The sequence below is a fragment of the Natator depressus genome, chromosome 14, assembly GCF_965152275.1.
Source record: "Natator depressus isolate rNatDep1 chromosome 14, rNatDep2.hap1, whole genome shotgun sequence".
Classification (NCBI taxonomy): Eukaryota; Metazoa; Chordata; order Testudines; family Cheloniidae; genus Natator; species Natator depressus.
In genome coordinates this window covers 46,688,627-46,756,362 of record NC_134247.1, presented here as the reverse complement: position 1 = coordinate 46,756,362, position 67,736 = coordinate 46,688,627, and the positions used below count along the sequence as shown (strand labels likewise).

The 67,736-nt window shown below is 57.9% G+C and overlaps 5 protein-coding genes across 7 annotated transcripts in view; all 5 read right to left on the bottom strand.

Moving 5' to 3' along the window:
- Nucleotides 1–425, bottom strand: part of LTA (lymphotoxin alpha) — a 3,529-nt gene extending 3,104 nt beyond the window's left edge. Inside the window, 1 exon segment of the mRNA XM_074970731.1 lies at nt 367–425. Within this exon segment, the coding sequence (XP_074826832.1) occupies nt 367–425 (59 nt within the window).
- Nucleotides 426–12,195: 11,770 nt separating this feature from the next.
- Nucleotides 12,196–18,187, bottom strand: LOC141998127 (TNF receptor-associated factor 2-like). Of its 2 annotated transcripts, XM_074970764.1 has the most exons (6): nt 18,165–18,187; nt 14,963–15,156; nt 14,657–14,711; nt 14,211–14,309; nt 13,324–13,437; nt 12,196–12,927 (listed from the first exon to the last, which is right to left on the bottom strand). In XM_074970764.1, exons 2-6 carry the CDS (start codon nt 15,154–15,156, stop codon nt 12,256–12,258), a joined length of 1,134 nt encoding a protein of 377 aa, XP_074826865.1. In that variant the 5' UTR covers nt 18,165–18,187; the 3' UTR covers nt 12,196–12,255. The 2 variants fall into 2 exon arrangements, with proteins under 2 accessions (XP_074826865.1, XP_074826866.1); XM_074970765.1 differs by lacking the exon at nt 18,165–18,187 and having other exon boundaries at nt 14,963–15,272.
- On the bottom strand, nt 18,170–24,602 carry NFKBIL1 (NFKB inhibitor like 1). Of its 2 annotated transcripts, none has more exons than XM_074970767.1 (5): nt 24,526–24,602; nt 23,248–23,534; nt 22,739–22,851; nt 19,189–19,303; nt 18,170–18,783 (listed from the first exon to the last, which is right to left on the bottom strand). In XM_074970767.1, exons 2-5 carry the CDS (start codon nt 23,522–23,524, stop codon nt 18,197–18,199), a joined length of 1,092 nt encoding a protein of 363 aa, XP_074826868.1. In that variant the 5' UTR covers nt 23,525–23,534; nt 24,526–24,602; the 3' UTR covers nt 18,170–18,196. The 2 variants fall into 2 exon arrangements, with proteins under 2 accessions (XP_074826868.1, XP_074826869.1); XM_074970768.1 differs by having other exon boundaries at nt 19,189–19,300.
- A 1,806-nt stretch (nt 24,603–26,408) lies between these two features.
- LOC141998098 (uncharacterized) lies at nt 26,409–27,811 on the bottom strand. Its single transcript, XM_074970730.1, has 4 exons — nt 27,448–27,811; nt 27,219–27,338; nt 26,754–26,791; nt 26,409–26,519 (listed from the first exon to the last, which is right to left on the bottom strand). Exons 1-4 carry the CDS (start codon nt 27,809–27,811, stop codon nt 26,409–26,411), a joined length of 633 nt encoding a protein of 210 aa, XP_074826831.1.
- Nucleotides 27,812–35,755: 7,944 nt separating this feature from the next.
- LOC141998244 (antigen-presenting glycoprotein CD1d-like) lies at nt 35,756–41,251 on the bottom strand. Its single transcript, XM_074970940.1, has 6 exons — nt 41,092–41,251; nt 40,588–40,866; nt 38,887–39,168; nt 38,203–38,499; nt 36,965–37,064; nt 35,756–35,868 (listed from the first exon to the last, which is right to left on the bottom strand). The coding sequence occupies exons 1-6, from the start codon at nt 41,138–41,140 to the stop codon at nt 35,856–35,858; spliced, it is 1,020 nt and encodes a 339-aa protein (XP_074827041.1). The 5' UTR covers nt 41,141–41,251; the 3' UTR covers nt 35,756–35,855.
- Between the last annotated feature and the right edge of the window lie 26,485 nt (nt 41,252–67,736).

Sequence of the window (67,736 nt, the reverse complement as noted above, 5' to 3'; positions counted from 1 at the left end):
CTGCGCCCCACCCCAGAGCCAGCCGCAGCTCAGTGCAGGGCCAGGGGTCTCATAGACTCATAGATATTAAGGTCAGAAGGGACCATTATGATCATCTAGTCTGACCCCCCGCACAACGCAGGCCACCGAATCTCACCCACCCACTCCTGCGAAAAACCTCTCACCTGTGTCTGAGCTACTGAAGTCCTCAACTCGTGGTTTAAAGACTTCGAGGAGCAGAGAATCCTCCAGCAAGTGACCCGCGCCCCATGCTGCAGAGGAAGGCGAAAACCCCCCAGGGCCTCGTCCAATCTGCCCTGGAGAATATTCCTTCCCGACCCCAAATATGGCGATCAGCTGAACCCTGAGCATGTGGGCAAGACTCACCGGCCAGACACCCAGGAACGAATTCTCTGTCGTAACACGGATCCCACCCCATCGAGCATCCCGTCACTGGCCACTGGGCCTATTAACCATGAATAGTTAAAGATCAATTAATTGCCAAAATCATGTTATCCCATCATACCATCTCCTCCATAAACTTATCGCGTTTAATCTTGAAGCCAGACAGGTCTTTTGCCCCCACTGCTCCCCTTGGAAGGCTGTTCCAGAACTTCACTCCTCTGATGGTTAGAAACCGTCGTCTAATTTCAAGTCTAAACTCCCCGATGGCCAGTTTATATCCGTTTGTTCTTGTGTCCACATTGGTACTGAGGTTAAATAATTCCTCTCCCTCTCCGGTATTTATCCCTCTGATATATTTGTAGAGAGCAATCCTATCTCCCCTCAGCCTTCTTTGGGTTAGGCTAAACAAGCCAAGCTTGAGTCTCCTTTCATAAGACAGGTTTTCCATGCCCCGGATCATCCTAGTAGCCCTTCTCTGGACCTGGTCCAGGTTGAATTCATCCTTCTCCAACATGGGGGACCAGAACGGCACCCACTATCCCAGGGGAGGTCTCACCAGTGCCTTGTATAACGGTGCTAACCCCTCCTTATCTCGGCTGCAAACACCTCGCCGGATGCCTCCTAAAACCGCATTGGCTTTTTCAACGGCCACATCACGTTGGCGGCTCGTAGTCATCCTGTGGTCAACCAATACTCCGAGGTCCTTCTCCTCCTCCGTTACTTCCAGTTGATGCCTCCCCAGCTTATAACTAAAGTTCTTGTTATTCATCCCTAAATGCCTGGCCTCGCACTTCTCACTATTCCTATTCCTCCGGTTTACAAGGTCATCCAGATCCTCCGGTAGGATGTCCCGGTCCTTCTCTCATCGGCAATACCCCCCGGCTTTGTCATCCACAAACATTATTAGCACATTCCCGCTTTTTGTGCCGAGGTCAGTAATAAAAAGATTAAATAAGATGGGTCCCAAAACCGATCCCTGAGGAACTCCACTGGTAACCTCCCTCCAGCCTGACAGTTCACCTTTCATTGTGACCCGCCGTAGTCTCCCCTTTAACCAGTTCCTTCTCCACCTTTCAGTGTTCATATTGATCCCCATCTTTTCCAATTTAGCTAATAATTCCCCATGTGGCACCGTATCAAACGCCTTCCTGAAATCTAGGTGAATTAGATCCACTGCGTTACCAGCCCCCACGCCCCGCCCCAGAGCCGGCCCCAGCTCCGTGCAGGGCCAGGGGTCCCCGGGTAACCAGCCCCCGCACCCCGCCCCAGAGCCGGCCCCAGCTCCGTGCAGGGCCAGGGGTCCCAGGGTAACCAGCCCCCGCACCCCGCCCCAGAGCCGGCCCCAGCTCCGTGCAGGGCCAGGGGTCCCCGGGTAACCAGCCCCCGCGTCCCGCCCCGGAGCCGGCCCCAGCTCCGTGCAGGGCCAGGGGTCCCCGGGTAACCAGCCCCCGCGCCCCGCCCCGAGCCGGCCCCAGCTCCGTGCAGGGCCAAGGGTCCCCGGATAACCAGCCCCCATGCCCCGCCCCAGAGCCGGCCCCAGCTCCATGCAGGGCCAGGGGTCCCTGGATAACCAGCCCCCGCGCCCCGCCCCAGAGCCGGCTCCAGCTCCGTGCAGGGCCAGGGGTCCCCGGGTAACCAGCCCCCGCACCCCGCCCCAGAGCCGGCCCCAGCTCCGTGAAGGGCCAGGGGTCCCCGGGTAACCAGCCCCCGCGCCCCGCCCCGAGCCGGCCCCAGCTCCGTGCAGGGCCAGGGGTCCCCGGGTAACCAGCCCCCGCACCCCGCCCCAGAGCCGGCCCCAGCTCCGTGCAGGGCCAGGGGTCCCAGGGTAACCAGCCCCCGCACCCCGCCCCAGAGCCGGCCCCAGCTCCGTGCAGGGCCAGGGGTCCCCGGGTAACCAGCCCCCGCGTCCCGCCCCGGAGCCGGCCCCAGCTCCGTGCAGGGCCAGGGGTCCCCGGGTAACCAGCCCCCGCGCCCCGCCCCGAGCCGGCCCCAGCTCCGTGCAGGGCCAGGGGTCCCCGGATAACCAGCCCCCATGCCCCGCCCCAGAGCCGGCCCCAGCTCCATGCAGGGCCAGGGGTCCCTGGATAACCAGCCCCCGCGCCCCGCCCCAGAGCCGGCTCCAGCTCCGTGCAGGGCCAGGGGTCCCCGGGTAACCAGCCCCCGCACCCCGCCCCAGAGCCGGCCCCAGCTCCGTGAAGGGCCAGGGGTCCCCGGGTAACCAGCCCCCGCGCCCCGCCCCGAGCCGGCCCCAGCTCCGTGCAGGGCCAGGGGTCCCCGGGTAACCAGCCCCCGCACCCCGCCCCAGAGCCGGCCCCAGCTCCGTGCAGGGCCAGGGGTCCCCGGGTAACCAGCCCCCGCGCCCTGCCCTGGAGCCGGCCCCAGCTCCGTGCAGGGCCAGGGGTCCCCGGGTAACCAGCCCCCGCGCCCCGCCCCGGAGCCGGCGGTGGAGGGGAAGTGGAGGCAGCCCGCCAGGGTTTCCTGCCCCCTCTCCCCGGCGGTAACCAGAGCAGATGCTGAATCGAGGTCCAGACCACGTGGCCTTGGCTGGGACCCAGGGTGTGTGTCTGGCGCTGTGTGTGTGTGTTGGTGGGGGGGGCAACCCGGCCTCCCAGCCCCCTCCCACCCAGTGAGACCCCGCCCCGCTCCACAGGGACCCTTCTGAGCACACTAAGGTGGGACACACAACAGCCCCCTCCCCATCAACTCAGACACAATCACGCACCCCCCCCGGCACACACACACACACACACACACACACACACACACACGCAGCTACACAACACAACACACCGCACCACAACACACCCCAAACGGAGCACACACACACAAACGCATACACCACACCACACCCAGACACAATACACACACACACAAACGCACACACACAGAGAACACACCGCGCCACACCACACAACGTGCAAACAAACTCAAACTCATCCACACAGCGTGAACACGCCACACAACACCCCCCCCCCGCAGGTAACACACACAAACACACACACCCCTCAAGAACACACACAGACCCCCCCACACCTACCCCCCCGGCGTGTCCCCAGTGACTGTCAGCTTGGGGGGGGGGTCCCTGTGGGTGCAGGTGAAGCTGGGCCCACCCCGGCTCCCCGACCCGCAGCCCCCCCCCCCCCGGGCCTCTCTCCTTCTCTCTCTCCGTCTGGGCCCGTTTCCTTCCCTCCTTCCTCCCTTCCCGTAACTCAGCCGGGCTGGGGCCGGGAGGGGGCAGATTCTGTGTAACCTGCCCCCCCACCCCCCACCCCCGCACCCCGTGAATTCCCCTGGCCGCTGCCTTTCTTTGAAAGGGAAAGCGGTTGAGGTGAAGAAGGGAAGGAAACAGTCACAGCGAAAGGCGGGGGGGGCTGTTGGTTAACCGTCAGGGGGGGTTGGACAGGTGCCCATGGTGCGAGGAGCCCAGAGGCCACGGCGGGCGGGTGGGCAGAGCCGCGTGTGCAAGGGGGAGTTACTGGTGTGCAGACGGGGGGGGGGCCCAGGGGTGAGGTTTAACAGGGCAGGGTTCTGTCGCGTGCCATGGTGGCTCGCACACGTGCAAACCCGGAAAAGCGTGCAAGATTTGTTCCTGTGCCACGGTGGATCACACACGTGCGAGCACAGGGCAAAGGCACACATGTGCAAAGGGGAAACCGCGGGGGAGGCTTTCGCGTGCCGGGGATCACACCCACGTGAGCACACGGCAAAGACGTGGGTGTGCAAAGGGTAAAGCGTGCCAGTCTTTTACGTGCAGCGGTGGCTTGCACACGCACCAGTGTGGTGCAAAAGCACTTGTGCGCACGTATGCCTGGCTCTGGATCATGCCACTGTGGATTTCTCCAGCCTCGTGCGAGGGCAGAGCTGTGCGAGCTTTACGCTGGGACCGGTCCCTCTGCCGGCGACCCCGAGCGTGTGCAGGCCACCCACGTGCAAACACAGGGGCTCCGCGTGCCCAGGCAGGCGGGCCTGCTACAGCCCTCGTGCCTGGCCGTTTCCTGCACGCGGCTGGGCATTCGGCACCCGCAGCCAGGGCCTGGGCGTCTGTGACGGCTGGGAAGGTGCCCGCATGCGGGTGCTTTACAGGAACACGAGGGGCTGTTTGCTGGTGAATTTTGTGTGTGGAAAGAGGTGCAAAGACAGGGGTGCAGGGCGTGCAAAGGGGATGGGGCCGACGCGCGGAGGGGGGTCTCTGTCTGGGCGAAACCAGGCGTGCAAAAGGCGAGGCTCAGCCATGCCAGCGGGGCTTGGCCGCGCGTGAGACGTGGGGTCACGTGAAGGGCGTTTCCGTCGGTGCAAATGGTGCAAAATCGGGTTCCCCCCATGTGTATCACACCCCGCTCAGCTGGCCTGTTTTCAGCACGCACTAAGAACACAGATTGTCACGGGGCCGGGGGCAGGGGAGAGGCCCCCCCCAAACTCACCTCCCCCCCCCGCCCCAGTCCTGCAATCACAACCATCATCGGCTTCCCCCCCTTTCCCGTCCCTTCCCCCTCCGAGGTTCGCTCGCTGCCGGGAGAAGCCAGGCCCCGCCAGCTGCTCCGAGCGGCCCCGGCTTGCCCAAGCGTCTTGAGCAAGGCCGGCTCGCCCGACCGTCCCCCGCCGCCAAACCCACATCCTGTCCCTCTCCGAAAATCGGCTGCCAGCCGCACGGCGACCGACCGGCCCCCCCCGGCCCCGCTTCGCTGCAGCCGGTGGCTTTTCTCGGGAACTCGCTCGGGCTGCGTTGACCCCGTTGTCGTTCCCCCCAACTCCCCCGCCAGCCCCGAGCCTGGCTCTCGGCTAAGATCAAAGGCCTGCCTGAGTGTGGTCTGGCGAGACGCTCGAGGCTGGGCTGATGTCCCCCCCCGGCCCCCGCCGTCTCGGCCCCCCACAAGATGGGACACGCTGAAGGGTACGTGACTTACGGGAACCCACCACAAGCTGCATTCGGCCGGCATAGAGCTGGCCCCAGATGGGCACCGGAGATAGGGCAGGTCGCAGAGCTCGGTCCAGGGAGCGAACGGGGGTCCAGCCACACACCCCGGTCCAGCCGCAGCCGACCTAGCTTAGAGGAAGTGATTGCAAACCGCACCCGACCTGGATAGCGCCAACCTCAGCTGGTCCCCCACGATCCCTCAACGGGAGAAGGCGGCTTGCGAAATCGCCCCGGGGGGGCCTGATGTTAAGGACGGGGAGAGCGAGTCGGAGCCATTCGGCCGCTGCCCCCTGCCCCGTGCTGGGGACCGCAGTTCGTGCTGGGAAACCGGAGCGGGCGCCCAGAAGGGCCAGGAGAACGATCACAGGGCTGGAAAACAGAAGCTCTGCCCAGCTGAACAGAGACTGACCAAGGGGTGACGTGATCCCAGGCTAGAAGTGACCCGGGCTCTGAGATCTGGCGGCCAAAGCTGCAGCCCGCGGCTGGAAGTGGCCACTAGGCAGATTCAGCTGTCCGTTTGTAACAGAGAGGGGGAACGAACAATTCCCCAAGGGCCGCGGTGGATTCTCCATCCTAACTCAAGCTGGGCTGGTTTCCTCAAAGATCTGCTCCCGCTTGAGTAGGCCTGAACTCGGGGAAGTCCTCGGGCCTGCGCTATCCAGGCGGTCAGACCAGACGGTCCCGCCCGGACGTAGAGTCCGTGAATTCTTATTTGCAGGAGCGCTAGGAGCGCCGATCCCAGACCAGGCTGCCGCGTAGTGGTCAAACCAAGGGCCCGTTTGTTAGCGGTAGGAGAAAGTCTCTGCTGTTCCCTCCTGTGGAAGAAATAGGAGACGTTTAATCCCCAATTCGGCCGGCATCTGGTGGTCGGAAGTTGTTTCAGATCAAAGCATGACCGACGATGCCCCCACCATGGTCTCTGGGGCGGGGGATAAGTCTATGGAGTTTATGGAAAGCCACCAGACACCTAAGCTAGGTCCAGCTACCTCCACTGCAGAGACAGCGAGGAGACCGAATCACCTCGAGAGCAACCCGGGTCCGGACAGCCCTGCTTCAGAAATGTTCACCCCAGACAGGTGATGTGGGGAGCTCAGATGTTTGTACCCTCGGGGGACCCACCACAAACCCAGCCTATCCCTAGACATCTCTGCTCCAGAGGGGGCCCCCAAAGATCAGCCAGACAAGGAGGTTTGGTCCACGTAGCTTCAGGGAACTGGCCACAAACGCAAGCTAGACCCAACTAAGGAGCAAGTCACGGTTAAGGGCAACGGAGAAGGGCTCTCAGATTTGCTGGGGAGGGGGGAAGGGTCATGATCTCCTGGCAGATCCGGACCAACCACTGTTTCGACTGCTGTTCTAATCGGCACCCGCAGCAGGCGGGAATAAGGAAGGAATTAGGCCTCTCGTAGGGGAACCCAGGTTGCGAGTTGATGTGGGAAGAGGACTCAGCAGGGTGGAGGATGGGAGGGTCGGTGACGTCTGCTGGAACGGAGAGATCTTGGCTCATCAGGGAGTCTATAGGGTGAGGTAAACGGGTTGCATAACCTGGGGCATCTCTTCCACTCCCATCTGGTATATTTTTGGCTCTGGGATGCAGCGGGGTCACTTCTGCTTCCGGTTCCAGCGGCCGAGGTGGAAGAGCAAGAAATCTCCCACTGACGTGAGGGGTAGAAACAAACCTATCATGGAATTTACATCCTGACCTGCAACCCCCAGCCCTGCCGGTGCCCCTCACTCGTGACCCGCAGCCCCTGCCAGCCCAGCCCTGCCCCCCCCAGCCCTGCCGGTGCCCCTCACTCCCGACCCGCAAACCCCCTGCCAGCCCAGCCCTGGGCCCCCCCAGCCCTGCCGGTGCCCCTCACTCGTGACCCGCAGCCCCTGCCAGCCCAGCCCTGCCCCCCCCAGCCCTGCCGGTGCTCCTCACTCATGACCCGCAAACCCCCTGCCAGCCCGGCCCTGGGGCCCCCCCAGCCCTGCTGGTGCCCCTCACTCCCGACCCACAGCCCCCTGCCAGCCCGGCCCTGCCCCCCCCAGCCCTGCCGGTGCCCCTCACTCGTGACCCGCAAACCCCCTGCCAGCCCGGCCCTGGGCCCCCCCAGCCCTGCTGGTGCCCCTCACTCCCGACCCACAGCCCCCTGCCAGCCCGGCCCTGCAACCCCCCGCCCTGCCGGTGCCCCTCACTCGTGACCCGCAGCCCCCTGCCAGCCCGGCCCTGGGCCCCCCCAGCCCTGCCGGTGCCCCTCACTCCCGACGTGCAGCCCCCTGCCAGCCCAGCCCTGCCGGTGCCCCTCACTCCCGACGTGCAGCCCCCTGCCAGCCCAGCCCTGGGCTCCCCCCAGCTCTGTGGGTGCCCCTCACTCCCGACGTGCAGCCCCCTGCCAGCCCGGCCCTGGGCTCCCCACCCCCAGGCCAGCTCTGGAACGGTTGAAGACGTTGGCAGGGGATGACTCACGAGCCGGGTCGTGAGAGAAATCGGGAAAGCCCTTGCTGAGGATGCGGTTTGGGGTGAAAGGCCCCAGGCCCCCAGTGAGATCGAAAATAGAAGCAGGCGTTTCACTTTGTGTCTATGCAAAACAGCCTCCAGCCTCCAGGGACAGGACGGGATCTCAGATCCCCCAACTCTGACCTCCCCCGGGTCAGACCCTGGGCCCATCTACCCTGGTCTCCCGCCTCTTCCCTCCCACCTGGGTCAGCCCCTGGGCCCATCTACCCTGGTCTCCTGCCTCCTCCCTCCCACCCGGGTCAGCCCCTGGGCCCACCTACCCTGGTCTCCCGCCTCCTCCCTCCCACCTGGGTCAGCCCCTGGGCCCATCTACCCTGGTCTCCCGCCTCCTCCCTCCCACCTGGGTCAGATCCTGGGCCCACCTACCCTGGTCTCCCGCCTCTTCCCTCCCACCTGGGTCAGCCCCTGGGCCCATCTACCCTGGTCTCCCCACTCTTCCCTCCCACCCCGGGTCAGACCCTGGGCCCCCCTACCCTGGTCTCCCGCCTCCTCCCTCCCACCTGGGTCAGACCCTGGGCCCATCTACCCTGGTCTCCCACCTCCTCCCTCCCACCCCAGGTCAGACCCTGGGCCCACCTACCCTGGTCTCCTGCCTCCTCCCTCCCACCCGGGTCAGCCCCTGGGCCCCTTTACCCTGGTATCCTGCCTCCTCCTTCCCCCCCGGGTCAGATCCTGGGCCCATCTACCCTGGTCTCCCACCTCTTCCCTCCCACCTGGGTCAGCCCCTGGGCCCATCTACCCTGGTCTCCCGCCTCCTCCCTCCCACCTGGATCAGCCCCTGGGCCCATCTACCCTGGTCTCCCGCCTCCTCCCTCCCACCTGGGTCAGACCCTGGGCCCACCTACCCTGGTCTCCCGCCTCTTCCCTCCCACCTGGGTCAGCCCCTGGGCCCATCTACCCTGGTCTCCCCACTCTTCCCTCCCACCCCGGGTCAGACCCTGGGCCCCCCTACCCTGGTCTCCCGCCTCCTCCCTCCCACCTGGGTCAGACCCTGGGCCCATCTACCCTGGTCTCCCACCTCCTCCCTCCCACCCCAGGTCAGACCCTGGGCCCACCTACCCTGGTCTCCTGCCTCCTCCCTCCCACCCGGGTCAGCCCCTGGGCCCCTTTACCCTGGTATCCTGCCTCCTCCTTCCCCCCCCGGGTCAGATCCTGGGCCCATCTACCCTGGTCTCCCACCTCTTCCCTCCCACCTGGGTCAGCCCCTGGGCCCATCTACCCTGGTCTCCCGCCTCCTCCCTCCCACCTGGATCAGCCCCTGGGCCCATCTACCCTCGTCTCCCGCCTCCTCCCTCCCACCCGGGTCAGCCCCTGGGCCCATCTACCCTGGTCTCCCCCCTCTTCCCTCCCACCCCAGGTCAGACCCTGGGCCCATCTACCCTGGTCTCCTGCCTCTTCCCTCCCACCCCAGGTCAGACCCTGGGCCCATCTACCCTGGTCTCCTGCCTCCTCCCTCCCACCTGGGTCAGACCCACAGGCCCCTTTACCCTGGTATCCTGCCTCCTCCTTCCCCCCCGGGTCAGATCCTGGGCCCATCTACCCTGGTCTCCCGCCTCTTCCCTCCCACCTGGGTCAGACCCTGGGCCCACCTACCCTGGTTTCCCGCCTCCTCCCTCCCACCCAGGTCAGCCCCTGGGCCCATCTATCCTGATCTCCCGCCTCCTCCCTCCCACGCGGGTCAGCCCCTGGGCCCATCTACCCTGGTCTCCCCCCTCTTCCCTCCCACCCCGGGTCAGACCCTGGGCCCATCTACCCTGGTCTCCCGCCTCTTCCCTCCCACCTGGGTCAGCCCCTGGGCCCATCTACCCTGGTCTCCTGCCTCCTCCCTCCCACCCGGGTCAGCCCCTGGGCCCACCTACCCTGGTCTCCCGCCTCCTCCCTCCCACCTGGGTCAGCCCCTGGGCCCATCTACCCTGGTCTCCCGCCTCCTCCCTCCCACCTGGGTCAGACCCTGGGCCCACCTACCCTGGTCTCCCGCCTCTTCCCTCCCACCTGGGTCAGCCCCTGGGCCCATCTACCCTGGTCTCCCCACTCTTCCCTCCCACCCCGGGTCAGACCCTGGGCCCCCCTACCCTGGTCTCCCGCCTCCTCCCTCCCACCTGGGTCAGACCCTGGGCCCATCTACCCTGGTCTCCCACCTCCTCCCTCCCACCCCAGGTCAGACCCTGGGCCCACCTACCCTGGTCTCCTGCCTCCTCCCTCCCACCCGGGTCAGCCCCTGGGCCCCTTTACCCTGGTATCCTGCCTCCTCCTTCCCCCCCCGGGTCAGATCCTGGGCCCATCTACCCTGGTCTCCCACCTCTTCCCTCCCACCTGGGTCAACCCCTGGGCCCATCTACCCTGGTCTCCCGCCTCCTCCCTCCCACCCGGGTCAGCCCCTGGGCCCATCTACCCTGGTCTCCCCCCTCTTCCCTCCCACCCCAGGTCAGACCCTGGGCCCATCTACCCTGGTCTCCTGCCTCTTCCCTCCCACCCCAGGTCAGACCCTGGGCCCATCTACCCTGGTCTCCTGCCTCCTCCCTCCCACCTGGGTCAGACCCACAGGCCCATTTACCCTGGTATCCTGCCTCCTCCTTCCCCCCCGGGTCAGATCCTGGGCCCATCTACCCTGGTCTCCCGCCTCTTCCCTCCCACCTGGGTCAGACCCTGGGCCCACCTACCCTGGTCTCCCGCCTCCTCCCTCCCACCCAGGTCAGCCCCTGGGCCCATCTATCCTGATCTCCCGCCTCCTCCCTCCCACGCGGGTCAGCCCCTGGGCCCATCTACCCTGGTCTCCCCCCTCTTCCCTCCCACCCCGGGTCAGACCCTGGGCCCCCCTACCCTGGTCTCCTGCCTCCTCCCTCCCACCTGGGTCAGACCCACAGGCCCATTTACCCTGGTATCCTGCCTCCTCCTTCCCCCCCCCCGGGTCAGATCCTGGGCCCATCTACCCTGGTATCCCGCCTCCTCCCTCCCACCCCACCCCGGGTCAGACCCTGGGCCCCTCTACCCTGGTTTCCCGCCTCTTCCCTCCCACCCCCGGTCAGACCCACGGGCCCATCTACCCTGGTCTCCCGCCTCCTCCCCCGGTCCCGTTAAAAGCAGAGGCTGATCCGTGTTAATGGCTGGCCTGGAAATATTGGTCTCTGCTGCCACCGCGTGGCCGTTCCGCAGAACTGCAACTTACACCCCCCGCGTGCGCCTGCAGAGCCCAGCCAGGAGCGTCTGCCCCCGGCCCCATTGCCCCAGGGGGGTGCTAGGGGCCTGGGCTGCGGGGTGGGGGGGGAGGCAGCTGGGAGCAGTGCCGGGCGCTGGGCTGCAGGAGGCGGGAGGCAGGAAGGTCGGGGGTAGGGGCAGCAGGGGGCGCTGGGCTGCGGGGGCATGGGGCAGCAGGGGGAGCCCAGCAGGGGCAGCAGGAGGCGCAGGGTAGCAGGGGGCTGCAGGTGGCAGGGGGCGGCAGGGGGAGCCCAGCAGGGGGCACTGTGCCCGGGCAGTCCGGGCGCTGAGCCGGGCACTGTGACAAGGGCAGTCACACAAGTGATGCAGAGAGATTTTTATTACAATATCGCACAATAAATAAACCAGACGCTGGCGATCAATACGGGGCGAGGTGGCAGGACGGGTCCTGGGCCAGCGGCTGCGCTAGGGGCCCTAGTGATTGTGCTTCACACACACAGACAGACAGACACGCTCACACACACGAGAAGTGCGCATTACATCCCATCTTGCACGGAGCCCCACAACGGCCGCGCGCCCAGAGCCCCGTCTCGGCTCCAGGACCGGGGTGGGGGGTGGGGTCTCACGGCAGAGCAGCGGAGCTGCCCCCGGTGGAGTCTCCCCGCCCCGGACTCCCCCTTCCCGCGGGACCGGCTCTGCCCAGGGGCACCAGCAGCCGGCCCATGAATACATAAATAGATAAATAGAGAATTCAGCGCTTCGATAAACCCGCAAACGCCGCCTTCCCGCAGCATGGATCGTTAGTAACGGTAATAAATTATCATAAATTATCAGAGAAGCACAATAACCGAGCAGCTTATCCTCTCCTCCAGCCACCTGCACAAAGAAGACAGGCCCTGCTTCGCAGTGAGGGTCTCCCCTCCAGTGACTCGAACAGACCAGCCCCCTGCTTAGCTCCCCCATCTCCCCCCACACAGCCCAGTCCCCGCTGAGCACTGGGATCTCAGGTGTGAGGTCTCCCAGCTGGGATCAGAACAAGCCCAGCCCTGCTTAGCTTCCAGAGCCTAATAAGCGCTGCGTGTACTAAGCCACAAGGGCACCTCCTGCTGCAGTCGCCTTTGGCAGCTGGAAGGTTTCCAGGCCGCTAACGTGCAAGGCAGGATGTTTCTAAGGCTTCGGAGGGAGAGCTGGAGGGTGGTAGGGGGCAGCACCGGGGGGCAGGGCTTTAGGGGGGCTGAGGGAGGAATAGGAAGAGGCAGGAGGGTATGGAGGCAGAGGAACCCCTCGCCCCCAAAGCTCACACCCCCGTCCCGGACGTGTCCACCACCACCTTGACGTAGAGGGTGTCGTCTTTGAGGTAGTTTTGGAGCTGTCCGTGGGGGGCAAAGAGGGGGCTCCCGCTAGCCACGTTGAGCTGGCCCTGGGGCTGCTGGAAGGACGTGCTGCAGGGGTCAGGGGCGAAAGTCTCCCTCAGGGCCGGCCTCTTCCGCCAGGGATCCAGGAGGTAGAAGGTGACCTTGCGGAGGAAAGGCCAAGGCAGGAGATCATCATAGGGCCCCTTGGCCAAGGCCATGAACAGTGACAGGTGAGTCCCCTGGCCGGCCCCATCCCCGTCTGGGTAGAGCCGGAGGCAGAGCCGGTAGCCGAAGGGGTGGGTGGCGAAGACCGAGGAATAGATGGACGTTCTCCTCCCGGCCTTGGCCTCCCCCAGCAGCTTGGAGAACCCTTGGAGCTTCCACACCAGGGTCCCGTCGGCGCTGGCCAGCTCCGGGGACGCAGCTGCGGCTCCCCGAGCCCCGTGGGAGCAGCCAGACGGCTCCGTGGAGACCCCCGGGGACGGCTGGTCCTGGAGGCCCCGGCGCTGGAGAGCTTGCATGGCACCGGCCTGGCTCCAGAGCTCCTGGCGCAGGGAGGTCACCATAACCTCCAGCTGCTCTATCCTCCGCTGGAGATCCAGGGGCGGGGCGTCCTGGGGGAGGATGGGAGAGGGGTCAGCTCCCATCTGGCTACCGCCCTGTACATCTGGCTGGGCTCCCCTGCCCCCCTGCACATCTGGCTGCACACTGCTTCCCCTCAGCCCCCCAGGCTGCACATCTGGCCACAAGCTCCCCCCTCCCCTTGCACATCCGGATGGGCTCCCCACCCCCCGCACATCTGGCTGCAAACTACTTCCCCTCAGCCCCCCCAGCCTGCCCGTCTGGCTAGCTCCCCAAACATCTGGCCACTAGCTTACATCTCCCCTTCCCCCTTGCACATCTGGCTGCCCCCCCTCCAAACATCAGCCTACATCATCCTCCCCTCTCCACATCTGGCCACCAGGCCTCCTTCTTTCCCCTGCACATCTGGTGGCTGCCTTGTGACTCACCATCTGGGAGTTCCTGCCCCCCCGGGGGACACCTGTCATCACGTGGACCTCCAGGTCCTTCGGAGCTGACTTCTCCTCTGGGCCGGGACTCACGGCTGGGGGGCAGAGGTGCTCCTGCAGCGGGAGAGAGGAGAGGGTTAGAGGATGGGGGGTGTGGGGAGGGGGCAGTGTAGCAGGACGAGGCTGGCCTGGGGGAGGGGAGAGGCAGGGGATCAGGGGGGTAGAGGGAAAATTGGGGGGGGTTAAGGGGACTGCAGCGAGGGCCGTGGGGGTGGTGCCGTGGGGGTCAGAGGGAGAGGGAATGGAGTCTGGAGGGAGCAGCAGTGGGGGGTGCCATGGGAAGGGGGAGAGTCTAGGGTGTGGTGATGGGAGATGGGGCCTGGCCACATCGATGGGGGCCCTGCGGAGAGAGACAAGCAGTGAGGTTAAAAAGGGGAACTGGCCCTTTAAGAGCTCCAGCCTGCCATTCCCAGGGATGGCCACCAGGGGGCACAACTGCACCATCAATACAGTCCCAGAGCAGACGTGGGCCTGGCTGGCTCAGGGGGGCGGGGAACGGGGCATGGGGCCTGTCCCCTCTAGGGGGCGCCAGCTCCCATCCGGCCCCAGGGCGGGGCCTGGCTGGCTCAGGGGGCGGGAATGGGGCAGGGGCCTGTCCCCTCTAGGGGGCGCCAGCTCCCATCCGGCCCCAGGGCGGGGACTGGCTGGCTCAGGGGGGCAGGGAATGGGGCAGGTGCCTTTCCCCTCTAGGGGGCGCCCGCTCCCATCTGGCCCCAGGGGGGGACTGGCTGGCTCAGGGGGGCGGGAAACGGGGCAGGGGCCTGTCCCCTCTCGGGGGCATGGGCCCCGATCTGGGGCTGGGGTGTGTCTGTGTCCCGGGTTCTCACCAGGTAGGACGCCAGGGTCCCCATCCAGCTGCAGCTGGCTCTGGGGCAGGTCACGGCCGTGCTGAGAGCGTCTTTCTCGGCCGCTCGGTCCTTGTGAAACTGAGGAAGGAGAGAAAAGAATCAGTGAATCCACAGCGCTGCCGGAGCCCCCCACTCCCGACCCGCAGCCCCCTGCCCCCCCCAGCCCTGCCGGTGCCCCTCACTCCCGACCCGCAGCCCCCTGGATCCCCCTGCCCTGCCGGTGCCCCTCGCTCCCGACCCGCAGCCCCCTGCGCCCCCCCAGCCCTGCCGGTGCCCCTCGCTCCTGACCCGCAGCCCCCTCCCCCCAGCCCTGCTGGAGCCCCTCACTCCCGACCCGCAGCCCCCTGCCCCCCCCAGCCCTGCCGGTGCCCCTCACTCCCGACCCGCAGCCCCCTGCCCCCCCCAGCCCTGCCGGTGACACTCACCTGGTTGGGGCTCAGTCTCTTGCTACAAACGCAGCAGGTCACCTTGTCTGTGTCCCTGTGAGGAGACAAATCCCGTCACCAGAGTTCAGCGCAGCCCCCCCCCCCCCCACGGCGGGGACACGGGTTAGACGGGGCCCGGCTGCTTACAAACATGTCAGAGACAGACCCCCTCCCGGTGCCCCCCACTCCCGACCCGCAGCCCCTGCCAGCCCAGCCCTGCCGGTGCCCCCCACTCCCGACCCGCAGCCCCTGCCCCCCCACCCTGCCGGTGCCCCTCACCCCCACCCGCAGCCCCCCGGCGCTCACCCCAGCAGTCGCGGGACGCAGGCCGTGCAGTACCGATGGCCGCACTCTGTCTGCTGGGGCCGGATGAGCAGGAAGCCACACGCCGAGCAGAGCAAGCCGGAGCCCCGGGCAGGATCCACAGGCCTGAGGCCTGCCCCGAACTTCACCATGGTCCCCCCCGGGATGGGCGGCTGGGCGCTGGCGATGGGAGACATCTGCTCGGGGCGGGACGGGTGCGGGGTTTATATGGCACCGGGCGGGAATTCCTGCCCGTGAGTCACCCTGTCCCAACCCAGCTGTGATGTGAGCAGAACGACGCCAGAGCCTTCCTCTTGGGTCATCCTGACCGGGAGCGAGGGGTGTGACGGGGGTGTGTGGAGGAGAGACGGGGTGGGGCAAAGAGAGAAAGAAAACAAAGACAAGAAGAAAGAATGAAGAAAAGAAAAGGGAAAAGGAAAGAAAATGGATAGAAGCAAGCAAGCAAGAGGGAAATTAAAGGATAGAAAGAGAAAACTGATAAAAATGGAGGAAAGAAAGAAAAATCCCAAAGACAAATGGATAGAGAGAGAAAGAAAAAATGGATAGAAATAGAAATAAAATGGGTGCAAATAAAAAGGGATAGAAAATAAGGATAGAAAGAAACAAACTGAGAAAGAAAACCATGAGTTAAGGAACAAGGGGAGGAAAGAACAAACGTCGGAACGAGGGAATGAAAGGATGAGAGAAGAAAGGGACAAAGAGTGAATGAAGGAATAAATGAACGAGCGGGGCACACGTGAGGGAACGAAGGGCTGCGTGAAAAAAGAAAGAGGGAGGGAAAAAGGCGGGAAAGAAAAAAGGAACCAGAGGATGAAGGCGGGAAAGGAGGAAAGGAAAGGAAAGAAGGAAGGAATGAGTCAGTGAAAAAAGAAAAGAACGAGCGAATGCGCGAAGGAAAGAAATCGGATGAAGAAAACTGAAGGAGGGAGTGAGGGAAAACCCGAGGAACTGAAGGAGGATGAAGAGACGAGGGAAGGAGAGACAGAACGAGGCAAAGGAGGAGAGACCGAAGGGATGGACGGCCGAGGAAGGGTGGGGGGGAGAGAGAACTGCAGACAGACGGGAAGAGAGGACACGGAGGAGGGACGGGCAGGGTCGTCTGGTGCCAGCCGGGCAGGGCTGGGAGCCGGGGTTGAGCCCGGGAGCAGCCGTCCACGTCGGGCCGCTCCCCAGAGACACTCGCACGGGGACAGTGTCAGTGTGGGGTTCTGAGGGGATGGGGGCTCGGGGCCCCTCACTCCCGACCCGCAGCCCCCTGCCAGCCCGGCTCTGCCCCCCCCAGCCCTGCCGGTGCCCCTCACTCCTGACCTGCAGCCCCCTGCCAGCCCAGCCCTGGCCCCCCACAGCCCTGCCGGTGCCCCTCACTCCCGACCTGCAGCCCCCTGCTAGCCCAGCCCTGCCCCCCATGCCCTGCCGGTGCCCCTCACTCCCGACCCGCAGCCCCCTGCCAGCCCGGCTCTGCCCCCCCCAGCCCTGCCGGTGCCCCTCACTCCTGACCCGCAGCCCCCTGCCAGCCCAGCCCTGGCCCCCCACAGCTCCGCCGGTGCCCCTCACTCCCGACCCACAGCCCCCTGCCAGCCCAGCCCTGCCCCCCCAGCCCTGCTGGTGCCCCTCACTCCTGACCCGCAGCCCCCTGCCAGCCCAGCCCTGGCCCCCCACAGCCCTGCCGGTGCCCCTCACTCCCGACCTGCAGCCCCCTGCTAGCCCAGCCCTGCCCCCCATGCCCTGCCGGTGCCCCTCACTCCCGACCCGCAGCCCCCTGCCAGCCCGGCTCTGCCCCCCCCAGCCCTGCCGGTGCCCCTCACTCCTGACCCGCAGCCCCCTGCCAGCCCAGCCCTGGCCCCCCACAGCTCTGCCGGTGCCCCTCACTCCCGACCCACAGCCCCCTGCTAGCCCAGCTCTGCCCCCCCAGCCCTGCCGGTGCCCCTCACTCCCGACCCACAGCCCCCTGCTGGCCCAGACCTGCCCCCCAGCTCTGCCGGTGCCCTTCACTCCCGACCCGCAGCCCCCTGCCAGCCCGGCTCTGCCCCCTCCCAGCTCTGCCGGTGCCCCTCACTCCCTCCGGAGGAGTTTGAGGTGGTGGGAAGGATGGAACCAGAGGGGCGTGGAGGACCGGGTGGGGGGTTGTGGGGGGGCACTGGGGGACATTGACCCCAGAGAAGCTCATGGCCTCCCCTCCCCCTGGTCTCAGGCCGCTCTGTGCCCGGTACGGGACGTGGGGAGCCTGCGTCATCCCCGGCCAGATGGCGACTCCGGGACGTTCACTTCCCCTCCCCGGCTTCCAAGGTCACGCGAGGGAGGAGACCGCAGGGCCAGAGCCATGGGGCTGGGAGAGACACTGACCCCAGCCCTGCCGGTGCCCCTCACTCCCGACCCACAGCCCCTGCTAGCCCAGCCCTGCCCCCCCAGCCCTGCCGGTGCCCCTCACTCCCGACCCGCAGGCCCTGCCCCCCCAGCCCTGCCGGAGCCCCTCGCTCCCGACCCGCAGCCCCCTGCTAGCCCAGCCCTGCCCCCCAAGCCCTGCCGGTGCCCCTCACTCCCGACCCGCAGGCCCTGCCCCCCCAGCCCTGCCGGTGCCCCTCACTCCCGACCCGCAGCCCCTGCTAGCCCAGCCCTCCCCCAGCTCTGCCAGAGCCCCTCACTCCCGACCCGCAGCCCCCTGCCCCCCCCAGCCCTGCTGGTGCCCCTCACTCCCGACCCGCAGCCCCTGCCAGCCCAGCCCTGGGCTTCCCCCCGCCCCCAGGCTCTGTGGGTTTGCTGAGGGCTGCTCCCTTCGTCACCCGCCTGGGAACTGGGGCCCGGCTCTGGCCGCAGGCCCAGCGGCTCCTAGTTACCAAACTCTGAGAACGAGACATTGAGCAAGAGGAGCAGGAGGCCGATTGCAGGGGGAGGGGAAGGGGATGTTCTGTGCTTGGGGCAAGGAATTGTGGCGCAGGGTGGGGTGAAGTTAGGGGAATAGGCAGCCCCCGCTCCTGTAACCCCCCTCCCACAGCCGGGGAGAGAACCCAGGAGTCCTGGCTCCCAGCCCCCCCGCTCTAATCACCAGCCCCCACTCCCCTCCCAGAGCCGGGGAGAGAACCCAGGAGTCCTGGCTCCCAGCCCCCCCGCTCTAACCACCAGATCCCCCTCCCCTCCCAGAGCCGGGGAGAGAACCCAGGAGTCCGGGCTCTATACAAGAACCGACCCTTTATTGACACAGCTGCGTGCGTGTTCCTGTTACTTGGCCGCCTCGGCCAGCCTGTTGAGCTCCTGGGACAGGGCCGTGACCGTGGCCAGGATCCGGCGCCGGTCCAGTTCCGCCAGCCGCCCCCCGCAGCGCTGGGCGAATTTATCCGGGTGCCACAGGGCCTGCTGGTGCCGGAGCCGGCGGCGGTAGGCGCCCACGTCCGAGGGATCCGTGCCTAGCATGGCGACAGCGGCCATCTCCGCCACGGTGCCCGTGGGGCTGGGCCACGGGATGTCCCCGTAGCACAGGGGGCGGGTGGCATCGGGGGCGAAGACGCGGGCGCAGCCCTCCTGGTAACGCTGCCGCTTGGCTTCCCGCAGCTCCTCCTTCTTGGTGCGGGCACGTTCCCGGTACAGACGAGACTCTTCCTCCAGGGGGCGCTGGGAGGTGTGGGGCGGGGGATGCGCGGCTCCATTGTCGGGGACCTGAGGGCCAGGCCCCGCCCTCTGGGGGCCAGGCCCCGCCCTCTGAGGGCCAGGCCCCGCCCACTGGCAGTCTTTCCGCCTGTATTCCCGTGCCATGCGCTCTGCCCACTCCTCGTAGGGTTCTGGGTCCGGGTGGGCCGTGCAGAAATCCTCTGGGGATGGGGGGAGAGACGAGGAGGGTGGCGTTAGGTGAGAATTTCCCCTGTAGGGGGCACCAGGGCTGATCTGACACTGCCTGGCTCAGGGGGGGAGGGGAATGGGGCAGGGGCCTGTCCCCTCTCGGGGGTGCCAGCTCCCACCCGGCCCCAGGGCAGGGACTGGCTGGCTCGGGGGGGTGGGGGGGGAATGGGGCAAGGGGTCTGTCCCCTCTAGGGGGCGCCAGCTCCCACCCGGCCCCAGGGCGGGGACTGGCTGGCTCAGGGGGGCTGGGAATGGGGCATGGGGTCTGTCCCCTCTAGGGGGCGCCAACCCCAATCCGGCCCCAGGGCGGGGGCTGGCTGGCTCAGGGGGCTGGGAATGGGGCCTGTCCCGTCTAGGGGGCCATGCAGGGTCCCTACCTTCGTAGCGCCAGATCTCCTGGTATTCATCTTGGCATTCCCCGAGGAGCTTCTGGCGCCATTCCCAGTCCCTGTTCCGCTCCCCGTCGCTCTCCTCAGATTCCTCCGGGGGCTGCTGCGGAGAGTCATCGGGCATCAGAGAACCAGCACGGGCTGGGACGTCGCCGTCACGCCTGGCCCCCGCGCTGAGGCAGGGCCCAGCCAACCTAGACCAGCCCTGACAGGGGTTTGGCCAACCTGGTCTTAAACCTCCCGGGACGGGGATCCCGCGACCCGCCCGTGGACGCCGATTCCAGAGCTCAATTCCCCTTAGAGTTAGGAAGATTTTCCTGGTATCTAAACGAAAGTGCCTTTGGTGCGGATTAAGCCCGTTACGTCGTGTCCGGCCTCCAGCGAACGTGGGGAACCATCGATCCCCGGTCCCTTTACACCAGCCCTGAACGTATTTGTAGACTGTTCTCAGGTTCCCGCATCACTCTTCTTTTCTCCAGACTAAACGTGCCCCGTTTTCTAACCTTTCCCCCTAGGTCAGGGCGTCTAACCCTTCACTCATTTTTGTTGCTCTTCTCTGGCCTCTCGCCAATTGTCCCCCTCTTTCCTAGAGCGTGGCTCCCAGAACTGGACCCCAGTTGGGGCCTCACCCGTGCCAAGCAGAGCCGGACATTTACCTCCTGTGTATTACACACGACACTCCGGTTAACACACCCCTGAATAAGAACGGCCAGACTGGGTCAGACCAAAGGCCCATGGAGCCCAGTGTCCTGTCTTCCAACAGGGGCCAGTCCCAGGTGCCCCAGAGGGAATGCACAGAACAGGGAATCACCAAGTGACCCACCCCCTGTGGCACCGTTCCCAGCTTCTGGCGAACAGAGTGATGTCAGCCTTTTGATTTCCTTTGTAACCCGTTCTGACGTCGATGCCTTTCCTCTTGAACTCACTTAAAATCGATCGTTCTGCAGCTAATAAACTTGTTTTACCGTTTTCTCTAAACCAGTGTGGATTTTGATCGCAGTTTTGGGGGATCTCTACTTCGGATCACAGGCTGGTGCGAAATCATTACCCAGCTTTGGAATGATGGACTGATTACGGGCTTACCCTGTCCAGGAGCGGGCCTTGCATGCTACAGATGTCAAACTAACAGGCCTATAGTTACCCGGATCACTTTTCTTAAAAATAGGAACTATGTTAGCAATTCTCCAGTCATACGGTACAACCCCTGAGTTGACAGATTGATTAAAAATTCTTGCTAATGGGCTTGCAATTTCATGTGCCAATTCCTTTAATATTCTTGGATGAAGATTATCTGGGCCCCCCGATTTAGTCCCATTAAGCTGTTTGAGTTTCACTTCTACCTCAGATATCGTAATATCTACCTCCATCTCCTCATTCCCCTTTGTCATGCTACCATTATCCCTAAGATCCTCTTTAGCCTTATTAAAGACTGAGGCAAAGTATTTGTTTAGATATTGGGCCATGCCTAGATTATCCTTGATCTCCACTCCATCCTCAGAATCATCAAGTGATCCATCCCCTGTCGCCCATTCCCAGCATCTGGCAAACAGAGGCTAGGGACACCATCCCTGCCCATCGTGGCTAATAGCCATTGATGGACCTGTCCTCCATGAACTTATCTAGTTCCTTTTTGAACCCTGTTCTAGTCTTGGCCTTCACAACATCCCCTGGCAAGGAGTTCCACAGGTTAACTGTGCATCGGGTGAAGAAATACTTCCTGTTGTTTGTTTTAAACCTGCTGCCTATTAATTGCATTGGGTGACCCCCAGTTCTTGTGTTATGAGGAGGAGTAAATAACACTTCCTTATCTACTTTCTCCACACCAGTCATGATTTTATAGACCTCTGTCATATCCCCCCTTAGTCGTCTCTTTTCCAAGGTGAAAAGCTCCAGGCTTATTAATCTCTCCTGTCAGCTCTGTGTTCTTGGGGAACCAGGGCGCAGTATCCAGCCTGTCTGACTCACGAAAAGACCCCCCCACCTCAGCCTCTACTTGAACCAAAGCCGATCAGAAGACAGACTTACAAAAAGCAATAAAAAGGCCGAGGGAGACACACCTAAACCCCTGGGACAAGAGTGACAGGATTAAGGAAACTCCCTTGGCCTCATTTGCATCGAAGATGGGACAGGGAGGCATCCCCATTAGCATACAGATTGGAGAACAGAGACTCCGAGGAAAGAACCGCACTGAACTCTGGGACCAGAAAAGCAGGGAAGCAGTGCATGATGGGGGATCTCTGCTCCAGATGTTAATGAACCCACACTTGCACACACCCAGCTCAGTAGTTATCAGACCAATTCTAGTCATGAATCCCTTACTGGTATCCAAAACAGTGACGCTCCCTAATTGCATTGTGGGTTCCCTCCAAGGAACACGGCCCACAGCCGGGAATGAACAGCTCCCATGGTCTAGCCTGAACAAAACACCTTTGGGATCCTCCCTTGTTTACACATCAACAAATCTAGTGTCTCCCTTGAACCATGGTTCTTTCCCTACAAAAACCCCAACCCACGCTCAAGGAAGTGCTCTGATGCCTGGATCCAAAAGCTGCATCCGTTCCACCGAGACTTCATCTTCTCCTGAGTGATCGTGCGGGGGGCTCTGCCTGATTCCAGCACCCCGGACCCTCAGCTACCACCGCCACCGGGGACCCCCTGATAGATTCAAGCTTCACGGAGTGGTGAGAACCCAGCTCTCTCTCTCTAGATATAGGCTTCTGACCCTGACTTGTGGGATCAGTTATAGTTTTCTAAACTTGACTTTTATAATCAAATTTAAGTTAGATTTAATATAGTAACTGTTTTGTTTGTTTGGCTCCTCTATGGTTATTACCTGGCAATAAATAACTTTCATGGTTAAGCTGGTTGCTTCTCTCTCTCTATCCCCCCCTCGTGGGTGTTTTTTGGCTTCCTCATTTGCTCTGCGGCAACGCTCCTCGTACCTCAGCTAAAAGATCCCTGCAGCGCCCAAAACTCCTGAGGGGTTTGCTCATCCAGTGGGTTACAACGTGAAAGTGGGGACAGGGACGTGCTGAACCCGGGGCATGTGAGGGTGGCAGCTTGGAGGTGCTGCTCGACCCAGCCTGCCGAGGCCAGGAGCATCTAAGGGGTCAGCTTGGGAGCGCTGATTAACCCGGCCCTCTCAGACGCGCTCTGTTAATGTGCGTGTGTTTGTCTGATTCTGGGGCTGGAGGAACCCAGCCCTGGGGAACCCCGGTCCTGCAGGGTAGCGCCATTGGGAGGGAACTTGCAGCGGGGAGAAGTAAAACTCCGTATGAACACAAGCGACACGTTGATAGAAGTACAGACCTCCCCCCCCGAAAAGAATAACCCTAATAAATGAGCCTACCCCAAAGTAATGAGCAAATCTGGTAACAACCCCCTACTGAGCCCCCCCTGCCCCGCTCCCTGCAGCGCAGACCCCGAGCACTGCCCTAGGGCACTGGGGCCAGCACTGACTTGGCAGGGGAGAGCGCCTCCTACCGAGCCCCAACCGGCTCCTTCCAGCACAGCACCCCCTGGCGGACCAGATCGGTACCTGCTCCTCCTTCATGGGCCCCAGAAGGTCCCTGGGCGTCTCCCCGGCCCGGTTCCGGATCCCCATGGCCCGAGGGCAGTGGCTCTGCAGGCTGGCAAAGAGGACTTTGTACACTGGAGAGGGAGAAAGGGAGAGGTTAATGGTGCCCCCTGGAGGGAGCAAATGCCATCCTGGACGCCTGGGTCCCCAGCCCCCATCGTCGGCTATGCCCCCCAGACTCCCGTTCCTGGGTTTTCCATTCCATGTCCAGGTCTCTCCCGCTTTCCTGGGGTTGGGAACTCGGTAGCACCCCCTAGTGGCCAGAGACCTGCACTACAGGTTGCATCTGAAAGAAGAGTGGGGTCTAGTGGTTAGAGCAGGGGGGTGCTGGGAGCCAGGACTCCTGGGTTCTATCCCTGGCTCCCATTGCTTCCCCCCGCCAGTGGTATCCTCGAAGCACTGCAGCCCAGAGGTGAGGCCTGGGTTCAAATCCCTTCCCCCCGGCTGGGATTTAAAGGGCCGGTGCTCACCGTTCTTGCCCTTGCGGGCGGCCTGCCGGGCGGCGTGGTGCAGGGCCGTGTCTCCTTGCCAGTCCTGGAGGGCGGGGTTGGCTCCGTGGCCCAGGAGGATCTGGGCAGCCATGGGGTCTCGGTGGGCGCAGGCATAGTGCAGGGGGGGACGGCCCTTGTGCCCCCCTGGCTGGTCCAGGTCCAGCAGCTCCCGGTGGCGGGTGAGGAGCGAGCGCAGCCGGCGGTGCCGGCCAGACTCCACATAGCGCCAGAGGCGGCGCTGGTGCCGCGAGGCCATGGGGATGGGCCTGTGCGTTGGAGGGGGAGATGGGGTTAGAGACACCAGCTGCTACTCATCTCCCTGATCACCCCACATCCCCCTTGCTGACCCAAGACTCCCCCATCATCCTTCCTGCCTACCCCCTGCCAAGCCGTAGGCCACCCATGTCCGCCTTGCCCATCCCTGCCCCCCGATCTCCATGTTCCCCTTGCCCACCCCCTGCTCCCAGATCCCCCTGCCAACCCCTAGAGCCCTCCTGCCCCCCAAATCCCTTCTGAGGGCCCCCAAGTTCTCCTTGCCCATCCCTGCCCCACAGAATCCCCCTGCTGACCCCCCACATCCTCCGTATCCCCCATGCCCACCCCCTGCCCTCAGAACCACCCAGCATCCCTCCTGCCCACCCCTGCCCCACACAACCCCTCTTGCTGACCCCCTGCCAATCCCCAGATCCCCCCTGCCCCCCAAAATCCCTTCTGAGGACCCCCAAGTTCTCCTTGCCCATCCCTGCCCCACAGAATCCCCCTGCTGACCCCCCACATCCTCCGTATCCCCCATGCCCACCCCCTGCCCTCAGAAGCACCCAGCATCCCTCCTGCCCACCCCTGCCCCACACAACCCCTCTTGCTGACCCCCTGCCAATCCCCAGATCCCCCCTGCCCCCCAAAATCCCTTCTGAGGACCCCCAAGTTCTCCTTGCCCATCCCTGCCCCACAGAATCCCCCTGCTACCCCCACATCCTCCGTATCCCCCATGCCCACCCCCTGCCCTCAGAACCACCCAGCATCCCTCCTGCCCACCCCTGCCCCACACAACCCCTCTTGCTGACCCCCTGCCAACCCCCAGATCCCCCCTGCGCCCCAAAATCCCTTCTGAGGACCCCCATGTCCCCCTTGCCCATCCCTGCCCCACTAGATCCCCCCAGCAAACCCCCAGAGTCCCCGGGCACTGCTCCTCCTCCTCCCAGCCCCCCACCCCGTCCTCACACCCCAGACCCTCCCCCCCCGGGCCGCGGTACCCACCCGGAGCCGCTGGCGGGGGGGATGTTAATCGATTGTTGAGTTCGGCACCACCGGGGGAAGGGGAAAACGCCAGGACCGGAAGTGGGGCAGAGGAAGGGCGGAAGTAGGACGGAAGTGACCTCATACCTGCCACTGTGGAGGGAGAGGGGGTTCGTCCACTGGTGGGGCCGACCCGCCTGGGGGGAAGCGGGGACCCGGAATCGATGGATCGATTAGTCGTTAACCTGGCAACCAAGGGGGGAGGGAGGGGACTGGGAAACCGGAAGGGGAGGCAAACGAGGGGCGGAAGTGAAGCGGAAGCGGTGTCACGCCGCCTGCCACAATAGGGCATTTGCCCACAGTCCTGGTGCAAAGCCCGAGAGGGTCCGGGTGGAAAACAGGAGGCCGAAAGGGAAGGTTCTGGGAGTGTTTGGTTCTGGGTTCTGCAAAGGTTAAAAGCAGGTTGGCGGGGACGGAAGGCAGTACAGGAAGTGGGCCCAAGGCAGGGCGGAAGTGGACCGGATATGGCGTCAGGACTATAGCCATAGACGACTTGCCCACAGTTGGGTGAAGCTCTCTCGATGGTCCGGGTGGGAAAAACGAGTGGGGGGTTTCCGGGGTGGAGGGTCCAGCAGGATTTAAATGGGGGGCGGGTGAAACTGGGATTAACGCTCCAAAGGGAGGGGGAGACAGCGAAAGTGGATCTAATTGAGGGCGGAAGCAAACCGGAAGTGGTATCAACCCCTCTAACATAAACGAACGACTTGCCCATAGTTCCTTCATGGGGTCCGGGTAGGAAACAGGAGCCGCGTTGGAAGGTTCCGGGATGTATTGGGGGGGTATGAGAAAGGGAGTGAGTCTCCTTCCCCAGGCCAGAGACGATGGGGAGGTGATGGGGGGAAGGGGAGAAAAGTGGAGGAGGGACAAAAATCCCACAAAAATGATGAATACCCAAAAGGAAAAAATCAGAGACCAATTTCTCCCGATGTTTCAATTACTTCTCTACATTGTTGGTTGATTTTCCTCAGTGATTTTTATTTAGTTCCTCCTTATTTCTCTCTTTTCCCTTCTTCCCCCACTCATCATTTACAACAAATAATCTTTGCAGAGGGGACAAAATTCCAGTTTTCAGGGGAGAAAAGATTTTCATGAAAAAAAAATTGGGTTTTTTGGGGGGTGGGGGTGGAGGGAAGTGTCCCCATTTTCAGGGATTAAATGACACATTTTCATTGGGGGGGGGGGGATATCATGTTCCAGAACAAAATATCAAATTTTCAGGAAAATATCATTTTTTTTCATAGGGAAAAAAGTTGATTTTCTGAAAAGCAAAATTTCAGAAATGTTTGTAAGATTTTGGATCATGACAAGGGGACTGAAGAGAAGAGGGAAGTGAGGGAGAAAAAGCAAAAGTTTTTACCCAAACCCATTTTTTCAAAAAACTCTGAAAACAGACAATTTTTCACACAAAGAAATGATGTGAGGCTGGTCACTCAGACCAGTTCCACCACCCACACGATGCTGAGCTGGGCGAGCGTTTCTCTTCGTGCTCAGTTAGGAAGAGGGACCAGACGCTGCGTTAATTACCCCCAGCTGGTCACGCTCCACAGGGAGGCGTTGCAATCACTCCAGAGAGGACAGGGAAATAACACACAGGGATGTGATATAGTTATATCCAGGAGGCCCCGGAGAAGGCATTTCCTGAGGGTAGATCCATGCCCTAGTCGATTATTCCCTGCCGTAGAGAGGGCTAGTTGGGTCTTGTTGGGGTTCACAGGGACCTTCAAGCCCATAATTTTCTTCTGCTCTCCCTCAAACCCTGTGAGGGTCTCCTCCTGTGGGGAATTCCCTCGTGGTGGCGTGGCTGTGAGTGTGAGGGACTCAGGTGGTGCTGGGTGTGGAGGGACTCAGCGCCGCTGGGCGTGGTTGGAGGTGTGTTCCCTGCGTCCTGGAGTCTGGATTTTAATCTCTGCGTAATGCAGGCTCTTGCTGTCCTCAGCCCCCCGGCTGCCATGGCCCTGTGTTGGACAGACACACTGTGAGGGCGCCGTCACCCCAGATCTGGTCTCTTAATTCTGGCCAATTTAGGCAGCTCCCATGGAGCAAATCCCACAGTGTTACCCCAGATTGGAGGGGTTGGGAGTCAGGACTCCTGGGGTTCTCTCCCCTCACTGTATTGTACCAGTCCTTATTGGCACCCGGAGACCAGACCCAAGCACTGTATGGAACAGGCCCAGCCTGCATTGTCTCACCTTTGTCTGCTGCTGGTGGGGCTTCGAGCGGGGCGGTGCTGCGGAAGAAGGGAGAAGAAAGGAACGTTAAAACAGAGGAGTGTGAGAGAGAGTCTGGGGTGAAGAGGGAAGCCGCAGAGATCTAGGGACAGGGGAAGAAGGAGGGAGAAGGAAGGATGGGGGGGGGGAGATGGATAGATGGACAGACAGCACTGTTCCCTCTAAGCTGTGCGCGTGTTTGCACGCACAGAGATCCTAAATCCCGCGTACACGGCAAAACACCACCACACAAAAACTTGCACAGAAGCACAAAAATTTGAACAGAAGATATTTTTTGCACACATGGCCTGTCAAAAATTAGAGGAAACATTGACAGACAGCCCAGCATGGACCCAGCGGACAGATGGCTGCTAGGGTGTGTTCACTAGGAGAGGCCCTGGCCCTTAGGGGCCAGGAGGTTAGCGAGGGAAGGCTCTGGTTTGGTACCTCGGCGTCTCTTCAACAGGAAGGTGGCCACCAGGCCAAGGATGAGAAGGAGCCCCAAGGCGATGGCGACCTGGTACAGGAGCTCCCGGGCGCAGCACCCTACGGGGGCAGGTTCTTTACCTGGGCGATGGAGAGGAGCTTTAGGGGATTCTCAGCCCCTTCAGCCAGCCAGTCCCCTGCCCTGGGGCCGGAGAGGGGGAAGGCCCTGTGCCCCCATTCCCCACCTCACCTGTGTCACTCTGGTTTCTCCCCGTCACCTGCAGCTCGGTGCCCGCTCCTGTCCCGCTCTCTCCCTGGTGGATGCTGATCTGACACTGATAGAGACCAGAGTCCCGCTCCTCCAGCTCCGACAGGGTCAGCGTGGCCTCCCCTTTCCGGAGCAGATCCAGATGGGAGACATTGAGCCTCCCCTTGTAGAAGGGATGGTTAGATTCCAGCACGACTCTGTGTGCTCTAGTCCACGTTGCTTTGGCCATGCTGCCCGGAATGTTCTCGAAGGAGCAGCTGAGGTTCACGGTCTCGCCGGGGGATGCTCGGAGGACAGCGGGGCTCTGAAGCACTGTGAGACCTTCGTGAACCAGGGCAATAAACATTACAGCATCAAAGGAAAACGACAACGAGTGGTATCAAGACACGCCCCAGCCGCCCGAAACCTTAGCAGCACGGAGAGAAGAAGCAAAGGGGAAAGAATTGTGCGTTCCTGTCCACCTTGCTATTGCTCACAACACTCTCGATAACACACTGCACAGGGCTTTCACTTCCACCCCAACAGAGACCCAACATTAACACTGCTCTGGGCACGGCAGATGCTCACAGAGACGTTAGACGTAAAACGACTCAGGGCAGTTAAGTCCAAAGCAGACTGCGCAGAGTTGCAAAGGCATCTCACTAGACTGGGTGATGAAATGGCAGATGAAACTCAAAGGTGATAAATGCAAAGTCATGTCCACTGGGAAACATAATCCCAACTACACATATAAAATGTTGGGGTCTAATTTAGCTGTTGCATCTCAAAGAGATCATGGATAGTTCTTTGAAAACATCCACTCACTGAGCAGCGGCATTCAAAAAAGCGAACAGGACGGTAGGAACCATTAGGAAAGGAACAGATAGCAAGATGGAAAATATCATAATGGCACTAAATAAATCCAGGGGACGCCCACACCTTGAATTGTGCGTGCAGTTCTGGTCACCCCATCTCAAGAAAAGATACATTAGAATTGGAAAGGGTGCAGAAAAAGGCAACAAAAATGATGAGGGGGATGGAATGGTTTCCGTGTGAGGAGAGATTGAAAACACAGGGACTGTTCAGCTTCGAAAAGAGACGAGTAAGGGGGGGGATATGATAGATATAAAATCAGGACTGGTGTGGAGAAAGTGACTAGGGACGTGTAAATTACCACTTCTCATAACACAAGAACCAGGGGTCACCCGATGAAATTAACAGGCAGCAGGTTTAAAACAAGCAAAAAGAAGTACTTCTTCACACAACACACAGTCAACCTGGGGAACTCACTGCCAGGGGATGTTGTGAAGGCCAAAACTATAACTGAGCTCAAAAAGGAATTAGATAAGTTCCTGGAGGATAGGTCCATCAATGGCCAAGATGGTCAGGGGTGCAACCCCATGCTCTGGGTGTTTCTAAACCTCTGACTGCCAGAAGAAGGGACTGGACGACAGGGAGGGATCACTTGATGATTGCCCTGTTCTGTACATTCTCTCTGAAGCATCTGGCACTGGCCACTGTCAGAGACGGGATACTGGGCTAGATGGACTGGGCTAGATGGACCAGTCTGGCCATCTTATGTTCTTCCAGGAGGATTGCAAGTCACACTACTTTATTTCCCTTGGAAATGCCATTTAATTTAAATGATGACAACTTGTTTAGCAATGGGGTGGCTGGCATGAAAAAGTGTTTTGATAGGGTCGAAAGGGAATGGTTTGATTTTTCAGTTTCCAAACTTATTTGGTGTTATATTATTAAAAAAGAGTCAAAATTGAAATGAAATGCTTCAGTTTTATGGAAACAGAATACGTCTGGGTTGACCTGAAATGACATATCCGTATCTATCGATCCATACATGCACCTATCCTCCACCCCTAGATCCATAGCTATCTATCCACCCCTAGCTCTCTAGCTATAGATAGACAGGATCTTGGCTGGACAATAGCTAGCTAGCTAGATACAGATGCCCTAGGGATGGGGTATGGATGGACAGATATTAATTTAGGGGTGGGGTGGATGGGTACATAGAAAGATAAATAAGAAGGATCTAGGGGGAGGGATGAATGGGTGGATGGACAGATAGAGATGAATCTAGGGGTGGAGGATGGATGGATGGACAGATAGAGATGGATCTAGGAATGGGGTAGATAGACAGAAGGACTGATCGGGGTAGATCTAGGGACGGGGTTGATTGTTGCTTGATTTTAGAGGATGGTATATTATTGTCGACTTGCCATTTGATCTGACCAGAAGATGAGGAAGTTCTTGTCCCAGAATCAGACCACCCAGAATTAAATGCCGTGAGTTCAATATCTTGTAAGGACCTTCGAGGTGGATGACAAGGACACGCAGGCTGAGGAGAAAATGCAGCCTTAGAGACTTATTAAAATAAGTGAAAAAGCTACCAAAGTTCCACAAGGGAATAACACAGCTCTGGGGGTACCTGTCACCTCAGTCTTTACCAAAGCTTCCTAGACTAGCACCCTCACATGGGCACCTGGTGGTAGGAGGCAACGGACCAGCCTTATCCCTGGCCTGCCAAATGGGTCCAACGGTGCTTGAGACTGACGGTGAACAATCGAGCTGAAGGGTCAGATGCCGAGGAGCGAAGTTGACAGCAGACAGTGGAGAAACTCAAAAGCTGAAGAAGACGAAGCTGCCTGCACACGGTGGGTTGCCCTCCTATAGGACATCTGCAATATCTTAAATATTCAAGCTAGTACCCAACCTTCTGTGCCCAAATCTAACTTCCTCACCCACATAATATTGGGGTGCACTTATTCTGTAGGTTAGTGTATTCACACATATTAATGCCAATTGGCTCATGCTCAAACGTGTTATTTCTTGCCCAAACTGGTTTCCGGTCATTACTTCCACATTCCTGCGGTGTCCCATGTGGTCACCATGAAGTCCCGAGTTTCTTAGATAAACATGTTTAGTTCCCTAAAATCTAAAAGGGTATCGGTTAGGCCGTATAAATGAGCCTAAGGTCACGAGCCCACTTAACCATACTGATGCTCACTTGCTGAAGTTAAACATACAGGATACAGGCCTGTAGGTCCTGTTACAGCCAAACATAATTAAGTAATCCAATGCAAATGTATTTAGCAAGGGGAAATTAGTTTTTGTAAAAACAACAAGGAGTACTTGTGGCACCTTATAGACTAACAAATTGATTTTGTTTTCTATAGTGATGAAAGCTTATGCCCAAATAAATTCGTTAGTCTCTAAACTAAACACTCACACCTTCTTGTCCACTGTTGCAAATGGGCCACCTTGTTTACATTGGCCTCATTAACCCTACAAAAGTGATTTCCACTCCTTCTTGTCAACTGTTGAGAATTGCCTACTTCCAACTTAAATTGAATTGGCTCGTTAGCACTGACCCCGCACTTGGTAAGGCAACTCCCATCTTTCCATATGCTGTGTATTTATACCTCCCTACTGTATTTTCCACTCCATGCATCTGATGAAGTGGGTTTTAGCCCACGAAAGCTTATGCCCAAATAAATTTGTTAGTCTCTAAAGTGCCACAAGGACTCCTCATTATTTTTGCTGATACAGACTAACATGGCTACCACCCTGAAACACAATAAAGTAATCCAGTGCAAACGTACAAGGCAAATATACCAAAGCAAACCAATAAATAAAGGCAGAACATAATAAAGCAAGCCAGCAGATTAGTCTTCTGGGCTACAAGGTGGACAGACAGAGATGAATCTAGGAGTCGGGTAGGTGGAAAGAAAGGCAGACAGAGATGGATTTAGGCATGGGGCAGATGGACAGAAGGACAGACAGAGATGGATCTAGACATGGGGTAGATGGACAGAAGGACAGACAGAGATGGATCTAGGCATGGGGTAGATGGACAGAAGGACAGACAGAGATGGATCTCGGTATGCGGCAGATGGACAGAAGGACAGAAAGAGATGGATCTAGGGATGGGGTAGATGGACAGAAGGACAGGCAGTGATGGATCTCGGTATGCGGCAGATGGACAGAAGGACAGACAGAGATGGATCTAGGCATGGGGCAGATGGACAGAAGGACAGACAGAGAGAGATCTAGGGATGGGGTAGGTGGCTGGATGAACACGCTAAATTAGTACCTGCTCCCCAGGTGGGGATGAGGAGGAGAATGCAGAAGACAGGGCTCAGGGCTGGTGGTGGCTCCATGGTCCCCTCTCTCTGGGCGGCTCCGTGGGGCCAGCTCAGCTCAGCCTCAGCATCCTCCGGAAGCATCAGCCCCAGGGGTGGTGGAAAGTTTTGTGGTCAGTGCCTCTGAGATGGCTGCAGCGAGAAGCCAGGGACAAGGGCCGGATGTGTGTGTGTGTTTGAGCATGTGCTATTCACTGTGTGAGGGACTGGCTGGTGTGTGTGTGTGTGCGTATGTGTGTGCGTGCACACATCCCACTGCCCCCTAGAATCAGCCTCATTCATCTGTGTCTCCTAGCCCCTGTACTGCATATGACTGAGGAGGATTCCCCTTACTTGGACTGGGGCAGTTGGGGTGTTTAGAGCTGGGGCATCTGGTCTGATGCCCCGCCCGGCTGTCCTGGTGGAGGGGGCAGCAAGCAGCAGCTGGCATCTCCGGGAGCATCCTGGCTTGGTGGTGGTTCCTAGGAACAGCTCCCCTGCCAGGGCTGCATCCTACACTGGACCACAAATCCCTGCTCTGCTCTCAGACCAGGGGGGCCAGTGGGCTTGAATTCCCACCCTGGGTTGGTGATCTGGCCCAATTTTCCACGTCCTGTTCATTGGCTCTGTCACAAGACATTTCTAACCAGACATTGTCCTTAGTGGCACGACCTTGAATGGTTGGCCGATAGCTACACCACACCACTGACTAGCGATATTCAGAGGAGCTATCAGGTTGTGGGTAGTTGTGATGGGGATTTGGGGTAATGTGGAGCCATTATCTGTCCAAAACGACCCTGCCAAATTGTACGTGTGGCTGGAGGTGGGTAAAATTTTCTCTGTCAACAGCTGCATTTCGGGGTTGCCCCTCGTTTCCCTTTACCTCCAGGAAGTCCTATTTTCTTGGATGAACTTATCTCCGCTGACTGAGACATGCCAATGTGCCATCGCTCCCACCCACCGCCGCTCCAATCAGCCCCAGCTCGGGTGGCCAGTTTTGGTTGGAGTATTCCTGGAGGTTCCATCCCATGATGTAAATCTTAATTAATGATTAACCCTGAATTGTTGGAGTCTCCAGGACAATGGTGGAAGATTGGCAACCCAAGGCCTCAGATGACAGCGTGGTTGTGGACAGCGGTGGGTGGAGAAGGGATGGCGCCTAGCGACTCAGAGTGAAGGTGTCGGGTGGTAGGTGGGCTCATGGGAAGGGGTCTGAGAGTGGAAGGGCAGATGGGGTGGTTGTGTTGAGGGGCTGTAGTTCCTTGTTTTCGTGGGGTGTTGTTTTGTCCACTGACCCCAGTTGTTTCATGACCTGCTTTGGGTGTTAAATTTGACAAGGGGTGCTTGTGATTTTCTACCGATGGGGAAAGCTATGGGATCCATCTGTCAGGACTCCTGGATTCTATCGTAGGTTCTGGTTAAGTGTGGTTGAGCAGAAAAGGATTCCCAGGCTCTCCTGACTCTAACCTACTAGTCCCCACTCCCCTTCCAGAGCTGGGAGAGAACTCAGGAGTCCAGACCCTTTGTCATCCTTCAGTTCAGGTCTGTGCAGAGCCTGGCGCGACAGGGACCCCGATGTTTCTCAGGGGCGAGGGGATCTGTGCAGCACTGAGCACCATGGGGTGGGGGTCCCTTTGCTACTACGGTACTTTCTGCAGTTTCTGTGGTGGGCTGAAACGTGCCGAGTTGCTCGGGACTTTGTCTTCACTTTCACCCCTGCGCATGGTGGTAAGAAACAGGAAATTCAGCATCTTGCACGACTGCAGCTTTTGCAAAGGTGGCAGCAGGTGGGGCTGGGGGGAGGGGGGACCAGGGGTGAGTTACAATTAGCTACAGAAATGTCGGAGTCGGGGGCATGTGCGACACACAAATAACTGACCACGGTTTCCGTCCCGTCAGCTGGAGTCGATCTCTAGGCGCTCAGCTTGCAGTGCCAAAAATGCTTCTAGCCCTCACAGGTGCAAAGAAATCTCTCTAACCAGGGGCGAGTGGGACCCATGCCTGAGTCTGCAGAGAGCCTGAGCTGATCGCTCTGAGAGGGGGGAGCTGCCCCGAATGTGATCCAGGCAGTGATGGGAGTGGGCTAGCTCGGGGGGGGCCTATCGTGCTAGAATTTTACTTTCCACCCAAATTTCCAATATCTCACCTCTTTGTCCCAATTCAGGAGAAAAACAAGAGTTAAAATATAGATAGAAAATCTGTTTTCTGATCATCTGACCTGGGAGTGCTTGAAATTCCACCCAACGCCCCTTCCTCATGTAGTCTGAGACGGGGTGAACAGCCTTATTTTCCAGCCTTCTGTCACCTCCTCTTCTCTGTTTCAACCTCTCCTCCTACATCGAGTCTGGACCTAGGGTGTTTTCAAACAAACATTTGCACTGGGGAAAAGTCAGAAGCCTGAAGAAACTCACCCCTTTCGTTCTGCTAGAACTTTCCTCGCAGCCAGGTGTGTCATCCATTCACAAGACGTATATATTTCTGAGTGCAAATGTGTTTGTTTCAATAACGTTGATATTTACGTAAGGAGAAGCAGATATGTTTCATAAATGCAACTACTGGGGTGAAGCTTGACAGGTATTATTATATATAGAACATTATTTTTCTCAAAAAAAATCATTATTTCCCATAAATGCAGCTAGCACTGGGGTGGAGCATATTGTGTCAGCAATTATATATAGAAGTAAACACACACACATATATACCTATACACACACACACACTTTTTGTCCATGAGAAAACACAACATATTCCATAATTATTTTTTTTGAAAAATATCTTGGCTAAAGAGAAACATTTTCCCCCAAAGTTCACAAAGATATTTTTCTGTAGAAAGCAATTTCTGCATGGAAAGAACATTTTCCAGGAGAGAGTTTTCATTAAAAATGCTTCATTTAAAAGCTCTTGTGTTCCAGAAACGTTTGACTTCATAGAACTGTTTTTAAATAAGCGAAGGGAAAACCTCTGCCCAGATCCCAGCTGGTGTCAAGCGGCCGCGCCTCCACTGAGCTCAGTGGGGCCAGGTACTGAGCATCTGGAAATCCGTTCCACTGAAGACAGAAGCGCTACGGCCGACTGATCCCAGCAGGGATCTGGCCCCATTGACTTAGATGGAGCTACGGCCAATTGACTCCCTGGCCGATTGTTTCTCCTGTGCTCGCTCTCTCTCTCTGCTGCTGTGTTCTCCTTGGGTTTCTGGGTCTTCTCCCTCTGCTGCTGGACAGGACGGGACAGTGTCCTGCTGCTCCGTCAGCTCCCCATTCGGCTGTCGGACAGGTGGACCGCTCAGGGAAGCTTCTCTCTGCTTTTCTCTCCTTCTCATCACTGTCCAGTCGCTCTCCACCTACCCCTTGGCTGTCTGCTGACTCACTGACTTTTATACCGCCCTGTCAGGACTGTCTTGCGCATGACAACTGCCCACATTCCAAACGGTCCGTTCTATTTTTAGCCCGCAGCCGTTGTTTACCTCAGAGTTCTGATCGTCTGACCTTTCCCCTACTTCGGTTTTCCCGCCAGTTCTACTTTTTAGTGCTATGGGATCTGCAGCTTCGAACGTGGGCCTGACTCTTGCTTATTTAAAATGAAAGTCAGGGATACACAGTGGAGTCTGGGGAATTCCTCTGGTATCAGCAACATCCACTCAGGTGTTCGACCTGACAGTTATTGCATGTTGTTTCCCACGTTTAGGCAAAAAGGAAAGCAGCTTAGAGGGTAGCATAAGTAAATCTCAAAATTCAGGGTCAAGAGTTCATCAGTTTCTTGTGTGTTTCTCAAATGAGTTTGGTCTCCGTATTTTTCAAAGGAGAGTGTATTTGCCTCGTAAGTGAAGAGGAACTGACTGATTTGCGAACTCTGCAACTGTGTCTGTAACAACCTGATGTTCCAGGAGAGGAGAAGTGGAGGGGAGGCCAGGAGGCCACAACTGTTGCTCAGAATCTGAAAGGTCTGACTCAGATGATGGGAAGCCAGAGGCTGGAATTAGCTCTGCACTTCCTGGATGTGGGCTGAGGATGGGCAGGAAGTTCCTCGGTCAGCAGAAAACCGGATTCGAGCCTGAAGGGGAAGCTAAAGTAAATTGTGGTGAATCAAAATTCTAGTGAAATCCTCCAGTGCCTCTGGGTTATGGCCCCACTGGGGACTCATTTCCTGGGGCTGCCGGCCCCATCCCTGAGCCAGTCACCTTTCTTATTCCTCAGGTACACGAGCAATCCCAGGACCATGAAGACCAACCCGAGCACGGAGCCCATGACCCCAGCCAGCCTCTTGCCCCTGGCAGAGTCAGTCTGTGCTTCTGTGAAAACAAGAGCAGAGATGGTTTGGCCTCAGCCCAGCTTCTCCTTCCCTTTGTCACGTCCCCGCTCTCTGCCCCCGTGGTGGGGATGATGACCTGACACAGGCCCATCGCCTGAGGGGGCTCCATAGAGCTAGGGGTGCCCCTGCGGGCTCAGGGGTGGCCCCACACTCAGAGGCTCTTACCCCAGTGCACGGTGAGGGGGCCCCACAGGCTCATGGGCTCCACCTGGCAGGTGTAGACATCCCTGCACCGGGGGGTCATCTCCAGCATCAGCAGGATCTGGAAAGTCCAGTCTCCATTGTGGAGCAGCTCCGCGGACACCATCCCAGCCGTCTACTCCTGCCCATTCTTGAACCACTTCATTTCAATCCCCAAGAGGTAAAACCCCATCACGGGGTCCCTCACACCCAGCTTTGGAGGGGCCCTGCCCCCAGGAGCTCTCAGCCCAGCCCAGGCAGTGACCTTGGAGCGGCCTCCCCGGCGCCCCGCGGGCCGTAGTCTTGTCAGGGCTCCATGTGGGTAGCTGGGCCAATGTCCCATGGGCAACCCACTTGCTACCCGGGCACCTTGCTCAGCCTGAACGCTGTGCCAGGACCCACTCCTGGTTCCCATGAACCCATCCGCGCCCACCGCCTTTGTGTATGTAGCTGTGTCTGACCCCTGCACCCAGGCCCTGGCTCCTACAGGCTCCAGTGGGGCCCACTGGGCAGCCCCTCCCTGAAAGGTTCATTGAATGGCACAGGCCAGCGCCGCTCCCTGCGGATCCTGGATCCCAGCGATCCCATGACACCCCTAAGTGTCCAACGTGCCCCAAACAATCTAGAGGGAGAAGAATCCCACCCCCCACCCAGGGCCCTGATCTCCCTGGGCCCCGATCCAGTCCTGCCCTTGGGGCCCTCAGCTCTGGAGCCGAGCATGGATCTAGCCTGAAGGTCCATATCCCCAGGAGACCAATGCCCACGTCTGGGCCGGTGCCGCCCTCAGGCCCTGGACTCCCCTGGTCTAACATCCTGGTAGCCCCTGGAAGGAGAGAGCAGGGGGAGGGTTAGGGGGTGTAACGGCCCCCCCCCCCCCAGAGAGGGAGAGGACTCACTTGCGTCTGCTCCTCCACAGCACCACGGCCACGGCGGCAACGGCCACAACCCCCAGGGCGATGCCCACGGCCAGGCCGGGGCCCCAGCGCCTGCTGTGCCCTGTAAAACAGGGGGGGGCCGTGATGGGAACCGGGACAGGAGTATGGGCCCTGGTCCCTCCGCCTGCCCCGCAGTGCTCCCTGTACCCCCCACCCTGACCCACTGCCCTCAGCCCCCCACCCTTTTCCATCAGCCTCCCCCGCAGTCCGCCCTGTATCCCCCACCCCCAACCCACTGCCCTTGGCCCCCCCCACCTGGTTCCATCAGCCTCCCCCACAGTCCCCCTTGATCTCCCCCACCCCCGACCCACTGCCTGCAGCCCCCCCACCATGTTCCATCAGCCTCTCCCACGGTCCCCCCTGCTTCCCCGCAACCGCAATCCAGTGCCCTCAGCCCCCCACCCAGTTCCCTCAGTCTCCCCCACAGTCCCCCTTGATCCCCCCAACCCATTGCCCGCAGCCCCCCCACCCTGACCCTGTTCTCTCAACATCCCCTGCAGTCCCTGTTGCTCACCCCACCCCGACCCACTGCCCTCAGCCCCCCCACCCGACTCTCTTTCCTCAGCCTCCCGCGCAGTCTCCCCCTGCTCACCCCACCCAGACCCACTGCCCTCAGCCTTGCCCTACCCCAAATCTCTTCCTTCAACCTCCCCCGTCATCCCACCCCCATCGCTCCCCCTGCTGTCCCACCCCCTCAACTTCCCCCATTCCAGTCCAGCTCCCCTATGTCTCATCCCCTCCAGACCCCTGCCCCTCTCCCCAACCCCCCTGACCCTCCCCAGCCCTGCCCCATTGTCTCCCCCTGCCCCACTGCACACAACTCTCTCTACCCTGTCCCATTCATGCTCCCCTCACCCACACCCTGCTCCCCCCATCCCAGTCCTGTCCTATCCCCCTCAGCCCCCACCCTGCTCCCCCCATCCCAGTCCTGTCCTATCCCCCTCACCCACACCCTGCTCCCCCCATCCCAGTCCTGTCCCATCCCCCTCAGCCCCCACCCTGCTCCCCTGGTCCCAGTCCTGTCCCACTCAGTTCCTCCACCCTGCTTCCGCTGGTCCATCACCACACACCCGCTGACACCCTCGACCTCCCTCCAGCTGAATCCCGCTGCCTGGACCCACCCCCGTCCCACTCAGGACATGCAGGAAGAGCCCCCAGGGACCATGACCGCCCCCTCCCCCCCAGGGACGTGCCCCTACCCCGGGGGATCAGCAGGCTCTGGCCCCCCAGGCTGCTGTGCTCCACCTGGCAGGCGTAGCTGTGCCCGTCGCCCGGCTCCACGGCCAGGGAGCTGCGCAGCTGGTAGGTGAGGTCCGCATTGGGCAGGATCCCGCTGGAGCTCAGCCGCCCGCCCGGCGCCACCTCCTCCCCGTCCTGCAGCCAGGCCACGCGGACGGGCCGGGGGTAGAAACCGGTGACCCGGCAAACCAGCAGTAACGGCGCGGGGGTCCCGGCTGGGGGAGGCGCTCGGGCAAACACCACGGCGACCGGCCGCTCTGAGACAGGGGGAGAGAGATGGGGCAGGGGAGAGGGGACGATTCAGTCTGAGCCTCAGGGACTCACTCACCAAGCCCAGCTCCATCCCCCGGGGTCAGGCGTTGGCCCCGCTGTCCTGGCCAGACCCTGCAGTTACCAGTGGTGAGAAAATCCCCCTTCACTTCCTGTCCTAAACTGCTGTTCAGTGCGGCTGTGAACGGCTACTGTGCTCCACCCCAGCTGCATTTGTACACCAGGCAAGGGGTTCCTGGATAAGCAGCCCCCTGCCCCACCCCAGAGGGGTCTGCATCTCACAGCTGGGCGAGGGATCCCCATGTAAATAGCTCCCATGCCCCACCCCAGAGGTGGTTGCATCTCAGCGAGCAGGGAGTGGTGTCCAGCCTCACCTTGCCTCTCCAGAGACTCTTTCCCATGCTGGACAAAGCTCTTGAGCTCATTGACACACGTCATTCTCAGGAGAAACGGACGCGTGATGGCCACCGCTCTGTTGCAGTTAAGAATCTCCAGGGCTTTCAGCGTCAGCTTATCCCCCCGCCGAGTGAGCCATTTGCCGGTGTCCATGTCAAGGCTGACGAAGTCCTCGCCGTTCATCCCAGCATCACAGAATTGCCTCGAGGTGCCGTTGGGGTGGAGCTCGCAGCCCTCGGTGAACTGGGTAACAAAGGGGTCTGGAACAGGAAGGGCAGGGGGGACAAGGACAGGCCGTCCAGAGGTCACCGGGATGGGGGGAGGGGGCAGAAATAGAGAGATGGGGGGGGGAATAAAGACATAATGTCAGGTGCAATGAGGATGTTTGGCCACAAGATGGGGGCCGGATTGTGGGGGGCCCTGGTTCCAGTTCAGGGTACGTTGCAGTTTCTGTTTCAAGCTGTTTTTTTCAAAGTGTTCTAACGTCCACATGCATTGTCGGATTGGCTCGAAAATCGCTATGAGACATCAAGGCCTGAGGCAGAGTTTGTGGTGCTAATTTGGAGTGACTTCATCAGGGGGATCCTGAGATACAGACCCCGTCCCAAATAAATGCTTAATTATTTAGAAGGTTATTTGTGATGCTCGAGAGAAAACTGTGGCCCTGAGCCTCAATACACTCACATCCCCGGGCTCCCCTCAGCTCAGAGCCGCCCCGGTAGCAAGGACACGTTTGGCTTCCCGAGGTTACACAAGTCACTGGGCCTTGGTTGTGTGTGTGGAGCGGTACGCCGGGCGGTGGCGCACCTCTGCCCACAGACGGTTCACACCTCTGCCAGGTGTTCTTTCCTGAGCAGCGACTCAGGGCATGACACACCGAGTCACACGCTCGCTCAGTGGGAGAGGCTGTAACCTCTGAGCCCCGGGAGGACCCGTCCGAGCCCTGTCACCGAGAGGGTCCTGTGGCTGCGAGCTGTGATCACAGGGCCGGCTGTCACACTGTCGTGAAACGCACATGCCCCGGCAGATTGCCATGAAATTAGCTCTGCCCCACCAAGGTGCAGGGGAGACTTTGGGGTGGAAATCCGGGGGCAGGTGGTTAAAAGGTTCCTGAGAGGAAGTCTCGCCCGAGGACCTGCTTTTAGTGCTCCAGCATCAGACACCCAGCGCCGGCCCTGGGCTGAGCCGCTGAGAAGAGGCGTGCTGGGCTCTGTCCCATGCCCCGGGGCAGCGCTGGCTGTGAGGGGGGAGGCATTAGCTTAGCTCTGCATTTCCTGCCCATGTGTCAGTTTTCAAGGTTGAGGCAGGACAGGTGGCACGTTGAGCAGCCTTCCCCTTCCTTTCCACTTCCCCATCCTTCGACAAAGGCCTTTGGTAGGGCACATGGTCGCGAAAGAACATGAGCCTAGGGTCAGGGGCTGGGACATGGGGCCTTTCCCCTCCTGGGCGCACAGGCTACAATGCGGCCCCAGAGCAGGGGACTGGCTCAATGGGGTGGAGAATGGGACACGGGGCCTTTCCCCTCTACGGGACGCTGGCTCCATTCAGCCTAAAGGCCAGGGCCTGGCTGTCTTGCCCTCGATCCACCCTGTCAGGACACAGTTGCTGCTGTGAGCGTGTCAGTTCTCAGCTCCCTGGTGGGTGCGGGAAGGGACCCCCTCAGACTGCACCATACTCACAGCCCTCTCCTTCTTCCTTAGCCAGATCGTTCATCATACGGATGAAGTTGGACAGATAGGTATAGATCAACGTCTCCAGGTCCTGCCACATCTTCGGGGTGAGGCCCAGCCGGGCCCAGGGCTGCAGGAAGCGGATCTTGCAGGGGCTGCAGTCTAGGGAGTGGGTCTCCAGGTCGCCAACCAGGGCTGTCCCCACTATGTCCGTGTTGCTGGCGTTGTGGAAGAGGATGGTTTGGAACAGCCGGAGGGTGAGAGACCCTGGGGGGACAGGAGGGGAGGCTGTGGGGAGGGGAGAGGAAACAAATGGAGGATAAAGCAGGTGGGGAGAGGGATTAATGAATCTCCGTCTCCTTAACGCTCCCTGCTGACCCCTAACCTGCCTCCCCCCTCCTCCTACACCCCCGGCAAAGGTCACTAGCCCAGCATGGTGCTGCCCCACCCCGGCATTACACCACCCGCACCCCCTCAGTAGCAAAAAGGGCAGGGAGGGGGGTCCCCGCTTACCGGCCAGAGCCCCCCATGCCCAGGTGAGGACCAGCAGAGGGAGCAGCATCCCAGCAAGGGAATACGGGCTCAGGCAGGTGTCCGGGCTGCGGGACGAGGGGCCCAGGGTTGCACACTTGTGCTCTCGGTTCCTCCCAGGTCGTGAATCTCTCTGCCAACTTCTCTCTTTGTCTGTCTCTGCTCAGTGCCGTGCCCGCAGCTGCCAGCCCCGAGCCAATCAGGGCAGAGGGAGTCGGGGAGCGGCGGCAGCGCGGGAAGGGGATCGCCGGCAGTAAGAGCAGAACCAGGCCCTGCGCCAGGGTCAGTGTGTATGAGACGCCCCCTCCATCTCCTCTGCCCTGGGGCAATGGGGCCAGTCCTGCCTGCCAGGGGGCAGCGCCCCCCACTTAGGGCTAGATTCACCCGCAGACAAACCAGCCACTCACCTAGACCTCGAATTGGTGGGGGGTGGCCCCAAAATTACAGGCCAGCGTCCTCCGCCTCACCCCACCCAGGGGCTCTGCCTCCCCATAGCTGCACCCTCTGACCAGGCACCGCACCCCGAACCTGGCCTGCCGCGGGGGGGGGGGGCGGGGGGAGACTTGGGGTGGTGGTGGTGGAAAGCAACCCCGCCCCCACTCACCCCGCAGTGGGGGTCCTGTCCCATGGGGCTGGGCCTGGCTCCCCCCGCAGGGGCTGCACCTGAGTGACGGGGGGAGATGGGGTGGGGGCAGGGGAGAAGGGTCAGAGCAGAATCGAGGGCAGAGCCCCCCAACTGTCCCCTCATCCCGATGGCCCCTCCCCTTCCCTCTCCCAATAGCCCCTCCCCTTCCCCTCCTGATAGCCCCTCCCCCTCCATCCCGATGGCCCCGTCTCTTCCCTCTCCCAATAGCCCCTTCCTCTCCCTGCCCGCTTTCCTATTAGCCACACTCCTGCTCCCTGCCCCTCCCTCCTGCTCATTAGCCCCTCCCACTCCTTGGCCCCGCCTCCTTATTCTCCTCCCAGGCCCCTCCCTTTCCCTCACTGGCTTGGCGGGACAGCCTATTAGAAGGCGCCATCCTGTTTAATGTCACTAGTTGCCGGGCAGAGTCAGCCGGGGCAGCATGCGGGAGAACTGGCGGAGATGAAAAAGGGCGGGAAACGGGCGGGGAAGCACCGCGAGGCGCCAACAGCCGCTGAGAGCGCGAGGAGGGAAGGGCCAACTGTCACCTGAGAGGGTGGGAGGGGGCGGGGCCAACTGTCACCTGAGGGGGAAGGGGAAGGGGCCAACTGTCACTTGGAGTCCTGGCTCCCAGCCCCCCGGCTCTAACCACTAGACCCCACTCCCTTCCCCGAGCTGGGGAGAGAACCCAGGAGTCCGGGCTCCCAGCCCCAGCCGCCGCACTCAAACCTGCTCAACCCCGCTCTTCCCCTAGATGTGGGACAGAGAACCCAGGAGTCCGGACCCCTTTGTCATGGTTCAGCTGGGGGCTGTGCAGAGCCTGGCATACCAAGGGCGTTGAGCTTGTTTTGGGGTGTGTGTGGGGGGGTGTCTGTGCTGCACCTGGCACGACAGGGGCCCCGATCTCTGTCAGGGGGATCCGTGTGGCGCCCGGGGGCCCCTCCATTGGCTACGGCTGCAGTTTTTTGTGGCAGGCCGGAGCGCGCCGAGTGGCTCGGGGCTCTGTCTGCACTTGAGCTCCTGGTGAGAAACAGGAAATTCAGCAGCGTTCACGGCCGCAGCTTGTGCAAAGGCAGCTGCAGGCAGGGCGGGGGGTGATTTACAGTCAGCGACAGAAGTGTCGGAGTCGGGGCCGTGTGCGACGCACAAACGACTGACCACAGTTTCCGTCCCGCGAGCCGGAGTCGACCTCCAGGCGCTCAGCTTGCAGAGCCAAAAATGCTTCTAGCCCTCATGGGTGCAAAGAAACCTCTCCAGCCAGGGGCGAGTGGGACCCATGCCTGAGTCTGCAGAGACCCTGAGCTGGTCGCTCTGGGAGGGGGGCGCTTCCCTGACTGTGATCCCGGCAGTGATGGGGGTGGGCTTGCTCTGGGGGGCAATAAGCTGCTAGAACTAGGGAAAGCACACAGGAGTCTGAGCTACCACCCTCCTCTGCTCTAACCACTAGACCTCACTCCCCTCTCCGCGTACGTGCAGCGCGAAGCAAATGGGTGTCACCCTCCAGCGAGGTGTTATTGGCAGCAAAAAGGGCCGATTCCGTTTAGATTTTCTGGGCTTCCTTCTGCAAATGTAACTCTCCGCAGCTCGAGGTGCAACCCTAAGACCTGGGAAAGTCTCAGTGCCCTCGCGTGGGCACCCTCATTCTGCTCCCTTCCACTCCACTGAGCCAGTCCCCCAGCTCTGGGGCCAGATTGTAGCCTGTGTGCCCTAGAGGGGAAAGGCCCCATGTCCCAGCCCCTGACCCTAGGCTGAAGGTCTTTCATGTCCCCTGTCAAAGGCCTTTGTCGAAGGAGGGGGAAGGCTGCTCATGGTGCCCTATCTGAACATTGAAAACTGACCCCTCTAGGAAGGGGTCACCCAACAAAGAATGGGATACGCAGGAAATGCAGAGATAAGATAATGCCTCCCCCACTGTGAGAGGAAAGGACAGAAAGGCAAAGGAATATATGTGGGATAAGGCAAGAGATTCCCGTGCTTCCTGTTTCCTCAGATGCGACCCTCCCTATCCAGCACCTGTCATCTGGTGGGTTGGATCTTCCCACAAAGAGTCCCTCCCATCTCGAATAACGAGGAGTCAGTCGCGATAAGGTGGAAAACAAATGAAGTGTAGTGAGCGATTGGTGTACAATGAATGGGGCAAAGCAAAGGAGGGAGTAAACAGGCAAATGTTGCAATACAGTGATTTCCCCCAAATAAACCCTATAAACAGGACAGCAGCTGAAGGTGGCTGGTGGTAAGTGGGATGTGGCTGTCTGGCCTTCTCTTCTCCTTGCAGGGGACGGCAACGTAGGCACAGAGCTGCGGACGGAAAACCCGAGCCCCCTCTACCACGGGGATGGGGAGGTGAGTGCAAGTCAGACCCTCACTGTCACTCAGAGGGACAGCCGCTGGGCAGGGCTCGGGGCAGACTTATATACTCTGGCCCGGGAAACCCCGTAGAAGGAGCAGAAAACCCCTCCTGGGAAACCCTGTGGAAAAGGCGGTAAAAACCAGTTCTATCCAGAAGTTGTTTACCCCTTCTGAGGAGAAATAAAAGGCGGGAACACTGTGATCAGCTGGATCACATGGGCACAAACTCCATTTTGAAAATCAATATGGGATCCTGACATTATACACAACATACAAAATGGACAAAACGCAACAATCACCCTCACAGCCAGCGCTGCCCCAGGGGGTGGGGCAGAGCCCAGCACGCCTCTTCTCAGCGGCTCAGCCCAGGGCCGGCGCTGGGTGTCTGATGCTGGAGCACTAAAAGCAGGTCCTCGGGCGAGTCTTTCTCTCAGGAACCCCTTCACCACCTGCCCCCAAATTTGCACCACAAACTCTCCCCTGCACCTTGCTAGTTTCATGGCAATCTGCCGGGGCATGTGCGTTTCACGACAGCGTGACAGCCGGCCCGGTGATCACAGCTCACAGCCGCAGGACCCTCTCGGTGACAGGGCTCGGACGGGTCCTCCCGGGGCTCAGAGACGTGGCAGCCTCTCCCGTGTTACTCCATGTGTCACGCCCTGAGCACTGTTCCCTCTAAGCTGTGCGCGTGTGCACGCACACACAAATCCTAAACCCCGTGCACACGGCGAAACACCGCGCGCACGAACATTTGCACAGAAGCACAATTTGCACAGAAGAAATGTTTGGCTCACGCGGCCTGTCAAAAATGAGAGGGAACATCGGCCCTGAGCCCGGCATACCGCTCCACACACAGAACCAAGGCCCAGTGACTTGTGTAACCTCGGGAAGCCAAACGTGTCCTTGCTACCAGGGCAGCTCTGAGCTGAGGGGAGCCCGGGGATGTGAGTGTATTGAGGCTCAGGGCCACAGTTTTCTCTCGAGCATCACAAATACCGTTCTAAATAATTAAGCATTTATTTGGGACAGGGTCTGTATCTCAGGATCCCCCTGACGAAGAGACCCCAAATTAGCACCACAAACTCTGCCTCAGGCCCCGATGTCTCATAGTGATTTTCGAGCCAATCTGATGTTGCACGTGGATCTTAGAGCACAAATCAGCTTTAAACAGTAACTGCAACCTGTCCTGCCCCACAATCCCACTGCCATCTGGTGACCGAACGTCCTCATTGCACCTAACATCTCTCTATTTCCACCCCAGTGACCTCCGGACCATCCCCCTGCCCTTCCTCTTCCAGACCCCTTTGTTACCCAGGGCTCCTGAAAACAACTTATGTCAATAAGACTAAGAGCTTTGTCTGCTACGGGAAAGGGTCACGGGAGAGGCAACGCTACTCCCCAATCGCTGATATGTAGCCCCCTCTGGGATTGGTAGAGGGCTATTTATAGAGGGATCTCTTGCCTGGTGTACAAATGCAGTCATATCTGCGGTGGAGCGATTTCATGGCCACACTGCACAGCCGTTTATGACAGGAAGTGAAGGGGGATTCCCTCACCACTGGTAACTGCAGGGTCTGGCCAGGACAGCGGGGCCAACGCCTGACCCCGGGGGATGGAGCTGGGCTTGGCGAGTGAGTTTCTGATGCTCAGACTGAATCGTCCCCTCTCCCCCGCCCCGTCTCTCTCCCCCTGTCTCAGAGCGGCCGGTCGCTGTGGTGTTTGCCCGAGCGCCTCCCCCAGCCGGGACCCCCGCGCCGTTACTGCTGATTTGCCGGGTCACCGGTTTCTACCCCCGGCCCGTCCACGTGGCCTGGCTGCAGGACGGGGAGGAGGTAGCGCCGGGTGGGCGGCTGAGCTCCAGCGGGATCCTGCCCAACGCGGACCTCACCTACCAGCTGCACAGCTCCCTGGCCGTGGAGCCGGGCGACGGGCACAGCTACGCCTGCCGGGTGGAGCACAGCAGCCTGGGGGGCCAGAGCCTGCTGATCCCCTGGGGTAGGGGCACATCCCCGGGGGGGGGGGGGGAGAGGGTGCGGTCATGGACTCTGGGGGCTCTTCCTGCATGTCTTGAGTGGGATGGGGGTGGGTCCAGGCAGCGGGATTGGGGTGCAGCGAAGCAGAGGGAGTGGGTGGGGGCTGTGGAGATGGACCAGAGGGAGCCGGATGGAGGAGCTGAGATCAAACACATGCGTGGATGATGCTGATGCCAGAGAAATTCCCCAGGCTCCATGGTGTATCCCTGACTTTCATTTTAAATAAGCAAGAGTCAGGCCCACGTTCGAAGCTGCAGATCCCATAGCACTAAAAAGTAGAACTGGCGGGAAAACCGAAGTAGGGGAAAGGTCAGACGATCCGAACGCTGAGGGAAACAACGGCTGTGGGCTAAAAACAGAACGGACCGTTTGCAATGTGGGCAGTTGTCATGCGCAAGACAGTCCTGACAGGGCGGTATAAAAGTCAGTGAGTCAGCAGACAGCCAAGGGGTAGGTGGAGAGTGACTGGACAGTGATGAGAAGGAGAGAAAAGCAGAGAGAAGCTTCCCTGAGCGGTCCATCTGTCCGACAGCCGAATGGGGAGCTGACGGAGCAGCAGGACACTGTCCCGTCCTGTCCAGCAGCAGAGGGAGGAGACGCAGAAACCCAAGGAGAACACAGCAGCGGAGAGAGCGAGCACAGGAGAAACAATCAGCCAGGGAGTCAATTGGCCGTAGCTCCATCTAAGTCAATGGGGCCAGATCCCTGCTGGGATCAGTCGGCCGTAGCGCTTCTGTCTTCAATGGAACGGATTGCCAGACGCTCAGTACCTGGCCCCACTGAGCTCAGTGGAGGCGCGGCCGCTTGACACCAGCTGGGATCTGGCCCAGAGGTTTTCCCTTCGCTTATTTAAAAACAGTTCTATCAAGTCAAACATTTCTGGAACACAAGAGCTCGTGATAAAATGTTATTTCAAAATGTTTTAAATTAAGCATTTTTAATGAAAACTCTCTCCTGGAAAATGTTCTTCCATGCAGAAATTGCTTTCTACAGAAAAATATCTTTGTGAACTGTTCTCCTTGAGAAAAACGATATCACTTTAAAAAGGAAAATACTTTGGGGGAAAATGTTTCTCTTTAGCAAAGATATTTTTTGACAGAAATAATTATGGAAAATGATGTGTTTTCTCATGGACAAAAAGTGTATGTGTGTGTATATGTATATATGTATGTGTGTTTACATCTATATATAAGAGCTGACACAATATGCTCCACCCGAGTGCTAGCTGCATTTATGGGAATTCATGATTTTTCTTGATAAAAATAATGTTCTATATATAATAATATCTGTCAAGCTTCACCCCAGTGGTAGTTGCATTTTTGAAACATATTTGCTTCTCCTCACGTAAATATCAACGTTATTGAAACAAACACGTTTGCACTCGGAAATATATCTGTCTTGGGAATGGACGACACACCTGGCTGCGAGGAAAGTTCTAGCAGAACGAAAGGGGTGAGTTTCTTCAGGCTTCTGACTTTTCCCCAGTGCAAATGTTTGTTTTGAAAACACCCTAGGTCCAGACTCGATGTAGGAGGAGAGGTTGAAACAGAGAAGAGGAGGTGATAGAAGGCTAGAAAATAAGGCTGTTCACCCCGTCTCAGACTACATGAGGAAGGGGTGTTGGGTGGAATTTCAAGCACTCCCAGGTCAGATGTTCAGAAAAAAGATTTTCCATCTATATTTTAACACTTGTTTTTCTCCTGAATTGGGACAAAAAGGTGAGATATTGGAAATTTGGGTGGAAAGTAAAATTCTAGCAGGTTAGACCCCCCCTCCCGGGCCAGCCCACTCCAATCACTGCCTGGATCACATTCGGGGCAGCTCCCCCCTCTCAGAGCGATCAGCTCAGGCTCTCTGCAGACTCAGGCATGGGTCCCACCCGTCCCTGGTTAGAGAGATTTCTTTGCACCTGTGAGGGCTAGAAGCATTTTTGGCACTGCAAGCTGAGAGCCTAGAGATCACCTCCAGCTGACGGGACGGAAACCGTGGTCAGTTTATTTGTGCGTCGCACCCGGCCCTGACTCCGACACTTCTGTAGCTGATTGTAATTCACCCCTGGTCCCCGCTACCCTCCCAGCTACCACCTTTGCAGAAGCTGCAGCCCTGAAAGAGGCTGAATTTCCTGTTTCTCATCACGATGCGCAGGGGTGAAAGTGAAGACAGAGCCCCGAGCAACTCGGCACATTTCAGCCCACCACAGAAACTGCAGAAAGTACCAGTCGCAAATGGACCCTCCCTCATGGTGCTGAGTGCTGCCCAGACCCCCTCCCCTCTGAGAAGGATCGGGACCCCTGTCGTGCCAGGCTCTGCACAGACCTGAACTGAAGGATGACAAAGGGTCTGGACTCCTGGGTTCTCTCCCAGCTCTGCGACGGGAGTGGGGACTAGTGGGTTAGAGTCAGGGGGGCATGGGAATCTTTTTCTGCTAGACCACACTTAACCAGAACTTAGGATAGAACCCAGGAGTCCTGACTCCCAGCCCTCCCCCCGGCTCCACCTCTCCTCACTCTCTCCCCACAGCTGCAGTGTAACGGTGCGGCCCGCGGGAGCCAGCTGAGGTCACTCAATCAGGGTGAACTGCAAATCGAATGGGGAAGACAAACCCCAACAGCTGGTGGATATTCCAACACTGAGATTTACCCAGCCAGCCCAAAACAGCCTCTGTACGACCTCCCTGGTTACTCAGAAGTCCAAAGAACGCAGTTCCCTTAAACTGCCCGGCCTCGTTGCATTTCAAAGCTCTATTCATTTACAGATCTTTCTAACCAGCCTCTAAAGTTCGGCCATGGATCAGGTCAGTCTGGGAGTTCATTGACTCTTTCTGGCCCTGTCACCTTTCAGTGAGATAGATTACACTCCTAACGTCACACCCCCAACACAAAATGGATGCAGGAAGGGATGACACAAACATCGCTGAGTGCATCCCAAGAGCTCCCCACCCTTGGTTCTGATTTACTACAGCAAGTATTGGGTTAGAGGCCGTACCAGTGTAGAACAGAAATGGTTTATCCAAGTCACGTTCAATAACATGATTGAATCTCTTTATAAACTCAAGGTAAAACTTGGTTAGACCAATAGTGGATTGGATCTGCTGTTGCAGCAGGATTCCCGTATGTCTCATGTGATCTTGCCAAGAGCTAAAGAAAAGAGCTACTGGATCCATACAAGCTCCGGCAAACGTTTGGAACCCAATTAACATCAACTTAATGTAGATATCACTGTTGTTTATAGTACAGGAATCTTGGCATTTAGCCATGAAAGCAATATGGTCGTGTTCCTGTTTCCCTTCTCATACAAAAAGAACAGGAAGACTTGTGGCACCTGAGAGACTAACAAATTTATTTGAGCATAAGCTTTCATGAGCTACAGCTCACTTCATCGGAAAACATTTCTGTACAAAACATTTCTGTATAACGCAGATAAAGACTGTCGGGAGCATGTTTGGTTTTTTAGAAGGAATACGCCGATTGCAAGAGATACGTGTTGCAAAAAATAAATATACCTCAGGGTGTGAAAATAAAAGATATTAAGCAAAAATTCCTTTATGTAAAATAATGTTATTCCTCATGACAAAATATCCCAGAGAGGGTAAGGAGCATGACCCAAGATGAGAGAATGAACTGAGGACTGAACCCGCTCCCCATCTCCCCTTGCTCTAACCACTAGACCCCACTCCCCTCCCAGCACGGACCAGAGGAATGCACACCCCCCCCCCCCACATTCAGCCCTCGTCCCCAGCCTCTTGCTGCAGCCATCTCAGAAGCTCAGGCCACAAAACTTTCCACCGGCCCCCCCCGAGGTGACATTTCCGGAGGATGCTGAGGCTGAGCTGAGCTGGGCTGCGGAGCTCCCCAGAGAGCAGGGACCATGGAGCAGCTGCCAGCCCTGAGCACCGTCCTCTGCACCGTCCTTCTCACCCCCACCTGGGGAGCAGGTACTAATTTTATGTGTCCATCCATCCACCTACCCCACCCCTAGATCCATCTCTGTGTGTCCATCCATCCACCTACCCCACCCTTAGATCCATCTCTGTGTGTCCATCCATCCACCTACCCCACCCCTAGATCCATCTCCGTGTGTCCATCCATCAACCTACCGCATCCGTAGACCCATCTCTGTCTGTCCATCTGTCCTTCTACCCCACTCCACTATATTCAGCCCTATCTGTCCATATACCCTATCCCTAGATCCATCTCTGTCTACCCATTCAGCCCTACCCCTAAATCTCATCTATCTTTTTATCTATGTACCCATTCATCCCACCCCAAAAAGAATATCTATCAATCTATCTATCTAGATCTAGGGGTGCAGGATGCGTGCATGGATGCATAGATAGATATGGATATGTCACATCAGGTCAATGAGAAGTATTCTGTTTCCATAAAACAAATATTTCATTTCAGTGTTGACTCCTCTTAATAATATCAAATCAAACCAGCCTGGAAATGTTAAATCAAATCATTCCCTATTGACCCTATCAAAAATGCTTCATCTGCCCCAGTTTTATACCAGTTGTCATCCTTTCAATGAGACGGCATTTCCCAAGAGGAAAACGTTCCGTCAGGACAAATTCTGACTGCCTCTAGTTTGAAGCACAAATTGTATAAAGCGGAGGCATGTGTTTGTGGTGTATTTAAAGGGGTTAAAATGACAAGCTGCCATTTTAATTTGTAAGGGGGTTTCCTGGTCCTTGTAAGGGGGAAGCCGTTCCATACCCCTCATTGTTTTGGTTGCCCTTCTCTGTACCTTTTGCAATTCTAATGTTTCTTTTTTTGATTTGAGACGACCAAAACTGCACGCAGGGTCCAAGGTGCGGGCGTACCATGGATTTATATTGAGGCAATAGGATATTTTCTGTCTTTTTCTCTCTCCCTTTCCTAATGGATGCTCACAGTCTGGTGACTTTTTTCACTGCCGCTGCACAGTGAGTGGATGTTTGCAGAGAACTATCCACAACGACTCCAAGATCTCTCTTGAGTGGTAACATCTAATTTAGACCCCATCAGTTTGTATGTACAGTTGGAATTCTGTTTTCCAATGTGCATGACTTTGCATTTTCCACCACTGAGTTTCATCGGCCATTTTGTTGCCCCGTCACCCAGTCTAGTGAGATCCCTTTGTAATTTCTCGCAGTCTGCTTTGGACTTAGCTGTCCTGAGTGATTTGACGTCTAACGTCTCTGTGAGCATCTGCCGTGCACAGAGCAGTGTTGATGCTGGGTCTTTGTTGGGGTGGAAGTGAAAGCCCTGTGCAGTGAGTTATCGAGAGTGTTGTGAGCAATGGCAAGGTGGACAGGAACGCACAATTCTTTCCCCTTTGCTTCTTCTCTCCGTGCGGCTAAGGTTTCGGGCGGCTGGGGCGTGTCTTGATACCACTCGTCGTCATTTTCCTTTCCTGCTATAATGTTTATTGCCCTGGTTCACGAAGGTCTCACAGTGCTTCAGAGCCCCGCTGTCCTCCGAGCGTCCCCCGGGGAGACCGTGAACCTCAGCTGCTCCTTTGAGAACAGACAGGGCAGCGTGGTCAAAGCGACGTGGACCATATCACCCGGGGTTGTGCTGGAATCTGATCATCCCTTCTACAGCGGACGGCTCAATATGTCCGACCTGGATCTGCTCCGGAAAGGGGAGGTCACGCTGATCCTGTCGGAGCTGGAGAAGCGGGACTCTGGTCTCTATCAGTGCCACGTCAGCATCCGCCAGGGAGAGAGCGGGACAGGAGCGGGCACCGAGCTGCAGGTGATGGGGAGAAACCAGAGTGACACAGGTGAGGTGGGGAATGGGGGCATGGGGCCTTCCCCCTCTGCGGCCCCAGGGCAGGGGACTGGCTGGCTTAAGGGGCTAAGAATCCCCTAACGCTCCTCTCCATCGCCCAGGTAAAGAACCTGCCCCTGTAGGGTGCTGCGCCCGGGAGCTCCTGTACCAGGTCGCCATCGCCTTGGGGCTCCTTCTCATCCTTGGCCTGGTGGCCACCCTCCTGTTGAAGAGACGCCAAGGTACCAAACCGGAGCCTTCCCCCCGCTAAACTCCTGGCCTCCATGGGCCAGGGCCTCTGCTAGTGAATACACCCAAGTGGCCATCTGTCCGTTGTGGTCCATGCTGGGTTGTCTGTCCATATAACTAACCCCCCATGTCCTTCCTTCTCCTCCCGTCCCTAGATCTCTGCAGCTTCCCTCTTCAGCCCAGACTCTCTCTCACACTCCTCCGTCTTAACGTTCCTTTCTTCTCCCTTCTTCCGCAGCGCTGCCCCCCTTGCAACCCCGCCAGCGGCAGCTGAAGGTAAGACAATGCAGGCTGGGCCCTGTTCCATAGAGTGCTTGGGTCTGGTCTCCGGGTGCCAATAAGGACTGGTACAATACAGTGAGGGGAGAGAACCCAGGAGTCCTTGCTCCCATCCCCCCTGTTCTAACCCCCCAGTCCCCTCCCAGAGCTGGGGATAGAACCCAGGAGTCCTGACTCCCAACCCCTCCAATCTGGGATAACACTGTGGGATTTGTTCCCTGGGAGCTGCCTAAATTGGCCTGAATTAAGAGACCAGATCTGGGGTGACAACATTCTCACAGCGTGTCTGTCCAACACAGGGCCACGGCAGCCGGGGGGCCGAGGAGAGCGAGAGCGTGCACTACTCAGAGTTTAAAATCCAGACTCCAGGACGCAGGGAACACACCTCCAACCACGCCCAGCGGCGCTGAGTCCCTCCGCACCCAGCACCACCTGAGTCCCTCACACTCACGCCGCCACGAGGGAATTCCCCACAGCAGGAGACCCTCACAGGGTTTGAGGGAGAGCAGAAGAAAATTATGGGCGTGAAAGTCCATGTGAACCCCAACAAAACCCAACTAGCCCTCTCTACGGCAGGGAATAATCTACTAGGGCATGGTCTGACCCTCAGGAAATGCCTTCTCCGGGGCCTCCTGGATATAACTATATCACGTCCCTGTGTGTTATTTCCCTGTCCTCTCTGGAGTGGTTGCAACGCCTCCCTGTGGAGCGTGACCAGCTGGGGGTAATTAACGCAGCGTCTGGTCCCTCTTCCTAACTGAGCACGAAGAGAAACGCTCGCCCAGCTCAGCATCGTGTGGGCGGTGGAACTGGTCTGAGCGACCAGCGTGACTGCTCCAGCCAGCTGGACTTGCTCAAAGAAAGTGATTTTTTTTGGTCTAAAAATTAAATAATTTCTTTGTGTGAAAAATTGTCTGTTTTCAGAGTTTTTTGAAAAAATGTGTTTTGGTAAAAACTTGTGCTGGGGAAAATCAACCAGCAATGTCGAGAAGTAATTGAAACACCAGGGGGAAATTGGTCTCTGATTTTTTCCCCTTTGGGTATTTACTATTTTTGTGGGAATTTTGTCCTTTCCCCTACTTTTCTCCCCTCCCCACCTATCACCTCCCCATCGTCCCTGACCTGGGGAAGGGGACTCAGTCCCTTTCTGATACCCCGCCCCAAAGACATCCCGGAACCTTCCAACCCGGCTCCTGTTTCCGACCCGGACCCCATAAGGAACTATGGGCAAGTTCTTCGTTTAGGTTAGAGGGGTTGATGCCACTTCCGGTTTGTTTCTGCCCTCACTGAGATCCACTTCCACTGTCTCCCCCTCCCTTTGAAGCATTAATCCCAGTGTCACCCACCCCCCCCCATTTAAATCCTGCGGGACCCACCACACCGCGGAACCCTCCCCCTCGTCTTTCCCACCCGGATCATCGAGAGCGTGGCACCCAACGGTGGGCAAGTCGTCTATGGCTATAGTCCTGACGCCACATCCGGTCCACTCCCGCCCTGATTTGGGCCCACTCCTTGGACCATCTTCTGTCCCCCTCCCTCACCACCTGCTCTCCTTGGAGCCATTTAACTGCTGCAGAACCAAACACACCCCGAAACTTTCCCTTGAGGCCTCCTGTTTCCCACCCGGACCCTGTCGGCCAAAGGTCAGCCGATCCGAACGCTGAGGGAAACAACGGCTGCGGGCTAAAAACAGAACGGACCGTCTGGAGGGCGGGCAGTTGGGCAGCAGAGGCGCCATCCGCTGCTGGCGGGTGCTCGACCCCCGTCTTCCCCCGCCCCCATTCCAACCCTTTTCCCAAAGGCCCCACCCCAACTCCGCCCCCTCCCTGCCCCCATTCCAACCCCCTTCCCCAAATCCCCGCCCCGTCCCGCCTCTTCCTGTGAGCGCGCCGAGTCCCTGCTCCTCCCCCCTCCCTCCCGGAGCTTGTTCCGCCACGAAACAGCTGTTTTGCGGCAGCAAGCGCCGGGAGGTGGGCAGAGAAACAGGGACGGGGCGCGCTCAGGGGATGAGGCGGAGGTTCGGTGACGTGAGGTGAGGTGGGGTGGGGAGGGGAGCTTGGTTGCTGGTGTGGGCAGAGCACCCACTAATTTTCCCCCATGGGTGCTACAGCCCCAGAGCACCCACGGAACGGCGCCTGTGCCTGACAGGTCGGTATAAAAGTCGTTGTGTCAGCAGACAGCCAAGAGGTAGGTGGAGAGCGAGTGGATGGTGAGGAGAAGGAGAGAAAAGCAGAGAGAAGCTTGCCGAGCGGTCCATCTGTCTGACAGCCGAATGGGGAGCTGACGGAGCAGCAGGACACTGTCCCGTCCTGTCCAGCAGCAGAGAGAGGAGATGCAGAAACCCAAAAAGTGTGTGTGTGTATTTGCGTATATGTGTGTGTGTTTACATCTATATATAAGAGCTGACACAATATGCTCCACCCCAGTGCTCGCTGCGTTTATGGGAATTAATTATTTTTCTTGATAAAATTAATGTTCTCTATATAATAATACCTGTCAGGCTTCACCCCACTGGTAGTTGCATTTATGTAACATATTTGCTTCTCCTTACATAAATATCAACGTTATTGAAACAAACACGTTTACTCTCGGAAATATATCTGTCTTGTGAATGGACGACACACCTTGCTGCGAGGAAAGTTCTAGCAGAATGAACGGGGCGAGTTTCTTCAGGCTTCTGACTTTTCCCCAGTGCAAATGTTTGTTTTGAAATCACCCTAGGTCCCGACTCGATGTAGGAGGAGAGGTTAAAACAGAGAAGAGGAGGTGATAGAAGGCTAGAAAATAAGGCTGTTCACCCCGTCTCAGACTACAGGAGGAAGGGGTGTTGGGTGGAATTTCAAGCGCTCCCAGGTCAGATGTTCAGAAAACAGATTTTCCATCTATATTTTAACACATGTTTTTCTCCTGAATTGGGACAAAAAGGTGAGAAATTGGAAATTTGGGTGTGTAACCCTTCTGCCCGTCAGAGTTGGCAGCAACAGGGGCCGGGTTCAATATCTAGGGGATCCATTCCAATAACACAATGCAAACCGGCTCGAGCCCCCACCCAGTGACCTGGGACAAATATATACCGCCCCTGCTGGGCGCCTCCAAGAGGCAATACTTCCCCTCTCGCAAGCACTGAGTGTAGCAGAAAGCCTTTTAATAATAACAGAGAGAAACAATGTGGCATTATGTTGCGGAAACACCACCAACAGGATTCATAACACAACCCATGAGCAAAAAAAAACCCCACCCCAAGCAAATTGGGGCGTGTCCTTTCCCTTTGGTTCTTGAGTCCAGCAACCCCAAATCACCCAAAGTCCCAAAAGTCCAATGACCCAAAAGTCTCTGTCCCTGGTCAGGGCAGCCCCAGAGTTCGAAAGTTTATCTGCAGGGCTTTACCTCCCAACCTGGGGTGGAGATGGGGGTGGGGGTAAGAGGCACCTTACATGATCTGAAGCTGAGCGCCCCACAGCTCCATAGGCCTTCGCTCCGTTCCACTCTGCTCCGCTCGCCACCCCACGAACTGCTTCGCTCAGCTCTGCGGCCCACCAGCAGCTCCCGCTGTCCCACGAACCACTCCGCGTCCCACCAACAGCTCCCGCCGTCCTATGAACTGCTCCAGCAGCCTGTCCACAAGGCTCTCCAGCCGTCCCGCAAACTGCTCCACAATATATCTTCAGGCTCCCCCCCTACTTAACACAACGCTCCGTGATTTCAGCTCTTAGGTGAATTCAGCTTGTAGTAAGGGATCCTCAGTGCTGGTGCACCATTAGCCCAAAGTGAGCTCAGCAGCCTGTAACTAGACTCCTAATGAAATCAAAATTATCTCTGATATTCCACAGTGGAGAGAGAAGGAAGTGCAATTAGCATGTAAGGCCCTCACAAAGGCCCATGCCACCAAGTATTAATACTTGTTCCCAGCCTCTTTCAATTCACAGAGTTTTGGAACCCATGACCCTTGCCTAGCGAGTGCTACTTAGCTGATGGTGAGTCCCTCCATCATAACAAAAGGCCAAGTACAGTTCCAAGCACAGTTCCCATAATCAGGACAATAACAATTTATTCTTCCTGCCCCAATAACAGAGACACTGGGGATCCCACAGCAGCCAAAGTGACCATTTGGGCAGCTATGGCCTCATTCTAGGTGGGGTGGGTGTGCCTATGCAAATGAGATCGGCCCCTCAAGTTCTTTTCCACAACTTGCCACACCTCACCATCAGATGTCAGGGTGGAGCTCATCCTGACACTGCTTACATCCTCCCCCCAGCCGAGAATTTGTCGTCCCGAGAAATCACACTCCCTTTATACCAACTCATTGGTTTCCTCCAAAGGGCCTCAGGAAGCTTCCCCACTTTAGCTTCCACAAGCCTGTGTGCTAAATGTATTGGCTCCTCACTAGTCACCCCAGGTGCATCATAAGTTAACCTTTTACTGGTCTTATCACCCTGTCTCGTCTATTCAGAATCTCTGTTGCCGAGGTAGGGGGAACATCCTCTTGATTGACGGATGGAGAGGCTTCCCTGGAGGGTCCCTCGGCTACTGGCGTAGGCCCCTGCACTCCTAGTTCTAACGCTGGAGGGTCCAAGGTGCCCAGGACATCCTCTACCTGTGTGTCTCCATTGTCCAATAACCTGTGTGTGTCATCACACGGGGGTCTCATCAGCGGCACAGGGGTGTCAGAAATGGGCCTAAATAATTCCGCCATGGGGTTTAGGGCGGAAGAGGGAAAACTCTCTTTTGGTTCAGCTGATCGAGACTGAAATCTTGTCTCCATCCCAGGATACACCAGGGTTGTGTCTTCCTCCTCAGACTCACTCTCAGATGTGCAGAATAGGGGTAAGTTAGCTGCATGGGGCCCGCTGTCTGTGTTGGATGGCGGCTTTGGTCTAGCACCTCTGTTCTGCCCGGCTGCCCTGTCGTGGCCCATCTCATAAGGGGTGCTTACCAATTCCCCCACAGGGAGCAAAAGGTTTCTATGCACCGTCTTTATTTGCCCTGGACCGTCTTCGGGTTTGATCTTGTAGACCGGCAGATCTCCCAGCTTTTCCATCACCAGGTAAGGTATTGCCTTCCGTCTGTCAGCTATCTTGTGTTTGCCAGCAATACCCAAATTTCGCAGCAGGACTCTGTCCCCCGGCTGGAGTTCCTGTGAACGCACTCTAGCATCATATCGATGTTTGTTGCGGTCTGCGTTCTTCCGAGCTGCAGCGGTAGCTAAGCGATAAGCATCCCGCAGCTTTTCTCTTAGTTGGGATACATATTGCTGGTGAGTTTCATAGCTATCTCCATCCTCTGATACACCAAAGCACAAGTCTATGGGTAATCTTGGTTCTCGCCCAAACATCAAGAGATATGGGGTGACTCCCGTAGCATCGTTCTTTGTGGTATTGTAGGCATGCACCAGAAATGCAACATGCTGGCTCCAGGCAGCCTTCTGCTCTGGTCGCAAAGTTCCCAACATATCTAATAGGGTTCGGTTGAACCTCTCTGGCTGAGGATCACCTTGGGGGTGATAAGGCCTTGTCCTAGACTTTTTAATTCCTGCTATCTTCAGCACCTCCTTCAGAAGGTGACTCTCAAAATCCCGCCCCTGATCAGAGTGTATCCGAGCCGGGAATCCATAGACTGAGAAATATTTGTCCCACAATACTCGAGCGACGGTGGTGGCCCTCTGATCACGTGTGGGATATGCCTGTGCATACCGTGTAAAATGGTCAGTCACTACTAGAATGTTCCCAACATTCCTCTTGTCTACCTCTACAGACAAGAAATCAATGCACACCAATTCCAAAGGTTTGTTGCTGGTGATGTTCTTGAGATATGCAGCCTTCGTGGGCAGAGTTTTCCTTTGAACACATCGAGCGCAAGTCTCACATTTCCTGTGAACATCTTCAGCCATTCGGGGCCAATAGAACCTACTACGAATAAGTTCCAGGGTCTTCTCCATCCCTAAATGCCCAAAGTCATCATGCAGGGCCCTCATGGCCAGGGCTCTGTACTCTCTTGGCAGCACTGGTTGTGCTCGTTGTTTTTGTAAAGGGGCGGTGGTCATTCGGTGTAGCACTCCCTGAATCAGTTTTAGTTTGGTCCATTCTCTCAATAGTAGTTTACCCTCCGGGTTAGGTGGGACAACCGCAGCTGGGCTTCGCCCCTCCCTTTTGGCAAATAGTGTATCACGAATGTCAATATCTTGCCGCTGGGCTTCTTGCCAGTCAGCCGCATTGAGCATGGGCAAATTTCTCAGTGATGGCCCATTTTAAGGCCAAGAATTCCAGCTTGTGGGTGGGATAGCGAGTTTCACTATCAGACAATCCTCGGCTGGCAAAGGCATGGGATTGGGCCAGAGGGACAGCTAGCGCTGGCCACAGTGTCGAGGGTCTCGGAGTGGGAAGTTCCTTGGAGAATTCCACCGGGTGGGAGACTCAGCTGTGAAGGGAGGGGGCGGGCAGCAGCATCTCATCAACCCAAGATTGGAATAACTGAAGTAATGTTCCTTTTACACGGAGCCTCAGCTCTTTGGAACCTCTGCAAACCCTTTAGCCACGTAGAAGTAGCCTTGGATGGCAGTGGGAGGGCTCAGGTGTGCAAATGTTTGCAGGATGGGCGCTCAGGGCCGTCCCTGACGCCAGGGCAAAGTGGATGTGAAGTGCCACTGTCTGGATTTGGGAGCCTGCCTGCACACCGAACTCACTCGGCGCTGGGTGCATGACTGCAAGGCGCTGGGCCGGGGAAAATCAGGCCCGGGTGGTTATTTCGAGGAGAAAACCAGAGCCACTTCTGGGGTCTTTCAGCTTCTAATGCCCTTTCCCTTCTGCAGCTGGATTTCAGCGTATGATAAAATCCCTCTCAATGCCAAGTCAGTGCCATAAATCACTGGACTGGGTGCAGGAATCAGTAGGCGATGTTCTCTGGCCTGGGTTATGCCAGGGCTCAGACTAAATTATTGTTCCCAAAACTTTTAAAAGCTGAGCCCCCTCCTCAAGGCAAAGTAACCAATCGTGCCCCTCACCCGTCAGCAATGTGTTAGCGACCCCACCCCCCATTTTCCTGGATACATCTTCAAACCCCACCCTTCCCACCGTGGCTAGCCCTTCCCCACGCTTCAGGAGACGCTGGGGTAGATGATCCTAACGTCCCCTCTAACCTTAAGACCTGAGGGACCCATCCTGGAGCATCTTAAAAATCACAGTTCCCAGACTCTGGAACAGGGGCTGCTTTGCCGGGCTCACCTTTCTCCCTCCGTCAGGTTGGCCGATGGGGATGATGAGCCTGGAGATCTCCTTCCCGCTGCTCTGAGTGGTGCCCATGTGCGCACGACCCAACTCAGCTCTTACTGTATCCCAGGAACGTCTCCATCTTCTGGGATCCTCATGGCAGCAGTGGGATGATTTAACGGACTCCCTTAGTCATGGGGCCTTTCTCTCTCTTTTTTTGTTTCAGAGCCAGCGTCCTGGAATCGTCTCATGGTGCGTGGAGTGGTGGCAGTGGTGGGGGTGCTAGTCTTTCTGTACCGATGTGGGTTTTGGAAAGGTAGAGGGAAAGTGTTTGCCTACCCGCGACTCGTCTTCAGGAAGCTGCTGTCTCATCCCTCCCAGCAGCCTGGAAGGCCGCAGGATTCACAGGAATCTGAGCTCCCCGCAGTGCGTGACAGGGACGGGGACCAGGCCCAGGGAACCAGAAACAGGAATCGAGACCCAGCCCTGGAGAATGGCGAAGGAGACTTGCTAATGGAGGACAGACGCTTCCCCCAGGAACCCAGAGAAAGGGATCCATTAGGTGGGGACATGGGTGTGGCCCAGGAAACTGGAGTCGCATTGCCAATCCTCCAGGGTGACCGGAAGTCTGCAGGAATACGTCCAGTTAAAATTGGCAACCCTAAAGCAGAGTGGCGGGGAGGGATCCATTAAATGGAGACAGACTTGGGCTGGGGAACCAGCTAGACGAGCTGATCCCTCTTACGGTGCCCCTTAATGGTGGGGACTAGACTGGGCGAAACTTTTCATCTAAACCAATTTTAGGTGAAAAATGCAGATTCAGCAGTTTGCGAATTCGTATCCGGTCTGCTGAATTGTTCACGTCCAGCCCCTCCCCCCAGTTCTTAACAAGTCGAAGCATTTCGTTTAGACACTTTCCAAACAAACCATTTTGATTTCTCAGCTTGAAACAATTTTTTGTTTAAAAATGTCCTTCAGTTTTATTTTAAAAATTCAAAAAGTTACAAGCCTTGAAATGTCCCTGGGTCTTTTTTTTTTTTTTTTTTTTTAAAGATTTTTGGTTCATCAAAAATTTGCAAAAATTTTAGTTTTGTTCAACCTGAAACCAGTTTTTTTCCATCTCTTTTTTTGGAATTGCCAGGGACCAAAAAATTCTGTTTGCCCAGCCCCAGGGGCGGGTGAGGATTTTAGCGGTTATATTGTGGGTCTCTGAGTCTCGTTGTTGCTCAAAGTTTTCTTACTGTAACAAATTAATTTGGGATGAGGGCAGAATGGGCAAAAGCTTCCTAAAAGTTGGTGGGCTGCTGGCAGCCAAACTGTGGCCTAGCCCCTGTGCCACTCCTTCTCCTCGAGGTCCTGCCCCCTCAAACCGCCCCTTTCCCTGGGCCCCCCCTCACACCGTCTTTCTCTCTCAGCTCCCACTTCACGCCGCCCCTTGCCCCCAACCCCCCCCCCCACACACTCCCTTCTCTCCCCACTCATCCAGTCGCTCACACTTATGGTGTGAAAAAAAAAGTGGGGAGAGTAAAAAGTGGTGGGCCCTGGTCTCCCCTGTTCTGGCACCCCTGGATGAGAGTGGGAGAGGATGAAGAACTCCTTTCAAATATAACTCCCCCCCACCTCAAAAAAGCACAATTTTCAAAAAGCAACTCCCCCCCCACCCACCATAGTCTTCAAACTTATTTGCAAATGCTTTTCATGATCAAATTTTTGTTTAGTTTTGGTGGGAAAAACTCCACGTTCTCTCTCAGAGAAATCCAAAATGTTTTTTTTAAAAAGGGAACTTTTTTCAAATGATCAATGTAATCCAAAGTGGTATTTTTAGTTCAAAGGTTGCATTGTGAGTGTAAAACCATTCTGAACCAGCTCTATTACTGAATAACAAGATGAGTTTATTTTTCATGGTGCATTGTTTGGGCCAGGTTCCAAGTGGTATTTCAGTTTTTGCACCGCTCTTGTCTTCTTGCGTCTGCACCTCTCATAAACTGTGGCCTTAATCTCGGCCCTGGAAACACTTACGTGCATGTTTAACTTTAATTACTGTTGTGAATAATTCCATTTCAATGGGACAACTCTGAGGTCGGGTTTACGCTACGGCCCTATATCAGTGTAACTACGTCACTCATTGATTTAATTTTCTTTCTTTTATATGTGAAAGTTATTGAGAGCTTAAAGCAGGTAAAATACATGAACAGGTTCGGACAGTCCAAGTTTGTCAGTGCAAAGTGACAGCAGAGATGTGGTATCTGCTAGTTTTCCATAAGTCTCTCAGGGTTACCCAGGATAACTTTGGGGATCTCTGTCTTGCATCGGGAATGTTCCCTGAAAGTGTCCAAACAGCTCAGAGATCCAGAACCATTCCCTGGATCCATTCTTAGAGCTGTCTTCCCCGGAAAGCAGTCTGGCAAGTGTTCCTGTCAGCTCTTTGCTAAGTTATCTGCCAAAACCCTAGAGTTTTCAGGTGCCTAAGTAGCCCCTGGAATCATGGTGAAATTATCCTCCCCGCCACCACCAAAATTTGAAATGGTGCCCCTGAGTGCACGGGACCCTACCCTGCTCCCCCAGAGGAGCTGCATTGACAGGCAACTCTGCAAGTTCTCTGCATGCCTCTGCCAGTGACCCCCATGCCTCTCGATTTCCTTGGCCACATGTATCCTGTCCCCATGCTGGCGGCTACTCCAGAAAAAGAGGGAAAGAGCTCACCACTGCGACCACCTGAGGGATGGGTTGGGGTGAGGTCAGCTGCTCAAAGCAGGCAATAGGGACAGAATCGGAGACTTGAAGCTCCTCGAGTGACCTCTGACCTTTCCAGACCTGCCCTTCAATCAGACACAGCGATTGTAAAGTTGAATGTGATAGTAACTAGACCCATTTTAAACCCTTCACCACACAAGACAAAGCCCGTAGGATTCATCATTAATGATTTATTTCTCCTCCCCTGGATTCATGCAGCCACCAGCCACCTTGGAGCTTTCCCTCGTCTCTCCCACGCTGGGCTCACTTGATGGCAGGAGCTCAGCGGAGGGTCCAGCTTTGCTCTTTCGCTTCCATTCTTCAGTCTTTGGGTGGCTGCATTTGCAACTGAGCAGCCTGATGGAAACACGGAGTCCTCTGTCTCGGCAGGCAGGCCCAGCCGCGAAAGCCAAAGACTCCCTGAGAACAGGGGGAGGTTCGCCCGAACTCTCAGGAGTGGGGGCTGGGTCCATAGGGTAGGGTTACCATATTTGAACTCTCCAAAAAGAGGACACTCTGGGGGAGAGGGGGGAGTTGTAGCCCTGCCCCCTATCTACTCCCTCCCACTTCCTGCCCCCTGACTGCCCCCCACAGAACCGCCAACCCATCCAACCCCCCCTGCTCCTAGTCCCCTGATCGCCCCCTCCCAGGACCCCGTCCTCTATCTAAGCCTTTCTTCTCCCTGTCTCCAACTGCCCCCTCCTCAGACCCCCCCACCCTAACTGCCCCCCTAGAACTCCCCCCCACCTGTGCCCTGACTGCCCCGCCCCCTATCCGCACCCCCGCCCCCTGACAGAGCCCCAGGTCTCCCACACCTATCCAAGCACTCCCTGTCCCCTGACTGCCCCCGCAGAACCCCTGACCCATCTACCCCCCCCCCGCTCCCTGCCCCTGACTTCCCCCCTGAACCTCCGCCCCATCCAATCCCCCCCTCTCCCTGTCCCTTGACTCCCCCGACCCCTCTCCATATGCCCACCCCCTGACAGGCTCCCCCCAGAACCCCTGACCCATCCAAACCCTCCTGCTCCCTGTCCCCTGACTGTCCCTTGGGACCCCATGCCCCTTCTCCAGCCCCCCGGCCCCCATACCCTGCTGCTCAGAGCAGTGTGTCTGGGGTGCGGAGCCAGACACAGTGCCATGCTCCCCCGCAGAGCGCGCAGCTCCCCCCCCGCCCCCAGAGTGCTCAATTGGGAGGGAAATCCCGGCCCTTTGGAGAGTTTTACAAATTCCTCCCGGAGGGCGATTGAAAACCCCCAAAGCCGGACATGTCCGGGAAAATCCGGACGCATGGTAACCCGACCACAGGGACTCCAGGATCTGCAGCTGCTGCCACCTCTATGGTGAATCCTCCGACTCATCCCCAACCAGCTCTTCCCCATTCTGCCAGCCGGCCCCACGGTCTGACCGTGCAGGAGAACAGAAACCCTTTGGGACAGCAGGAGAGTCTCCTCAATGCCGCAACCTTTGCATGGCTTCCCGCGGTCACCGGGAAACACGACTCCCCTGCCCTAGGAGTCTCTCAAGGAGCTGCCGGTGCAGTCACTGGGCACCCACTCGTCATGGCCTCGGGCAGTGGCATTGCAGAGGGAGCTGAGCAGACCATCCCTTCCGTGACTTCCTGAATTGCTGCCAGGACGGATTCTCCTCTGCGCTAGGGAGAGTCCCCGAGGAAAAGCAGCCGTGGTGCGGGAGGGGGCGAGATAAGCTCTCCCCCGGAGCCCCTGAATAGCAGGCAAGCAGGACTTTGGGAGCCAAGGGATCGGTGTGTCTTGCTGGGAGAGCAGAGCTGGAGAGCAGGAAAGGGCACTGGAGGAATTGTCGAAAAGTCAGAATCATGGCCGGGTCATGGGCAGCCAGGCCTAGTGGTCAGAGGCAGAGTCCACACTCACAAGGCAGGAGTCGAGAGTCAGCTGGGTCAGGACACTGGAAGAGCAGAAGCAAAAGACCAAATTGTGTTCAGCACCTCAAGTCAGATGAGTCACCCCGAGTCCGCATGCCAGGAAATCAAGCCTGGGGAGCGGGAGCAGGAACAGCCAACACACGGTCCAGAGCCGGGGAGGAGCTCGGGTGTTCAGACAGCTCCTTGTTCCTGCTGCTGGTTTAAGGAGGTCCCGGGGGCCGATTAGCTGCTCTGGGACTCTGCCAATGGGCCTCAGGGATGGAGCCTCAAACTGGGTCTGGACTTCGTCAGTCCTAGGTAAGCAGTTTTTCGTAGGCTTCCAGGTGGCGTGCTGGAGGGCGGCTGCTCCCAGGAACCCTGCAGACCCGGGTTAATGACCCGGGGGTCATGACAGTGAGTGATCTCTCCCTGCTCAAACCTCCTCCACGAAACAGTCTCCAGGGTCCCGGACGCATCTTCTGAGAATAAAAAACCACAGTCATGAGGACAAATAGGCTATGGAACAGGAGCCCCCTCTTTTTTGCAACAGCCCCAAGTGCCCGGAAGAGTGGACGGTTCTTACCTCCAGGAGATGCCTGGGATCTAAGCCTCTTTGGGACCCCTGTTTCTTGGTCTGACAGGACGAGATCGTCTGTCCCCCCTGCTCCCTGCGCTGGGCTGGCTGCAGCACACATCTGGGTAAGAGGCTGGGCCAGAGAGATGTTCCAGTCAGGGTCCAGGCAGCCCAGAAGGAGAACAGAGGGTCTGAAACTAGAAGGCGAAGCAATCAAATCCGCGGATTGGACAGAGACGTTTTGTACCCTACAGGGACATCAAAGAAGGTCTGTTAGGAAAGCTGAGATGTTAGTCTGGAAACTGCTAAGGCAAAGATTGTGACTTGTTAAGATTCAGTTTTAGTCACTACAAAGTGTGTTGTGTTTTGTTTCTCTGTTTGAAATTTGTCTCTTTCTCTTGCTTAGCGTCACTTAAATCTCTTCTTTGTTACTGTGCTTCCCAAACCACCTCAGCGTTGTGTGTTCGAGTGAAGTGTGAGTCTCCAGCCTACCCAACAGGCTGAGCTGTGCCCTGTCTCTCTGAAGGTAGCGAATAATTTCTGAGCGGTGCTGGGCCCAGAGTCCAAGGGCAGTTCACCAGACATCTTGTGTGAAGCCCAAAGAGACCAAAGGAGCAGGAGAGATTCAGGCCCCATTGACCCATGGGAACTTCCCACAGAAGAGGCTACACAGGGCTCCAGACACAGCCAGCAGGATCCCTCCCACAAGCTGGGCCATGTCCTTCCCCTCCCAGCCCCACAGCTTCCTCCCCACCCCAGCCTCAGGAACCCCTCCCATCTCCCTGCTCTCCCCACCCACTCTCCAATACCAGGCTGTTTCCCGAATGGAAGCAGGTGCGTCCCAGAGTTCACTCACCGCTAGATCCTGGCCAGGCCTCCTGTCACCGCTTTCTCGCTGGGCCAGCAACCCCGCTGATACTCACGCTTGCAGTTTGTTGGCTGGGAACTCAGCCCCCCAACCAGGTGACTGGCCTTTACTCCACTCCAGGTCAGAGCTGAAGGTCCGTTTGTCCTGCTGCGGGAAGTGGAGCTGGAGAGCGGAGATGTGATGTGAATGAGACTGCGTGATGGAGTTGGAGACTGAGGGACGGGAGCCTCCTCCCAGAAACGCTCTCAGGAGAACAGGTTTGAGGAGATCTCTGGGGAGCCTCCTGCTAGGAAAAAAACAAGGGTGGCCCATTGATGGAGATGTCTCCGTCCCAGGGATGGGGGAATCTCCCAGCCAGGCTATGCAGCAGGGATCCCATTTCTCCCCCAAGAAACCCATTTTGCCCAAAGAAGTCAATGGCTCTTACCTCCATGAGGGAGCGGGGTCTTCCCTCTCAGCCTCTTTGAGAACTACCACTGCTTGGTTTCCTCGGACAAGGGACCTGCCCCCACTGCTCCCTGAGGTGGCTCAGCTTCTGACTGCAGCCATCTGGGAGGCTGTCACACACCCCAGGGCCGAGAAGACACGGGGGGAGGAGGCTCCTCTTCATGTCAGACTCTGAGAGCCCAGAGAAGGGCCAAAGGAAGAATAAAGGGCCGGAGATGAAGCTAGCCCTGAGCCTCTGTCCCAGCCTCACCTCCTCAAATGTGGAGCTTCCTGAGCTTCAGTTGGGCAGACAGTCCGTAGCCCTGACCCAAAGGTCCTTCTGCGCCATATGGGGCAGGAAGATCTCTGCCTGGGAGCACGGGGAATGGGATGGGGGTGAGATCAAGGAAAGAGGGGAGGGGTATGGGTGTGAGGGAAAGAGCTCCTGCCCCAGATGAAGGAATTTGGGGGGCCAAGGGAAGGACCCGGCTCCACAGAGAGGGGAGAGAGTTTCTGTGAGTGCCAGGGGCCTCCATTTCCGCTTCCACTAGCCCCGCATTTACAGTGAGACAGAGCAGTACCTGCAGCCGGGAGCGGGACTTGCTGAAGAGGGAGGGGAACCTTTCAGAGCATCAGACGAGCCACAGCCCTTGCAGGGCCTCGGGCATCTGGTGCAAGTGCCTGATGATGTGAAGCTGGCCCATGACCTTGGCTGTGACATCCTCGTGCTGCAGGGGAACGAGAACATGTCAGAGACGGGGACGCTCCCCAGGAATCGGGGAGGATGAAGGGCACCTGGAACCAGCACCATCATTTCCACCCAGCAGCTGCTCATGTCTGAGTGGTGGATTCACCCTCCCGACCCCCAGGATGGAGGCTTGCTGTCCTCTCTAGTGACCTCCAGTCCAACCCCCCTCCTTGTCCGGTGAGCTCCTGCCACCTCCCCATCCGTGCCCCCTGACAGCTGTTCCACCTCCAACCCACCTGGGGACACCGCTCCAGTTCAGAGAACCCTCTCCTCCACCCCTACCTCCATCCCCACCCAGGTAGGGCAGGGACGGGGCTGTAGCAGGGTGGCGGGGGGAGGAGGGATTCTGGCAGCAGTGAAGTGGGATGGGGAGAGGTTGAGACCTTTCCCCAAGTCACCCCAGTGACAAAAGCCGAAGCCACAGGATGGCAGCCCTGGTGAAGGGGGCAGGTCAGCAGCCCCTGCTGACTGAATCCTCCCAATCGCTCGAGAGCGGGTCCAGCCCGACCAGCAGCAAGACCAGCTTCCCACGCCCATGTGCCTCAGCCCTCCCTGGTCAGTCGCCATCTCCAGCCAGTCCTTGGCCTCCCAGGCTGCCAGGGATGGGAGCAACTCTCGATGGTGGCTCGGGTGACATGGACACTAGGCCATGGGGAAATGGGTGCAGCTCTGTGGGGCAGGAAAGGTTCCCAGAGGCCACTTAGGGGACTCTCCTGTCCTTTCCAGGAGTGATAGCAGAGCATCACATCCTAAGAAGAGAAGTCCATGAAGTCCAGAAGTCCCCACTAGGCTCCTTGCTACCAGGCCAGCGAATGGCGATGGGATGGGAATGAGGCCCTGGGCCCCACCCCAAGCTCCTGAGTGGATTGCAGCTGCTTACCGTGACCCCCATCAGTTGCTGGGCTTCCCCCA

Excerpts from the sequence above, each read along its gene's own strand:
- NFKBIL1 (XM_074970767.1), bottom strand. The coding sequence starts at position 23,524 with ATGGCCTCGCGGCACCAGCGCCGCCTCTGGCGCTATGTGGAGTCTGGC. Across the intron at positions 19,304-22,738 it reads GGCCCATGAAGGAGGAGCAG|CAGCCCCCGGAGGAATCTGA; the intron begins GTACCGATCTGG and ends GACTCTCCGCAG. Across the intron at positions 18,784-19,188 it reads GGAGATCTGGCGCTACGAAG|AGGATTTCTGCACGGCCCAC; the intron begins GTAGGGACCCTG and ends CCCCATCCCCAG.
- LOC141998244 (XM_074970940.1), bottom strand. The coding sequence starts at position 41,140 with ATGCTGCTCCCTCTGCTGGTCCTCACCTGGGCATGGGGGGCTCTGGCC. Across the intron at positions 40,867-41,091 it reads GGCATGGGGGGCTCTGGCCG|CCTCCCCTCCTGTCCCCCCA; the intron begins GTAAGCGGGGAC and ends CCCTCCCCACAG. Across the intron at positions 38,500-38,886 it reads AGAGTCTCTGGAGAGGCAAG|AGCGGCCGGTCGCCGTGGTG; the intron begins GTGAGGCTGGAC and ends CCCCTGTCTCAG.
- LOC141998098 (XM_074970730.1), bottom strand. The coding sequence starts at position 27,811 with ATGTTTATTGCCCTGGTTCACGAAGGTCTCACAGTGCTTCAGAGCCCC. Across the intron at positions 26,792-27,218 it reads CCTGTTGAAGAGACGCCGAG|CACCGCCCCGCTCGAAGCCC; the intron begins GTACCAAACCAG and ends CTTCTTCCGCAG. Across the intron at positions 26,520-26,753 it reads CCCACCAGCAGCAGACAAAG|GGCCATGGCAGCCGGGGGGC; the intron begins GTGAGACAATGC and ends TGTCCAACACAG.
- LOC141998127 (XM_074970764.1), bottom strand. The coding sequence starts at position 15,156 with ATGTCTCCCATCGCCAGCGCCCAGCCGCCCATCCCGGGGGGGACCATG. Across the intron at positions 14,310-14,656 it reads AGAGACTGAGCCCCAACCAG|TTTCACAAGGACCGAGCGGC; the intron begins GTGAGTGTCACC and ends CTCCTTCCTCAG. Across the intron at positions 13,438-14,210 it reads GGACCCTGGCGTCCTACCTG|GAGCACCTCTGCCCCCCAGC; the intron begins GTGAGAACCCGG and ends CTCCCGCTGCAG.